This window comes from Primulina tabacum, chromosome 8 (assembly GCF_025594145.1).
Source record: "Primulina tabacum isolate GXHZ01 chromosome 8, ASM2559414v2, whole genome shotgun sequence".
Taxonomy (NCBI): Eukaryota; Viridiplantae; Streptophyta; class Magnoliopsida; order Lamiales; family Gesneriaceae; genus Primulina; species Primulina tabacum.
The window spans coordinates 10,083,094-10,155,182 of NC_134557.1; the positions used below are offsets into that span (position 1 = coordinate 10,083,094).

Sequence of the window (72,089 nt, forward strand, 5' to 3'; positions counted from 1 at the left end):
CTTTAACTCGAGCAGAGATGCTCTTAGTTGGTGCTCTTTCTGGTATAACTTTTGTATCAATGTTTCAATGTGTTCTTGTATTGTCATACTATCAATGGAGTTTCATTAAAAGAATACCTATTTCTAATCACTTTTTAATATGACAATCTACACATGGGTTGAACAGCAATTTTGGCTGCACAAGAGAAAAATACATGATGTGGTAGTTCGGACCTTGTCTGATAACCGCGAGTTTATTATGAAAATTGGAAAGCATCAAATTTATTCTCGTGGTTTTCACGTGAACTAAACAAAGTCAGCAATTTTAAGAATAGGAAGTACATTGAGTAGAATACTGTGGTTATAAGCTAGTGCTTAACATGTTTCAGGCTTGATGGCTAGCACGATTAGTTATCCTTTGGAGGTTGCAAGAAAACAGCTGATGGTTGGAGATATACGAGGTAAATGCCCACCCCACATGGCAGCTGCACTCGCACAAGTTGTCAGAGAGGAAGGGCTGATGGGGCTTTACAGAGGCTGGGCTGCTAGTTGTTTGAAAGTCATGCCCTCTTCTGGTATCACCTGGATGTGCTATGAAGCTTGGAAAGATATATTGCTAGGTCGTTCGTGACTAGGAGGCACAATCTTCTTAGTTTGAAACCATTTTTGAAGGGGTTTCAATGGGCAATCTGGAGAACCACTTGTTTCAGGCCATGTATACCTTTTTGTAACTGTTGGAAGGCTCTAGTTGACTTTTGTTCTTATCAGTGGTGCACTGGTGACAAAGATAATAGATGAACCCAATCATTATTATAATTTTGAAAAATATTCCAATTGATCTACATTTATTGGGTGCATAGAATTTTCTCCTACCATTTTTGCCCAAGTTTTAGTTGTTTTTGTTGGAATTTAAACACAAACTTCAGTATCTATTTCCAAGTACATCAAAACTGAAACGTCTACTGCTTAAAATACTATTGAAATGTTTTTTTTTTAAAGTGTATGATCGAACATACACACATCAATATTTAAATAAGTTAAACATGTGTTTTAAAAGGTCATCCAATCTCTGAATAAAAATAATTATAGTTAATTAAATATTAAAATGAAATCGATCTCCTGCTCTACTGTTTTAAAGAGAAGCTCATACAGATACCGAAAGTTTGACGAACCAACAACGTAACAAGATTCAAAAACATTAAAAAATATTGCTTAAACCCATGACTCATTATCATGTTATGTGGAAGAAATGCAAGGTCCTCGGGTTTTCACGTGCACCCCAGCTCAGCCTACTCAGTTTTCAGCGCTTCCAGTCTCCTCAAACACATGATCACCTGCATCAATCACACCTAGTGAGTTTAAAGACTCAGTACACCTGAACCGTGATAGCAAGTTCATATACATCACATGCAACAGTGAAAAGTACTGTAATTAAAATATCTTTCATGATATTAAAAGCATGAGCTTAAACATAACGTGTCAAAGCATAAACGTGTCCATAACATATATCATCATGTCAAAATATACGTGTTCAATTTTCTTTATTTGAATTTCATTAATTAGTTATGACTTTCGTATCAGTTCTAATCGATTGATCTATCTATGTAAAACCGCGGTACCCGGCGGCGAGGATATCAGCGGCAGTATTACCCATCCACCGAGCCTTGGCCTTACATGTACGTGTTCATGTTCATGTTAGTTACAACCAACTCTCTTCCTTAAAAAACATATCGTATTCATCACTTATAAAAATCATGCATATACGTAAATTTCATTAAAATCAAGCATGCAACGTATTTTTTTATTTCCATAAAAAGTCATGTTCGTGATAATATATACATTTAAAACATGTCAATTTGTGATCAGGGCGCTGCCAGAACTGCTAACTCGACCGGGTGCAAAATGATCATTTTATCCCTAGAAACCCTAATTGACCGTTTTATCCCTGGACCTCAAAATTTCGACCCGAATCCAACCAGACTTATTAAAACACCTCAAAACATATTTATAACAATTTCCTAGACGTAAACTCGAGCTCATGCAAGAACTTCTATAATTCGTTTTAAAACTTGGACCAGGGTCCCGGTTTTAACCCGAATTAACCTTAAACTCAACCAAAGATTTCCAAACTTAAACAATGACTTGAACCTACATGACCATCCCTTAAATCACTTATTTCAGACCACCTAAGACCCTCGAAAACCCTCGGCCAGCTGCTAGAATTTTCTGCACGTATCGAGGTTCAAACCTAGTGCACCTAGCTCCGACCTTCGACCCTAGACCCGTAACCGACGCTTCCAGAACTTGGCTAACCCCTCTAGGACCATGACCAGACCCACGTGCACCTGACTGGACCAACTTAACCCACGTCAACAGCCCTTGCGATCGGGATCACTGAACTCGCCCAAAACTCGACCTAGCTTATCATCAAGCTTCGATCCAAGCCTAGCCCTTCTACCAGCTGACCATGGACCATTCACAGCCCTGACATAGACCCCAAACGATCTAAACCAGAGCCTGGAACAAGCCATGCACGACTGCCCTCTCCCTTTCACCCGATCTAGCCATTCGAACCCTAGAACCAAGATACGCTCGAAACCTTTGTGATAATCGCGTAGAACGTGCACCAGAAAGACGGGGAAAAATTTCTTTGAAAAACTTTGGGAGGATTCGAGGGGATTGCTGCTGCACTTTTCGAAAACATGCTGCTGAAGGTTGGGAGGGGCGGCCAAGTTGAAGGGGTGGAGTGTTTAGGGTTTTGAAAGTAGGTTAGGTATATTATAATTAGTATAATGGGTCCTTAATTAAAAATAATAAGATTAAGAAGGATTTAGGCCCATTATGTATTAAAATAGTCTCATTAAGCCCAAAAACACTCCGTAAAATATTTCGTTTTGGTACGTTTTTGAAAATATTGCCCGAACCCTCAAAAAATCCCCCGACTTGCTAAATTTTGTGTAGCGATTAAAAATATGACCATATGAGTAAAAATATGACACCAAGGCCCATTTTCGAAAATCTCACTTAATTACACCATATATTAAATAATTTAATAAAAATATTTTTCCTTAATTGTCCTCGGTCTTCCTTACTCGTTCGAGCATGGAATACTGCTAAAAACCCTATATCATACAATCTTAATGAACCAAGAATTAAACATACATATTCATTTTAAAATCATGCATTTAATGCATTAAAATAAATTAATTAAAATACACAAGAAATTTGATAACTTGCATGCATATGATTCACGTGGACCTTCAAATTTTTGGGACGTTATAAGAACATTCTTACTTTATTTTTTTCCTTGATGTTCATTTGGAGCTATCCACTCATGCTCATGTTGTAAATGTACCCCATGGAGAAACTCCGTATTAATCCAAGAATCTGAACATGTCCGAAGTGGAATTGTATTGTTGTTTTTGATGTTGGATGTTTATGTAAAAGAGTATGTTTTTTATGAGACGGTCTCACGAATCTTTATCAGTGAGACAGGTGAACCATACCGATATTCACAATAAAAAGTAATACTCTTAGCATAAAAAGTAATAATTTTTCATGGATGACCCAAATAAGAGATTCATCTCACAGAATACGACCCGAAAGAGCGTCTCTCACACAAGCTTTTGTCTATATAAAAATAATAATTTCATTTACATCATTTAAAGATTCTCTCTCTCTCGTCCGGATAAGAGTTTGACTCTATCCTATTCAAATGTCACTCATAAGCTCGACTCATATTGGCAATGGCCCAACAATTTACACTTGAAGTATCTCCTAATCAACTCTTATCACATCTCAATCCATTCGTATATCCATAATTTTCATAAAACAAGAATCCCTTTTAATAACCATTTTTTTATTTATATAAAAGCCAATATATGCATAATTTAGGTCGTGAGTTAAGATAAAATATGTTTTACACATTTTAAAACTAAATTTTAAAATAGCCTTCTTTGCTATTATTGAATAATAAATATTTTGATACACTGTTAAATCGAAAAATTGGTAAGTGAATTATTTAAATTTTTAAAGGGCTTAATTGGTAATAATCCAACTAAAAAATAAATTTTACCTTTAATCAAAATTGCTTTTAAGTCTAATTATTATTATTAAATTCAATTCAGACATAAATTTTATTTTTAAAGTTATTGATTATTTTATTATAAAAATAGTATATTTATTTAAAAATTATATCATAATAAATAAGTGCCATACTCTTTGTATTAAAATATTAAAATAAATCTCAATAGCTAAATTATATGTCAAATATAGTTTATTCTAAACATATTTATAAATATATGATAAAATAATATTATTTTCTTTATCAATATTGATACTCACGGGAAATTTAGGGTCCGGTTCCAGCAAGTGTCACTAGTCCAGACGCAGGTTTTGAAATTACCCTGAGCCTGAAATCACAAATAAGATCGTTAGGAGGGGGCCAGGAGGGTGTCCTGGCGTAGCCCCTCCGATGCTCAAGTCAGAGACTGAGGATATATGGGGGGAGCAGCTAAGGGTGCTGCTGAAAACAATATATTGAATTCTCAACTGAACGCTCAAACCTGATATTTATAGGAGAATATCTGGGCCCTTGATGGGCCTGTCTTCCATTTGGGCTGGGATGGGCCAAGGATAAGGGGCTAATTCATGGGGTATCAGCAGTCTCCCCCTCTCGAGTCGAACTGAATCGTAGGATCAAAGTTCGATTAATTGTGTTGTCCTCGGTTCACAAGGCGTGAACTGTGCAGTTCTCCTCTGTTGCTCAAAACCTCCCAGCCTACGCCTCACCTGCGCGTTAACCCTAGCGCCGCTTCACCATCACCTTGCCATCACCCGTGCCATCACCTCGCTCCCTCTCGCCTATCCGCCGCCTCGCCAAAGCAGTGTACCTGCCTCGCCACGCAAGAAGCCGCCCAGTTTCACCACCTCCCGGCGCGAGCTCTCGCCCGTGCGCTCACCAGCCCCACGCGAGCCCTCGCCCTACCCCGTGCAAACTCTCGCCCGCGCCACCATCACCTTTTCCCTTCCTCGCGCCCACAACCTCGCCCAGCCCCACCGTCTCCCCACGCCAGCCCTCGCTCCGCCTCGCCTTGCCATCACCCTCGTCTCGCCTCGCCTCACACGCAGCTTCGCCCAACGCAGCACGCCGAACACCCTCGCCCAGGCACGCACAGCCTCGCCCAAGCACACCCTCACCCTCGCCTAAGCACTCCCTCGCCCAGCGTGCTTCCATCACCTAGCCCCCGCCCAAGCACAACTTCACCTCGCGCACAGATCCAGCCATCACCTCGCCCTTTTGACATTCGTCGCGCACGCCCAGTCATCACCTCGCCCAGACCAAGCACGCCCTCGCCTCCTCCTCACCTCGCCTTGCCCCTGCCTTCTCCTCGCCTGCACAGCGCGCACAAGCCCTGGCCTCGCCACCTTCGCCTGTGCACACTCGCCCCTCCTCACGCTCGCCCACAGCGGCCTCGCCCAAGCCACCTGCACGCTCGCCCCTTGCCTTGCGCTCGCCCTACCGCACGAGCGGGCAGGCTCGCTCGCGCGCCTCGCGTCGCCCATCCTCGTCCAGTACGTTGAGAATTTTGATCCCCGTAATTTTTGCAGCGGCAAACATCATTCGTTATCGACAAACGAAATAAATTTTTCTAACACGGTATGCCCTTGACTCCTCTGCTAAGTCGGGCCTTAGTATGAAAAATAAAACTTCAACCTCCTCAGCCTCTAACTCATCTGCTAGGCGATGCCTTAGCAGGAAAATAAAACCTCCATCTCCTCACCCTGTGACTCTTCTGCTAGGTGATGCCTTAGCAGGAAAAAATTTAATTTCCAACTCCTCACCCTCTGACTCCTCTACTGGGCGATACCTTAGCAAGAACATAAAAATTCAACACCTCCACCCTCTAACTCCTCTGCTAGGTGATACCTTAGCAGCAAAATAAAAATTCAACACCTCCACCCTCTAACTCCTCTGCTAGGTGATACCTTAGCAGGAAAATAAAAATTCAACACCTCCACCCTCTAACTCCTCTGCTAAGCCGGGCCTTAGCAGGACAATAACAATTCACCACCCCCGCCCTCTAACCCCTCTACTAGGCGATGCCTTAGCAGGAAAATAAAAATTCAACACCTCCACCCTCTAACTCCTCTGCTAAGCCGGGCCTTAGCATGAAAATAAAAATTCACCACCTCCGTCCTCTAACTCCTCTACTAGGCGATGCCTTAGCAGGAAAATAAAAATTCAACACCTCCACCCTCTAACTCCTCTGCTAAGCCGGGCCTTAGCAGGAAACTTTAATTTTTCTCCTCCCCAACTCTGCTGCTCTGCTAGGCGGTGCCTTAGCAGGAAAATTTAATTTTTCTCCTTCCGAACTCTGCTCCTCTGCTAGGCGGTGCCTTAGCAGGAAAATAAAATTTTTCTCCTTCACAACTGTGCTCCTCTGCTAGGCAGTGCCTTAGCGGAAAAATAAAAATTCTTCACCATCACCCTTTAACTCCTCTGTTAGGCGACGCCATAGCAGGAAAATGACATTTTTCTCCTCCCAAACTCTGCTCCTCTGCTAGGCGATGCCTTAGCAGGAAAATAAAATTTAATTCTCCTCCTCCACTCTGCTCCTCTTGCTAGGCGATGCCTTAGCAAGAAAATTTAATTCATTTCATCCTCACAATACAACAACATCCACGAACTTAATATAAGAACTTGACTTTATTAAATTTCAATTGATAACATAAGACAAATTCAGAAACGAAATACAGCAAAATTCAAATTAAGATTAATATTCTCTAAGGTGGTAAGCGTTCCCGAGCCTTTTTAGACCTTGCCCGGCGCATTCTCCAACTTTCATCTCTGCTCCTATTGTACCTCAACAGGACAAAGTTACCCACTTCTTCCTTCCTAATCATGTTAAGCTCCACACGCGCTCTTTTTCCCTCTTCTCTCACTACCCCTTCATAACACCGACGCGCGACTTTTTGATCCCCGCACTAGACTCCAACTCCTTTTCTCACAGGAAACTTAAGCTTTTGATGATAAGTGGAAGCTACGGCTCTGAAATCCTTCAGGGCTGGCCGTCCTAGAATTTCATTATACGCTGAAAGGGTATCCACCACGGTGAACGCTATCATCTTTGTTACCCGCCGAGGATCAGTTCCCAAGGATAGGGGAAGCACAATCTGACCCAAAGGCGGGATGGCGTGTCCTGCAAACCCATACAGCGGGGTGGAGACCGGCTCAAACTCAAATCCTTCTACCTTCATTTGATCTAACGTGCTCTTGAACAAGACGTTCACGGAGCTTCCATTATCAATAAATATCCTCGCCACATCATAATTGGCAATGGTGACCGTCACCACCAAGGCATCCTTATGTGGAGTCACAACGCCTCAGAGGTCTTCCGGCCCAAAGCTGATGACGGAGTCTTGTGGTAAGTCTGCACCTCTAGATATCTCAAAGTTCTCCAACCTTCTCCCATGTGCCTTCCGGGCTAGCTCAGACTCTCCATCAGTAGCACCCCCCGAGATCAAATGAATCATTCCTCTCGTAGGGTGATTATCCTCATTCATTCCCCTCCTCGGTTTGATGGGCTCTTGAGGAACATCTTGACCAGGGGTGGGTACGGTACGGTATACCGTACCGAACTACGGTACCGTACCGAAAATATATGGAATTTTTCCATACCGATACCGAAATTTCAGTATACCGCACATTCGATATACCGAATTTTCGGTATGGAAAAAGTTCATACCGGTACCATACCGACACCGAAAATTTTGTCGGTATACCGAAAATGTTTTCGGTATACCGACATTTTTTCGGTATACCGAACTTAAATTTTAAAAAAAATAATAAAAAAAAATTATTTTCGGTACTTCGGTATATACCGAAATACCGAAAAAAATATTTCATACCGATACCGATACCGAACATTTCGGTACGGTATGATGTCGTACCGAAATGTTCGGTATATCGATTTTTTCGGTAAGTTCGGTATTTTTTTCGGTACGGTTTTTTCGGTATTTCGGTATTTCGGTATTTTTTCCCACCACTAATCTTGACCTCGACCTTCCCCTCTCTGCTCTCTGACCCTCTGATTTATCCATGAAGGGCCTTGACCACGCCTAGGGGAGGGGCGAGACCTTGGTCGACTCCCGGATGCGGATCCTTCTCGTCTGTCCCGCGAAGGCAATCTAGCACTGCTCTTAACTCTTAGCGACTTCTCCCACCTCCCCTCGGGCTCCCTCACCTCCATCACCTCGTCACGACTCCTATCCGGAGAAACATGTGATGAGAATTGTCTTCTGTCCCTAGCTTTATCCTCCTCCCTTTCCTCTGCACCCCTCTTCCTTCCTCCTCTCTCCGCTCTCTCAACTCTTCCTCCCCCGGGCCGCTGCTCCATCCTCTTGTGCCGCTGGGCATCCTCTAGATTTACATATTTTTCCGTCCAGATAACAAATCATCATAACTTGATGGAGGTTTCTTCACTAATGATTTAAAGAACTCTCCTCCTCTAAGTCCCTGGGTAAAGACACTTATCATGATGTCAGGAGTGGCCGCTGGTATCTCCAACGCTGCGTTGTTGAAACGCTGGACAAACTCTCGCAAAGTTTCAGCTTCTTGTTGTTTCACCACAAACAGGCTCAAATAGTTTTTTTTTGTGTTTTTTGCTGCTAGTGAATCTGTGCAAGAAAGCAGCGGAAAAATCCTCGAAAGTTAGTATAGAGTTGGGCTGCAAGATGTTAAACCATTGCTGGGCTGACCTCACCAACGTGCCCAGAAACACCCTGCACCTGACCCCATCTGAATATTGATGTAACAGGGCCGCATTCTCAAACCTACTCAAGTGTTCCTCGGGGTCAGTATGTCCATCGTACTCTCCCACATTTGACTGTCGAAAATTTGGAGGAAGCCCTTCTTCTAAAATGGCTAGTGAAAAAGGACTTCCTCTCTTGGGTGCTGGCGCTCTGCTTCCTACCTGCTCCCTCAACCTCCGTATCTCCTTCCACATCTCCTCCATCTACTAATCTCCCCATTTTGGAGGGGTTGCGTCTCTTCAACCCTGCTCTGGTGGACTTCAATATTTTCCTCACGCTCCTGAAAGGCGGCGTGAGGATTGTATTGTTGTTTTTGATGTTGGATGTTTATGTAAAAGAGTATGTTTTTTATGAGACGGTCTCACGAATCTTTATCAGTGAGACAGGTGAACCATACCGATATTCACAATAAAAAGTAATACTCTTAGCATAAAAAGTAATAATTTTTCATGGATGACCCAAATAAGAGATTCATCTCACAGAATACGACCCGAAAGAGCGTCTCTCACACAAGCTTTTGTCTATATAAAAATAATAATTTCATTTACATCATTTAAAGATTCTCTCTCTCTCGTCCGGATAAGAGTTTGACTCTATCCTATTCAAATGTCACTCATAAGCTCGACTCATATTGGCAATGGCCCAACAATTTACACTTGAAGTATCTCCTAATCAACTCTTATCACATCTCAATCCATTCGTATATCCATAATTTTCATAAAACAAGAATCCCTTTTAATAACCATTTTTTTATTTATATAAAAGCCAATATATGCATAATTTAGGTCGTGAGTTAAGATAAAATATGTTTTACACATTTTAAAACTAAATTTTTAAAATAGCCTTCTTTGCTATTATTGAATAATAAATATTTTGATACACTGTTAAATCGAAAAATTGGTAAGTGAATTATTTAAATTTTTAAAGGGCTTAATTGGTAATAATCCAACTAAAAAATAAATTTTACCTTTAATCAAAATTGCTTTTAAGTCTAATTATTATTATTAAATTCAATTCAGACATAAATTTTATTTTTAAAGTTATTGATTATTTTATTATAAAAATAGTATATTTATTTAAAAATTATATCATAATAAATAAGTGCCATACTCTTTGTATTAAAATATTAAAATAAATCTCAATAGCTAAATTATATGTCAAATATAGTTTATTCTAAACATATTTATAAATATATGATAAAATAATATTATTTTCTTTATCAATATTGATACTCACGGGAAATTTAGGGTCCGGTTCCAGCAAGTGTCACTAGTCCAGACGCAGGTTTTGAAATTACCCTGAGCCTGAAATCACAAATAAGATCGTTAGGAGGGGGCCAGGAGGGTGTCCTGGCGTAGCCCCTCCGATGCTCAAGTCAGAGACTGAGGATATATGGGGGGAGCAGCTAAGGGTGCTGCTGAAAACAATATATTGAATTCTCAACTGAACGCTCAAACCTGATATTTATAGGAGAATATCTGGGCCCTTGATGGGCCTGTCTTCCATTTGGGCTGGGATGGGCCAAGGATAAGGGGCTAATTCATGGGGTATCAGCAGTCTCCCCCTCTCGAGTCGAACTGAATCGTAGGATCAAAGTTCGATTAATTGTGTTGTCCTCGGTTCACAAGGCGTGAACTGTGCAGTTCTCCTCTGTTGCTCAAAACCTCCCAGCCTACGCCTCACCTGCGCGTTAACCCTAGCGCCGCTTCACCATCACCTTGCCATCACCCGTGCCATCACCTCGCTCCCTCTCGCCTATCCGCCGCCTCGCCAAAGCAGTGCACCTGCCTCGCCACGCAAGAAGCCGCCCAGTTTCACCACCTCCCGGCGCGAGCTCTCGCCCGTGCGCTCACCAGCCCCACGCGAGCCCTCGCCCTACCCCGTGCAAACTCTCGCCCGCGCCACCATCACCTTTTCCCTTCCTCGCGCCCACAACCTCGCCCAGCCCCACCGTCTCCCCACGCCAGCCCTCGCTCCGCCTCGCCTTGCCATCACCCTCGTCTCGCCTCGCCTCACACGCAGCTTCGCCCAACGCAGCACGCCGAACACCCTCGCCCAGGCACGCACAGCCTCGCCCAAGCACACCCTCACCCTCGCCTAAGCACTCCCTCGCCCAGCGTGCTTCCATCACCTAGCCCCCGCCCAAGCACAACTTCACCTCGCGCACAGATCCAGCCATCACCTCGCCCTTTTGACATTCGTCGCGCACGCCCAGTCATCACCTCGCCCAGACCAAGCACGCCCTCGCCTCCTCCTCACCTCGCCTTGCCCCTGCCTTCTCCTCGCCTGCACAGCGCGCACAAGCCCTGGCCTCGCCACCTTCGCCTGTGCACACTCGCCCCTCCTCACGCTCGCCCACAGCGGCCTCGCCCAAGCCACCTGCACGCTCGCCCCTTGCCTTGCGCTCGCCCTACCGCACGAGCGGGCAGGCTCGCTCGCGCGCCTCGCGTCGCCCATCCTCGTCCAGTACGTTGAGAATTTTGATCCCCGTAATTTTTGCAGCGGCAAACATCATTCGTTATCGACAAACGAAATAAATTTTTCTAACACGGTATGCCCTTGACTCCTCTGCTAAGTCGGGCCTTAGTATGAAAAATAAAACTTCAACCTCCTCAGCCTCTAACTCATCTGCTAGGCGATGCCTTAGCAGGAAAATAAAACCTCCATCTCCTCACCCTGTGACTCTTCTGCTAGGTGATGCCTTAGCAGGAAAATAAAACATCCATCTCCTCACCCTGTGACTCTTCTGCTAGGTGATGCCTTAGCAGGAAAAAATTTAATTTCCAACTCCTCACCCTCTGACTCCTCTACTGGGCGATACCTTAGCAAGAACATAAAAATTCAACACCTCCACCCTCTAACTCCTCTGCTAGGTGATACCTTAGCAGCAAAATAAAAATTCAACACCTCCACCCTCTAACTCCTCTGCTAGGTGATACCTTAGCAGCAAAATAAAAATTCAACACCTCCACCCTCTAACTCCTCTGCTAAGCCGGGCCTTAGCAGGACAATAACAATTCACCACCCCCGCCCTCTAACCCCTCTACTAGGCGATGCCTTAGCAGGAAAATAAAAATTCAACACCTCCACCCTCTAACTCCTCTGCTAAGCCGGGCCTTAGCAGGAAAATAAAAATTCACCACCTCCGCCCTCTAACTCCTCTACTAGGCGATGCCTTAGCAGGAAAATAAAAATTCAACACCTCCACCCTCTAACTCCTCTGCTAAGCCGGGCCTTAGCAGGAAACTTTAATTTTTCTCCTCCCCAACTCTGCTGCTCTGCTAGGCGGTGCCTTAGCAGGAAAATTTAATTTTTCTCCTTCCGAACTCTGCTCCTCTGCTAGGCGGTGCATTAGAAGGAAAATAAAATTTTTCTCCTTCACAAATGTGCTCCTCTGCTAGGCAGTGCCTTAGCGGAAAAATAAAAATTCTTCACCATCACCCTTTAACTCCTCTGTTAGGCGACGCCATAGCAGGAAAATGACATTTTTCTCCTCCCAAACTCTGCTCCTCTGCTAGGCGATGCCTTAGCAGGAAAATAAAATTTAATTCTCCTCCTCCACTCTGCTCCTCTTGCTAGGCGATGCCTTAGCAAGAAAATTTAATTCATTTCATCCTCACAATACAACAACATCCACGAACTTAATATAAGAACTTGACTTTATTAAATTTCAATTGATAACATAAGACAAATTCAGAAACGAAATACAGCAAAATTCAAATTAAGATTAATATTCTCTAAGGTGGTAAGCGTTCCCGAGCCTTTTTAGACCTTGCCCGGCGCATTCTCCAACTTTCATCTCTGCTCCTATTGTACCTCAACAGGACAAAGTTACCCACTTCTTCCTTCCTAATCATGTTAAGCTCCACACGCGCTCTTTTTCCCTCTTCTCTCACTACCCCTTCATAACACCGACGCGCGACTTTTTGATCCCCGCACTAGACTCCAACTCCTTTTCTCACAGGAAACTTAAGCTTTTGATGATAAGTGGAAGCTACGGCTCTGAAATCCTTCAGGGCTGGCCGTCCTAGAATTTCATTATACGCTGAAAGGGTATCCACCACGGTGAACGCTATCATCTTTGTTACCCGCCGAGGATCAGTTCCCAAGGATAGGGGAAGCACAATCTGACCCAAAGGCGGGATGGCGTGTCCTGCAAACCCATACAGCGGGGTGGAGACCGGCTCAAACTCAAATCCTTCTACCTTCATTTGATCTAACGTGCTCTTGAACAAGACGTTCACGGAGCTTCCATTATCAATAAATATCCTCGCCACATCATAATTGGCAATGGTGACCGTCACCACCAAGGCATCCTTATGTGGAGTCACAACGCCTCAGAGGTCTTCCGGCCCAAAGCTGATGACGGAGTCTTGTGGTAAGTCTGCACCTCTAGATATCTCAAAGTTCTCCAACCTTCTCCCATGTGCCTTCCGGGCTAGCTCAGACTCTCCATCAGTAGCACCCCCCGAGATCAAATGAATCATTCCTCTCGTAGGGTGATTATCCTCATTCATTCCCCTCCTCGGTTTGATGGGCTCTTGAGGAACATCTTGACCAGGGGTGGGTACGGTACGGTATACCGTACCGAACTACGGTACCGTACCGAAAATATATGGAATTTTTCCATACCGATACCGAAATTTCAGTATACCGCACATTCGATATACCGAATTTTCGGTATGGAAAAAGTTCATACCGGTACCATACCGACACCGAAAATTTTGTCGGTATACCGAAAATGTTTTCGGTATACCGACATTTTTTCGGTATACCGAACTTAAATTTTAAAAAAAATAATAAAAAAAAATTATTTTCGGTACTTCGGTATATACCGAAATACCGAAAAAAATATTTCATACCGATACCGATACCGAACATTTCGGTACGGTATGATGTCGTACCGAAATGTTCGGTATATCGATTTTTTCGGTAAGTTCGGTATTTTTTTCGGTACGGTTTTTCGGTATTTCGGTATTTCGGTATTTTTTCCCACCACTAATCTTGACCTCGACCTTCCCCTCTCTGCTCTCTGACCCTCTGATTTATCCATGAAGGGCCTTGACCACGCCTAGGGGAGGGGCGAGACCTTGGTCGACTCCCGGATGCGGATCCTTCTCGTCTGTCCCGCGAAGGCAATCTAGCACTGCTCTTAACTCTTAGCGACTTCTCCCACCTCCCCTCGGGCTCCCTCACCTCCATCACCTCGTCACGACTCCTATCCGGAGAAACATGTGATGAGAATTGTCTTCTGTCCCTAGCTTTATCCTCCTCCCTTTCCTCTGCACCCCTCTTCCTTCCTCCTCTCTCCGCTCTCTCAACTCTTCCTCCCCCGGGCCGCTGCTCCATCCTCTTGTGCCGCTGGGCATCCTCTAGATTTACATATTTTTCCGTCCAGATAACAAATCATCATAACTTGATGGAGGTTTCTTCACTAATGATTTAAAGAACTCTCCTCCTCTAAGTCCCTGGGTAAAGACACTTATCATGATGTCAGGAGTGGCCGCTGGTATCTCCAACGCTGCGTTGTTGAAACGCTGGACAAACTCTCGCAAAGTTTCAGCTTCTTGTTGTTTCACCACAAACAGGCTCAAATAGTTTTTTTTGTGTTTTTTGCTGCTAGTGAATCTGTGCAAGAAAGCAGCGGAAAAATCCTCGAAAGTTAGTATAGAGTTGGGCTGCAAGATGTTAAACCATTGTTGGGCTGACCTCACCAACGTGCCCAGAAACACCCTGCACCTGACCCCATCTGAATATTGATGTAACAGGGCCGCATTCTCAAACCTACTCAAGTGTTCCTCGGGGTCAGTATGTCCATCGTACTCTCCCACATTTGACTGTCGAAAATTTGGAGGAAGCCCTTCTTCTAAAATGGCTAGTGAAAAAGGACTTCCTCTCTTGGGTGCTGGCGCTCTGCTTCCTACCTGCTCCCTCAACCTCCGTATCTCCTTCCACATCTCCTCCATCTACTAATCTCCCCATTTTGGAGGGGTTGCGTCTCTTCAACCCTGCTCTGGTGGACTTCAATATTTTCCTCACGCTCCTGAAAGGCGGCCTATTCCTCTACAAACATAGACTCTTTATTCCTCTTCATGGCCTCATCCACTGTCCGGGTGATAAATTGGCCCAGCTGTTCCAGGGTCAAGTTCCCCACATTCTCCTTGGGACGGGTTTGCTCGACCCTTGCCTCGTGAAGGGGCTGCTCGGTTCTTGTCTCTTGACGAGGTTGTTCCTGTCTCGTCTCAAGACGCGGTTGTTCTTGTCTTGTCTCAACATGAGATATTTCGGGTCCCCTCTGAGGACACGATGATGCTGATGTAGCTCTTCTACTTCCTTTCTTGCCTACCATTACGTCTCAACTCAAAGTTTCCCACAGACGGCGCCAAGTGATACTCACGGGATATTTAGAGTCCGGTTCCAGCAAGTGTCACTAGTCCAGACGCAGGTTTTAAAATTACCCTGAGCCTGAAATCACAAATAAGATCGTTAGGAGGGGGCCAGGAGGGTGTCTTGGCGCAGCCCCTCCGACGCTCAAGTCAGAGACTGAGGATATATGGGGGGAGCAGCTAAGGGTGCTGATGAAAACAATATATTGAATTCTCAACTAAACGCTCAAACCTGATATTTATAGGAGAATATCTGGGCCCTTGATTATATATTTGTCTTCCATTTGGGCTGGGATGAGCCAAGGATAGGGGGCCCATCCATGGGGTATCAAATATTATAGTATTATATATAGTACTTATATAAAAATAAAATTACAACTCAGGAGTATTACACAACCATGGATCTAATTATGTAGGTATCGAACTTCCAAATTTTTTTTTTTCATATAGTGGTTCTTTATGATTTTGACCTATTTTTCGTTCTGATTTTTCTCTTATCTTTCAATGTAAAACGAATTCTGGATGACATTTTCTTGAAATGTTGGCAGTCGTTGAATGGGTTTCAAGGAAGTTATGAATACCAATGTCCAATCTTCTACCACTTGAAATGGAAAAAAAAAGGTTGACGACGGGAAGAAAAAGTTTTTGGGTCAATGCAATTCCATCATTTCCGTGGTGAGCTACAAACAAGGGAAATGAATATAATAATGACATGACAAACTAAAAACAATAAAAATAAATAAAATTAAGCAAAAACTTGTGTGAGACAGTCTCACGAGTCGTATTTTGTGAGACGATATCTTATTGGGTTATCCATGAAAAAAAATTTAAAATATAAAAACAATTTGGGAAACTGGTTCCGATTCATAGTCAGTTCAACCGGGTTAGATCGATTTTGATTGATTGGATCACTAAAGCGGTTTTTAGGGTGTTGCAGACAAGAGCTATGACCTATTTTCGGTCGGACGGACCTATCCAATTCGATTTTAGAAACATGGTTTAATATGACATTGTAAATATATTTTAAAAAAATCTAAATTATATTTTTATTTTCATTAATTGGCAAACAAATATTTATTTTTACATGTTTGAACCTTGGACACCATCTCATATTGCTAAATGAAAATTGTTCTTACTTTATAAAGTCAATATATATATATATATATGATAACAAAATAAGGCTTAAATTTTATCTTACCACTTGTATACATGAATAAATGTTATTATTCAAAAAACAAAGAAATCCATAAAGCTGATGCACTTAACAATACTACACCTACATCAACTTAAAATGGATATCATGCATACTTTGACATAGAACATCATATCCTTCCATCCTTTTTTTCTCAAGAAAATTCCAAAACTAATCTCGTCAATCACACATGCGCGCCGTAACACTATCTAGCATGATCACGGGCTCATTGTTCATGACGATTTATGTTGACGGCTATGTTGTTGAACTTGTCGGTTTTTGTTTACTCGAGCAGGCACACTTTGCTCTTGCATCAGTGAGTGTCTATACAAGAATGGGGGGAAAAGACATGGAGGTTTCAAAATAAGGTTGATGAGAAAATTTCACGTGATAATTGTATGAAAGTGATGGATGTGTTTAATTACCATGACTTGTTTCTGCAGGACTTTAATGTGTTCAACTGCCAAATCTAACATATCTGCAGTGTTCGTTTGCTGCTAATCCAAGAGATCATGAAAAAGGGGGAAAAATAATATATCAAAACTCACTCATTGGTTAGCACAAAGTAGATTGATCGATCATTCATAAATTTCTTTCATATGTGATATGTCTATTTCATTGAAAATGACAATTTCGGCAAGCGTAACATATAACAAACTTTAGATATTGATTGAGAGAGGACACAATTTTACCTCCTTTTAAAACATGTACACACAAAATTCGGTACTTTAAATGACTGCACAAATATAATTACCTTGTCCATATTTGGAAAAAGATCTTGCAACTTCTTCATTTTTTCGCTTATTCGGGTCCGCCTCATCTAAAATTTAGCAAAGCACAAACATCAAAATCTTTGCTATTTACTGCTGTAATAAAAAAAAATTTCGTTTCAAGTGATCAAATGCTGGGAAAAAAGAAAATCTTTACCCTTTCAGCTATGCTTCTTGGATGAGTGGCAAAACCTCGTTTGGCCCGGGTTTGACAAGGGACTGCCTCTTGCTGAAAGTGTAGGAACTTTTGCCCATTTGCCACTTGAGCTTGAGCATACGATTTTGGCAAGCTTAAATGGTGAACTAAACCATGGGATCTCTTTCTTGTTTCCTCATTCTGTACAGAAATGTACAATAAGAAATAAAATAACGGATTGGTTCCCTGATGACAGTGTCAAGCCAAAAGCATAAAAGGACAGCCAAACCTCAAAGACTACCCTTGTAGGTGGGATAGGGCATTAAGCTTGTTAGCCTTTCGTATCGCAATGTCGATGCAGGAATATAATAGGCAGACCAACAAATTTCACAGAAATATAAAGGCGTGTGCGCACCGAATACATGTATATACCAGCTGAAAGCAAAAGGGAAGTTGAAAATTAGCCACATACCGGATTCCCCAATCCATTCGAATTGGAAAAAGCCTTCTTTCGTTCATCATCTCGGTTTCTCTTGAAGCCGTTTATGGGGGGGTGATCATTCCATGAGTCCTGAGTTGAAAGTGACTCAAATTCTTTTCTGTTCCTGAATCCACCATTTTCAGAGCTACGTGTTTCGTTCCCATTTTCGGGTATGCTGGGCATGAACAGGGAAGTTGAAGATGGAGGAGAAGAAAATTTCATGTGATTTATGTAACCGCTAGATGATGGATTCGGGTCATTGCCATTCTGGACTCTGTAGTTTCCTACCTCTCCCATTATGCCAAATCCTGAGGTCGAAAGACAAGTTCCAACCATTTTTAAGAATGTAAAAACTAGCAATAACAAATTCATACCTTTGTTTATGTTTCATGTTCAAGCAATGTAATGAAACAGCTACAAAATTTACTGCTGCATTTGAAAGAATGAACTCAAAATGACTCCAACATTTAAGGATTCAAAATATCTTGATTTAGTTCAAAATTTTAAAATTACAAGATTAATTTTCGAAACCCATAACTTTTGAAATCCAAATGCAGCCTAAGGAAATTGAGCTACCAAACAAATGAATAATAAATTACATACAAATTTCGTTTAGAGTAAGATCCAAGTAGTCAACTTATGGCTTAAGCTTTATTGAATTTTAAATGATGACATTTACTTTATAGGCAAACTTTTGAAAACTGCATAAATAACGAATTTGAATATACTAAGGTACATATGTTTTCATAATCGGACCAATGATCGAACTAGTCTACCTTATAAAAACGGTTCAATCGTTCGGATTGTTCAATTAGATGGTCGGACCGGAAAACAGTTATATTATATAAAATAATAATATAATATAGTAAAAAATACATTTTAAATTTTAAAAATCTTAAATATATATAAATAATGAAAAAATATATTTATCAAAATTTAAAATCCAAATAACATACATATAATCAATATAATTGTATCTATATTAACTAGTCTACCTTATAAAAACGGTTCAATCGTTCGGATTGTTCAATTAGATGGTCGGACCGGAAAACAGTTATATTATATAATATAATATAGTAAAAAATACATTTTAAATTTTAAAAATCTTAAATATATATAAATAATGAAAAAATATATTTATCAAAATTTAAAATCCAAATAACATACATATAATCAATATAATTGTATCTATATTAACTAGTCTACCTTATAAAAACGGTTCAATCGTTCGGATTGTTCAATTAGATGGTCGGACCGGAAAACAGTTATATTATATAAAATAATAATATAATATAGTAAAAAATACATTTTAAATTTTAAAAATCTTAAATATATATAAATAATGAAAAAATATATTTATCAAAATTTAAAATCCAAATAACATACATATAATCAATATAATTGTATCTATATTTTTTAAACAAAAAATTAAATCAAAATAAGTTCTAATACTACTAAAATTAATATTTTTTACCAAAGTTTAAAATCTAAATAATCATACATATAACTAAAAATATAATTTAAAATACAAGAAATAATTTTTTTAAAAAATATATAAAACAATAATCAAATTCTAAAAAGAGAATTTAAACATTTTAAAAAAAAATTAAAAGTGAGGAACCAGTCGGACCAGTTTGACTCGGTCCGGACCGGACCCGTGGCAGTTTCCCAATTGAACTAAAAACAATGTATGGTACAATAAGTTCGTACATGTCACGTTGATCATGAAACTCATTTAGTAGTACTAAAATCGTTTTTGATCGATCTAGCAATACAAAATAAGGATAAAATTGCTCGAACTCGAGACTAGCATCTATAAATATTAAACGACATGTTTCATTGGTATGAGCATGTAGATATCCAATCATACAGATGGGTAATCATATGATGAGTCACAGTAAAAACCCTCTAAGACTTTCCAAGTGGTTATCACTTATCAAATGAATTAGTCGGTGGTTATGGTTGTACACTATTAGTCCTTTGACATGGGACTAGGGATGACAACTTTCCTCACGGGTTTGGAGCCCCACGGGAAAAACCCGTAATGGGGATGGGGACCCCTGATTTTTTCGGGTTTGAGTTCGGGTCCTGGTTCGGAGATTTTTTAAATCCCCGATGTAGTTCGGGACGGGTATGAATTACTATCCCCATCCCCGAACCCGCCCCGAAAATAAAATCAATAATAAAATAATATTATTATTAGTATCAATAATATAATAATATTATTATTTTTTAAAATATTAATAATATTATTATTATTAATATTGATATAAATATTAATATTAATATTATCACTAATAATAATAGATAATAATAATTTTTGATTTGAGAAAATCTCTGAATTCGTCATCGTCTTGCTATATTAATATTTTTGAAACGAGGATGTGGGCGGAAATGGGAAGTTGATCGTCGAAGTTTCGGGTTTGGGGATTCTCCGAACCCGAAAAAACGGGGATCGGGACGGGTATGGGGCTGAGGATGGAATTCGGGGACGGGGATGGGGATGGCAAACCCGCCCCCGCCCCTCCTCGCCCCATTGCCATCTCTACCTGGGACAACATAGAGGCTCAACATACTAATGCTGCATTTTGACTCATTTACGGACTCCGTGAGGGTAATTAGGTGAAGAGATTGGGTAGTTTCGACATACGTAGAAGGAGATGCACTGCAATCGGGGATTTACCACTCAATTACGGGTGTTGATATCCTTTGTGATATGATAAGTTAATAGAGTAAGAAATCTCTGATCATAGTATGAGTTGTGCTTACGAGAAACGAGAAATTTTTCCCTAGTTGAACAAACGATGCCACTATTATCAAATTTATATGTAACTCTCAATATATCAATGGTTTTGAGATTTAGTATGACTGCTAAATTTGTAAAAAGAATGCAAATTCCTAAAATTTGTGTATGAGTTGAAAAATAGGCCGCTGGGGTTATGATGAAACCACAATTATGGATTTTTTATTAATAAACTTGGATTTTCCTAGTCAAACATGGAGTAATATATTTCTAATTGGTCAAATCAACCAAGAGAATTCTAGAAGGTTCTAAAAACTTATAGATAAGTAAGGGTTTATATGATCCTATCAAATCTTACTTAAAAGTTGATAAGATAAATATGAGAGATTTGACAAGAGAGAAACTCTTAGTTTTAAAAGGATCAATGCATATATGAGAGACATTAAATATATGTAATCAACCACACATCAAAGATCAAGATTTGAAAATAAATCTAGACAACTATCTCTCTCCTCACTTGGATTTTCGGCAACCACCCCTTGGAGTACAACCACACGGCCGGGCACCACTTCCACCACCGCATGCCGTTGTCCCGCCACGTCGGAATTTCGCCGTCTCCCGGCCATTGATTCTCAACGCATATTTGGTCTAGATTTCTAATGCAATCTATATAAGGAGAAAAACTTTCAATCATGGACCCAATTATTGGAGGTTTAAGAAAGGCGACTTCCAGTAGATCGTTCGTAGAGATTTATACGAAGATTTATTTTCGCTTCAAATTCAGAATAGTTGCACAAAGCGTAAATCACTAAAGGTAAACTTTCAATAAACACCATATGGATGGATTTAAATCATAAGACACCAAACCATGATTTGATTGTCAAATTACAAAAAATTTAAACTCCCGTTGCGTCTTGAGTGCGAGAAAATGATACACCAACAGTAATATCAGAGCTCAAATTCTTGGTTTTTGATTGAATCGTGTTGAGATATTTATTTCTAACCGCATAAATTTTTTCCCATAAATTGCATTGTCTAAAAATCAGAGTTTCAAAAAAAAAATTATATGCGGTTGCCCGAAATAGTTGCAAGCAGCCCAAGCGTGCAACGGCTATTTGCGGGCAGTCTCTGCAAAACTGGGCAACCGTGATTTTAATAATAATAAAAAAATTCGAGACGGGAGCCCTGCCCGCCAAGTTGCTGCCTGAAAAATCCAGAAAAAATGGGTCAGTGTAGGGCGCACGGGCCCCAAGGCATTTTTATTTTACAAAAGTTTCGAGATAAATTGATATTTTATGAATTTGAATAATTTTCCTTATAATTAATTTATTTTTGATAAAATTGTGCATTTTTTTTATAAAATAAATAATTGAAATAAAATTTTAATTATTTATGGTAAAAATGTGTTTTTCCAATAAATTTAATTGTTAATAAATTAATTTGAAAAAATAAATAAAATGTATTTAGTTTATTTACTTATTTTTAATTATGGTGATTAGTGACAAATTTGCAAAATACAAGAGTTAAGCATAATTTGTGATATTATGATTTTTTTTATATAATATGAGATGTATTATATCGTAAAGGATGATCGAGAGTCGTGATCAATATTTTAGATATATGTTATGATATTTTACAATGTTATAATTTTTAAATCTTTGATAATTATTAAAGTGACCCTGATTTATGATATGTTCTCACCACTTAAATTTGTATCACAATGTAATATAGAAATTTTATAAAAATATTATATTTAATGGGAGATCAAGAATGGAAGATGGTGACCGAGATTATCAAGAGTTTTGAAAATCAAGACATGTAAAAAAATTAGAAGCTTATGTAATATTGTATTTACATCCTGCATTTACCTATGTTTTCCATGGATTAAATAGATCTTGGTTATCGATCATCCTTTACTTATTTATTTATTTATGATGTATATGATATATTAAATAGTCAATATGTGTGTTATTATTATTATAATTACAAGAGTTGCATTAATCGGGTAAACATAAAACAAACATGCCACGATTTTAAGATTAAATGATGAGATAAATTTTCAAAATTAAAACACCTAATTTTGTATAAGATTCAAAATTTATATCAAGACTATAAAAGAAAATTTAAAAGAGCTTAAATTTTTCTTGTCTTCTATCAACGGTAGTTGTATGACGAACACTACCCGCGTTCAGTGTCTGACTCATATTATTGGGGAGGCCTAGACGTCGGAGAGCTGTGACTTCCACTTACATACTTGATGTAAATTTAGTGGAACTCGCAAAACTTCGGCCAATATTATCGAAGGATCTCATGGAGACCGTCCACTACATTTCAACATTGATGGGCCGAGCTAGACACGCGAAGATAAACGTCATATTATTGGACCTTTATCAAACGTGATGCAAAATTATTTGGGGTTGCATGATATACAATTGGGCTCTACATTTTGGAAATTGTTGCTGATATTATTAAGGATCATAATTTAGCAATTGAGCCTCGCGTACTCACTAAAGAAATTGAAGGTGATGAAAATGTCAAAATAGTAGGAGGTAATTCATAAAATTAAAATCCAATATTTTTTTCCATTTTCATTATATTAACGATGGCGTCGCGAAATTCATTATAGATTATTCTCGATCAACACAAGCTAATCGGACCTAATTATCATTATCATTATTGGCTAAGGAATCTTATAATTGTTTTGAACTCTGATATGATAGCATATGTACTCACATGCATTCTCTATGTGTCGGCCATTGATAGTATTATGTATGGTATGATATCTACTCAACCTGATACAGTCTTTGCATTGAGTGTTGCGAGCAAATATCAGTCGAACACCGGTCCATCGCATAGGAAAATCGTGAAAGATATTCTTAAGTACTTGAGAATGAATAAGAATTTGTTCATGGGTCCATAGGGGTGGAGAATTAAAATCGGAAGCTTACATTGATTCTAGCTTACAATCAAAGGTAGATTATTCCAAATTAACATCTGGTTGGTATTAATGCTCAACAGTGTTGCTGCATCGATTCAACCACTGAGACCTAATACATAGATGCATCGATTGCATCAAATGAGACTATTTGGATGAGGAATTTTATCCAAGAGTTGGTGTTATTTCAAATGGAGTTTGTCTAGTCCCAGTGTACTTCGACAACACTGGTTCCGTTGCACATTGAAATGAATCAAGGTCTCATCGACGATCCAAAATATAATGAGTAAGTTCCACATCATACGAGGGATTGTTGGAAGATGAGACATATCGGCAGAGAGAGTCATTTTTGCAGATAACGTTGTTGATCCACTTACAAAACCCTGTCATGATCCATTGTTTGAAAAACATCGTGAAACAATAAATTTAACATCTACGGGTAATTCGCTAAGGTCAAGTGAGAGAACTTTAGATTAGGTGTTCAGCAAGTAAACTAGTGGCTTGGACTTTATTGACTTTTATGCAATAAATATCTTTATTTTAGAAATATTTTACGTAATAGCAAATTATGATATTTACTTTATTTGTACCTTCAATATACTATGGTACAATGAGGACGTACATGTCACATCGATCAAGAAACTCATTTAATAGTACAATATATTCTAAACGCATTCCTAGTTGACTTAGCTGCATAAAATAAGGATAAAGGTTAATCGAGCTCGAGACTATCATCTGTGATGTTAAACGCCACGTTTCATTGGTATGGACATGAAGATGTTCAATCATACAAATAGGTGATCATATGATGAGTCGCTGAACAACCATCCGTTGTCCTTTCCAAGTGGTTATCACTTATCTAGTTGACTAGTCCTTGTTTATGGTTGTAATTCATTTGTACTTTGACCCTTGACAACATTGCTCTATGTACTAGTTCTGCATTTTAGAAGGCTGTTCAGAATTAGTCATCCCTGTTCATGAAACAATAGTAACACGCTCTTTCTTCCTTCCGATTTCATAGACGCAAAAAAGAAGTAAACTAAACCCCAGCAAAAATCAGTTTAAAGATTAAAACCAAACATTAAATATACAGATAGTTAGATATAAACAGCCATACCAGAATAGAATTCTGCAGGAGAATTGTTTTGTCTACCAAGATTTGAGGCATTAATATTCGTCTCCATTCCAACTGAATAAGACCCCTCGATTTCCCCACCACCAAACTCATTTTTCCCATTCCGGGCTTCCTGTTTATTAAAATACAGCATCTCCTCGCTATCTTTCTGGTTCAGATCAAGTGGCCCATTTTCCATTAAAGCACGAAAGAAAGCTTCGGACTCCTCACCGTTGTCGCTATTTTCTGTGCTAGATTCCAGAAGGGATCCGAGAAACGAGCCCGGAGCGGAGCGATACCTTGCTAACCCACAACTCTGCTGGGTTTTATGCGGCTGATTCTGATTCCCAAACATATTATCGGAAGTACCCATAAGTTCTTTACTCTTCAATAACTCTCCCTCGGCTGAAACCTGCTTGAAATTGTTGTTATTGCTCGAGAAAAGAAAGCTGGTGGTCCCGCTGCTTCTCCTCGTGTCTCTTGGGATTGTTTCCGAGCCAAACATCATTAAGTCAGAAAAGAAAAAACCCCTCAAGAAAAACAAGATTTATGTGGGAAATCTGCGGGAAAATCAAACACTGATGATAGCAGGCTTAGGATTGGTGGATTTGAGAGGATCAGCAGGTGAAATCTTGGAATTTCGAGTGTCGGGTTGAATACAGGGTCACAAAAATGGAAACCATCTTATCTCCTAATGATAAATCAATTAACTTTATTCTCTTGAAAAAGAAAGAAAGAAAGAAAGAAAGAAAGAAAGAAAAGAACGCTGAAAACAAAGGCGGTCAGAGGGACTGGAAAATGAGTTTCATCTATTTTGCTATTTCTGTGAGATTCCAAACTGCACTAGAAATGGCAAGACCAAGTAAATCAGATATGTATGTACGTCAGTCTCTTTTCCGTATACATACCATGGCAATTTAGTACAAATATTTATTTCGTCAAACTCTACAAAATATTATAGTTTTAATCATATATATTGATTTACAAGCATTATACAATAAGATTTATGGCATTGAGAATAGTTCTGAATCGGGCTGAATATAAACCACCGTAGGGAGTTTTTTAAAATCATTGAATTCGGAATTCAGTAAAGTAGCTTCGGATCTGTAACGACTCCTGCAATGAGTCTTGCAATGGCTCCATTTGCAGTATTTCTATCCATTATTAATTAGATTTATAATTCTTCTATTTTATTAGATGAAATTTCAGTTATACATCTTTTCTTGTTATATTTTACAAACATTGCTTTATATATATATATACACAAAAACTTATGTGAGACGGTCTCACGGATCGTATTTTGTTAGACGAATTTTTTATTTGGGTTATCCATAAAAAATATTATTTTTTATGCTAAGATTATTATATATATATATATATATATATATATATCATGATTTTAAAAATTATCATTTTTATGATATTTATAAAGTTTTTTTAATTACTTGTTATTATTTTTTAGAATAATCATAACATGATATTTTTTTAAGGAGTAGGGTAGCATGATCATTATATTTAAGGTGATACCATCGGACAAAAATTGTCGGTCTAATATCATCTGCCTTGATATAGTAATAAGATATTATATATATATATATATATATATATGATGCTTTCATTCCTTCTTATTTTATTTTTGTATGGGGAGGAGTGTTCAAGGTTTCCTTCCCACAGCCCACGGTTTTATCCTATAATTTTGATTTTTTTTGGTACATCACTGCATAAATTTTAATTTTAAAAGTAATTATTTAAATAGCATCATGTAATATCATGTATATAGAAGTGTGTGAAAATTTCATATTTAATTATTATCCTATATAATAAAAATGTTTATAAATAAAAAAATAAAATGTTATTGATATCTCTAAATTTGGTCACCACTCGGTGCAAGATATTAAAACCGAAGAATAAATAAACAAAACCATTTTTCTTCTTTTCTTCTTGGAATACACTTCTTTTTTCATCTAATGCATTTCCGGTGCATTAATTGAATTGCAGACGAAAGGAACGCGTTTTATACGCGGTAGGATGCGTTCGACGGAACGCGTTTTATACGCGTTTTCACATTGACAGGAAGTTCTATAAATAGAGCTTCATTTCTTCATTTCAAATCATCCCTTCTTCGAGTTTTATCTAATCTTATAAGCATCTGAGTGCTTAGTTCTATAATATTTGTGAGGTGTTTTGTTCTCCTGTATTAAGAGAGTGTGTTCTCTTTGGAAACACAGTGAGTGAGTTGTACACCACAAAATATTATAGTGAAAATCTTTTCATCTTGCCCGTGGTTTTTACCTTAATAATTTTTAGGGGTTTTCCACGTAAATCTCGGTGTTCATTTTATTCTTTATTTTTCGGGTTTTATTATCTCAAATTCCGCACGTGGGAACAACAAGTGGTATCAGAGCCTTGGTTTAAAATTTCTTAAAATTCTGAGTATGCTCTGTGGTTGCAGCCTAGACTGATCTTCCACATCAGAAAAAGATTTTTTGAGATTTTTTATTTAAGGCGGGATTATTTTGTCTGGTCTATTAAAATTGTTGTAGACATAATGGCGGGAAGGTACGAGATAGCAAAGTTCAATGGAAGCAATTTTATGCTGTGGAAAATAAAGATACAAGCAGTTTTAAGAAAGGAGAATTGCTTGGCGGCTATTGGAGATAGACCGGTGGAGATTACGGATGATGGAAAGTGGAATGAGATGAATGATAATGCTGTTGCCAATTTACACTTGGCTATAGCTGAAGAAATTTTGTCAAGTATCTCTGAGATAAAAACAGCCAAAGTTATCTGGGATACTCTAACAAAAATGTACGAGGTCAAGTCGCTACACAACATGATTTTCCTAAAGAGAAGGCTTTATACTCTTCAGATGGCGGAATCTTCATCGATGACCGACCATATCAACACACTAAATACTCTATTTGCCCAACTCACTTCCATGGGGCATAAAATAGGGGAAAATGAACGTGCTGAGCATCTACTTCAAAGTCTACCAGATTCATACGATCAACTTATCATCAACATTACCAACAATATTCTTATGGGCTTTCTAAGATTCGACGATGTCTTAACTGTGGTTCTAGGAGAAGAAAGCCGTCGCAAGAATAAGGAAGACAGGTTGGTTACTTCAAAGTAGGCAGAGGCTTTGCCGATGATAAGAGGAAGATTTATGGACCGTGACTCCAGTGGGAGCCAAAGGCGATGTAGATCAAAGTCAAGAAGTAAGAAGAAAATTATTTACTGCTTTAAATGTGGCGGTAAAGGGCACTTCAAGAAAAAGAATGTACGAGTATCGATAAAAGTTCTCAAGGAAATGTGGCCAGTACTTCGGGCAGTGGTGAAATATTATTCAGCGAAGCAGCAACTGTTGCAGAAGGCAGGCACAAATTTTGTGACACATGGATTATGGATTCAGGAGCGACGTGGCATATGACGTCTCGGAGAGAAATGTTTGATCATTATGAACCAGTCTCAGGAGGATCTGTATTCATGGGAAATGATCATGCCTTGGAAATCGCTGGGGTCGGTACTATCAAAATTAAAATGTTTGATGGCACCATTCGCACCATAGAGAAGGTACGACATGTGAAGGGACTGACGAAAAATCTTTTGTCCTTGGGGCAATTGGATGATATCGGGTGCAAAACTCGGATCGAGAACGGGATCATGAAAATTGTGAAGGGCGCGCTTGTGGTTATGAAGGCGGAAAAGATTGCTGCAAATCTGTATATACTTTTGGGAGAAACACACAAAGAGGCAGAACTAGTTGTTGCATCAATTGGTTCAGGAGAAGAATTAACAGTGTTATGGCATAGAAAGCTCGGACATATATCAGAACGAGGGTTGAAAATTCTCTCAGAACAGAAGCTGCTGCCGGGACTTACAAAAGTGTCACTACCCTTTTGTGAACACTGTGTTACCAGTAAACAACACAGATTAAAGTTTGGCATTTCTACTACCAGGAGCAAAAGCATATCGGAGCTGATTCATTCGGATATTTGGCAAGCACCGGTTGTATCCCTAGGAGGAGCGAGATACTTTGTCTCGTTCATTGATGATTTCTCTAGGAGATGTTGGGTGTATCCAATCAAGAAGAAATCAGATGTTTTCCAAGTCTTCAAAGATTTCAAAGCGCGGGTTGAACTTGATTCTGAAAACAAAATCAAGTGTTTGAGGGCTGACAATGGAGGAGAATATACCAGTGACGAATTTGATGCATATTGTCAACATGAGAGCATCAAAAGACAGTTTACGACGGCTTACACACCTCAACAGAATGGAGTGGCAGAGCGAATGAATAAGACCTTGTTGGACAGAACAAGAGCTATGTTAAGGACTGCGAGTCTAGACAAGTCATTTTGGGCGGAAGCAGTCAAAACCGCTTGTTATATTATCAATCGTTCTCCTTCAGTGGTGATTGATCTGAAGACTCCGATGGAGATGTGGACTGGGAAGCCGACAGATTATTCTCATTTGCATACATTTGGAAGTCCGGAGTACGTTCTGTACAATGAACAAGAAAGATCAAAGTTGAATTCGAAATCCAGAAAATGTATCTTCTTGGGTTATGCTGATGGAGTAAAAGGGGTTTCGCTTGTGGGATCCTACTGTTCACAAGCTTGTCATCAGCAGGGATGTTATCTTCGAGGAAGATAAAGTAAAGGGAGACAAAGGCACACCGAATTCAGAAACTACTATTTTTCAGGTGGAAAGTAAGACGGACGAAGGTCAAGTTTCTTGTGAAGCAGTACCAGAGCACGAAGAACAAGAGCATGTTGAATCTGAGGTTTCTAATGTGAGGCAGTCAACTCGAGACAGAAGACCACCAGGTTGGCTTTCAGATTATGTCACTGAAAGCAACATTGCATATTGTCTATTATCAGATGATGGTGAGCCATCGAGTCTCCACGAGGCTACTCAAAGCTCAGATGTATCTTTGTGGATGATAGGAATGCAAGAAGAATTGGAGGCATTAGACAGGAAAAAAACTTGGGATCTTGTTACACTACCACGAGAGAGGAAAGCCATCGGTAACAGATGGGTCTATAAGATCAAGCGAGATGACAATAACCAAGTGGAGCGGTATCGTGCTAGATTGGTGGTAAAAGGATATGCTCAGAAAGAAGGCATTGACTTCAATGAGATATTTTCTCCTGTGGTTCGGCTTACATCAGTAAGAGTAGTGTTGGCATTGTGTGCGGTGTTTGACCTACATCTAGAACAGTTAGATGTGAAAACTGCGTTTCTTCATGGAGATCTTGAAGAAGAAATCTATATGCTCCAGCAGAAGGTTTTGCGGAAATAGGCAAAGAGAACTTGGTTTGCAGGTTGAACAAATCTCTCTACGGTCTCAAACAGGCGCTGAGGTGTTGGTACAAGAGATTTGATTCCTATATCATGAGCCTTGGATACAACAGACTGAGTGCAGACCCTTGTACATATTTCAAGAGGTCCGGTGATGATTATATCATTTTGCTGTTGTATGTGGACGACATGTTGGTAGCAGGCCCCAACAAAGATCAGGTCCAAAGATTGAAGGCACAGTTGGCTAGGGAATTTGATATGAAGGACTTGGGACCAGCAAACAAGATTCTAGGGATGCAAGTTCACCGAGATAGAAGTAACAGAAAGATTTGGCTTTTACAGAGAAATTATTTGAAGAAAGTCTTGCAACGCTTCAACATGCAAGATAGTAAGCCAATCTTGACCCCTCTTCCTGTTAACTTCTAGTTATCCTCCGAGATGTGTCCTAGCAGTGAAGCAGAGAGGATGGAGATGTCTCGAGTACCATATGCATCAGCAGTGGGAAGTTTGATGTTCGCCATGATCTGTACAAGATCGGACATTGCTCAAGCAGTGGGAGCAGTTAGTCGGTATATGGTGAATCCTGGAAGAGAGCATTGAAGTACTGTTAAGAGGATCATTCGATACATTAAGGGTACCTCGTATGCTGCATTATGTTATGGAGGATCAGATTTTACACTCAGGGGCTATGTCGATTCAGATTATGTTGGTGATCCTGATAAGAGAAAATCTACTACTGGTTATGTGTTTACACTTGCAAGGGGTGCTGTAAGCTGGGTTTTAAAACTGCAGACAGTTGTGGCGTTATCTACAATGGAGGCAGAATACATGACAGCTACTCAAGCTTGCAAGGAGGCAATATGGATTAAAAGGTTATTGGAGGAGATCGGACACAAACAAGAGAATGTTCCTTTGTTTTGTGATAGTCAGAGTTCCTTGCACATCGCAAGAAATACAGCCTTTCATTCCAGGACTAAACACATTGGAGTACAATTTCACTTTGTGCGATAAGTAGTAGAAGAAGGAAGCGTGGATATGCAGAAGATCCATACGAAGGACAACATAGCTGATTTTCTGACCAAGCCAGTGAACACTGATAAGTTTGAGTGGTGTAGATCCTCAAGTGGTCTAGCGGAAACGTAAGCAGCAGGGAATGACAAGATTGAAAGGATGTGTGGAGATATGTTTGATTCTCAATCAAATCTACAAGTGGGAGAAATGTCGACAAATAAGAAATGCATTTAATGCATTTCCTGTGGTGCATTAATTGAATTGCAGACGAAAGGAACGCGTTTTATACGCAGTAGGATGCGTTCAGACGGAACGCGTTTTATACGCGTTTTCACACTGACATGAAGTTCTATAAATAGAGCTTCATTTCTTCATTTCAAATCATCCCTTCTTCGAGTTTTCTCTCATTTTATAAGCATCTGAGTGCTTAGTTCTATAATATTTGTGAGGTGTTTTGTTCTCCTGTATTAAGAGAGTGTGTTCTCTTTGGAAATACAGTGAGTGAGTTGTACACCACAAAATATTATAGTAAAAATCTTTTCATCTTGCCCGTGGTTTTTACCCTAATAATTTTTAGGGGTTTTCCACGTAAATCTCGATGTCCATTTTATTCTTTATTTTTCGGGTTTTATTATCTCAAATTCCGCACGTGGGACCAACAGTTTTACCGTGTAGATCTTCACCCACCACAAGTTCTATATCAGCTCACTCTATTTCTTCATTTGGCATTTGTGATAAGTTATCTTTGTCGGTGTATCACTTTTTCGCATCCAAAAAATAGTAGAAATTAAAAAGAATTAATTTGACAACCAAATCATGCCTGGGTTTCGCATTATTCTAAATTCATTCGTATGATATTTTTTGAATGTTTGCCTTTAGCGGTTAGCATATGACTCTAACTATTCTGGATTTTAATTAGATATAACATTTCTTGTATCTCCTTACGAACAATCAGCAAAAAGTCACCTTTCTTCAATCTCCAAGAACTGGGTCCACGATTGAATGCTTTATTCCTTGTCTATATTGCACTAGAAATCTAGATAAAATTTGCATTGAGAAACAATCACAGGAAAGCAGTAAGATTTCGGTGGCGACACGACGGCAATGCGGCGGGGAAACGACGATGCACGATTGTGGAGTGGCGGTCACACCTAAGAGACTGCCTTCTAAAGGTTGTGTTTGATTTTGTATATTGTGAGGAGAGATAGGGAGAATCTAGATTTTTTTCAAATCTTGATCTTCTTGTATTGTGTGTAATCAACCTTTGATTATATATATTTAATGTTTCTCAAGTGTACATAGATCCTTCTAGAAATATATTTTTTCCTTTGTCAAATCTCTTATGCTTATCTTATCAACTTTTGAATAAGGTTTGATAAGATTTGATAAATCATTATCCATCCACTGTATTCTAGAACCTTCAAAAATTTTCTTTGTGTGATTTGAAAAATTAGAAATATACTATTTAGAAACTCCAAATTAATTAATCAAGCAATCCATGATTGTAGTATTATCATAATCTCGATCGACGATCAAAAAATACTTATTTAACGAGGGTATAAAACTAGTTATTATAATGCAAAATGAAAATTTCGAAGATCAAACTTCCACTAATTCATTTTATGAAGGTGTCAATTTTGGAACTTCTTCCTAAATTTTAGGCAGTTTCACTCTTTTAACAAATTTAAATTCATGATAATTATCACAACTTTCAGATATGAAATTCACTTATAAACATCTTTATAAGTCATATGTTTGAGTAAATAATCAAATTCAACTCCTTGGACTTGACTATCTCAATGGGAGCACAAAATCCAATACTTATGTGACCTTCAATTGTTTATAGATTCAACTAGCCATGAGTTCACAACTCATGTGATTCGAGACAACATTTATCTTTTATACGGGTTTACCCTTGTTTATGACATTATGTCCGTCGACCTATTTATCACAAGAACATCAAAACTCAGTTCTTATTGCACCCATCGAATCATGGTAAGAGCATTTAATAACATCACTCTATGATTCCCTTGGTATCACTGATAGTGTCAGCAAAAACTAGTAGGTTATGATTAGTGTATATTATTGTCCCTACAACTCATATATCGCGATCGAATCTACTACATTGGTTTATCGAGAGTTAGATATGAATACGATAAAGATGTGATGTATCTTAGAGTAATAAAACTGGCATCGTGTGCGCAACTAAGCAAACACTTTTTCCTATATCACAACTCATGCTCTAGCCAAAGATTCCTTGCCTTATTAACTCATAATATCACATAGGATATTCATACTTGTATGTGAACGATGAATCCTCAACTACAAAGCATCGGACCTTACATATGTCAAAAGTACACACAATCTCGTGACCTGATGACCCTTACAGAGTCGGTTAACGAGTCAAAGTGTAGTATTATCATGCAGAATCTCTATGTTGTCCCGAATCAAAGGACTAATGGTGTGAAAATATAACTACAGACTAATCCACTCGATAAGTGATAACCACTTGGAAAGTGCGAGAGAAGGTTGTTCAGTGAATCATCATAAGATCACTCATCTATATTATTGAACATCTTCATTCCAATACCAATGAAACGTGACGTTTAACATCACAGATTTTAGACTCAAGCTCGAGATAGCTTTATCTTTATTTTAGGCGGTTGAATCGACTCGAAACGCGTTTAGGATATACTGTAACTAAATTTTGTTTCATGATCAATGTGAAATGTATTACTTCATTTTATCATAGTGTACTTAAGGCCTTTATCTATGCAACTTGCATGGATATACAAATAAAATAAATAGCAGAATGAATTAAAATTTAAAATATTATTAAAATAAAGATTGTTTATAACATAAAAGTCAATAAAGTTCAAATCACAAGTTGATTTATTGGACATTTACTCTAGCATCCTCAAGTTGTATAGGGTATAGTACCTTCCAGACAACCTAGTTGGAGATCAACTTAATGATCCTAAGGGAGAGAAAATAAAAAAAATTCCTCATGGCAGTGGACTTAAAATTAGAGTTCCCAAAGCATATGAGGATATAATATCGGAGAAAGATTTTATGCTCTTATAGCCCCAAAACTCCTTAACTGTAGAGTACCACATGTTGGAGAAAAGATGAGAAAGGTAGAATTTGTTTGAATAATGTTTTCTCACACCCAAGGTGAAACATAAGTTTAAAAATTTTAGTTTTGACGTTCAAATGCTTATTGGGAATCGTATGATTTAAAAATTCATAGAATGTTTAGATCTGATTTACACTTGCGTATTTAACTCTGGCCCTAACTATTCCAGTTTTAAAGCGGTGATAGCTCTTTTTGTAAATCATTACGAACAAGTCTTCCTCCTTCGATGATCAAATCAATTCCACGATCAAAGATTGAATTCCTCGTATAGATTGCAATAGAGATCTAAACGAAATTTTTGTCGAGACTGCATCGCCGGAATTTCAGAAATCCGACGGCGGCATCAAGATGATGGCACGATGGAAGGATAGTGGCCAAAATATTTTTTCCAAAATATAGAGGTGACCGATTTTTCTTGTCAAGAGAGAGAGGAGAGAAAATTTTGGTGCAAAAATTATGATATTTCATATAACACTTAATGAAATATTTATAAGTTTTAATTCCTGGTCTAATAAGGAATCCTACTTGAATAAGAATGCAGTAATTTCATTATTCAAAATCTCTCATGTATATATTTTATACTCTTGAAGATATCATCCATAGTTAAATCATTATCAACTTTTGATAATACAACTTTTGATATTAAAATATATATCATACATCCATGTACATGCATTAATATATTGTAGACTCTTCTAGAATGTTTCGTGAGAATTTTGAGTTTAGTAATCACAATTACTAATATTATTATTTAATTATTAGATTCTAAATTTACTAAATATATATTTGTGAACTTATTATAACACCGATCGACAATCAGATACCGCCGATATATCGAGGGTTCAAATCTTGTTCATATAATGAAAAATGAAAGTTTCAAAAGACAATTTTTTCACTAATTCTTTTTTTGAGTTTCGTGAACACCTTCTGTAAGGCCCTGTAATTAATTATCCGATAATTTGGCATAATTAGGATAATTATTGAGTTGTAAATTAAAATAATTATTTATGCCAAATAAATTCAAAAAGTGTGTTAAAAACATGTATTTTAGAATATCGGAGAATTTAACGATATAAAATATATATAGAGTTTAAATAACACACGGATAGTAAAATAAATACAAACCGGGATTATTGGGACATGTGTTACGATTTTTTCAGTAACTAAATGTACATATACATACACACAACTTATCTTATGAGAGAAAGAAGAGGAAGAAGCCAATTTCCCAAACCCATCTCCATTTTCGTCACTTTCAGCACCTTCATATTGGAGAAGCCATAACTTTCCCGTCCGGCGTCGAAATCTCAAACGGTTTGAGGGGTTGTCTTCCTTACATCAATAGCTTCATTTTGAACCATGAATCGCTACTTTTGATGCTCGTTTCAGCCCCAATCGAACCCTGTTTCGTGACTGCTCTTGTTCGAGTTTCTTGTTCGATTTTATGTGAGCTATAGCTTGGTTTTTCTTGGTTCTTTGGAGTATATTGAGCAAGGATTTGAAGCTTAACATTTACCTTGTTGTTCATGCGTTTTCCAGCTAGTTTTCAGTTCGGTTTTTGGTCGTGAATAGTGTTTTCTGGCGTCATCTCCGGCGAGCATCACCTTGAAACCGATAGCGAGTAGTTAAACTCCGATCTTGGTAAATTTTTGCTAATTCCAGCCTTTGTTTGATATATTTATAGGCTGTCCGGGGTTGGGTTTTTACCTTGGTAAATTTTTGCTAATTCCAGCCTTTGTTTGATATATTTATAGGCTGTCCGGGGTTGGGTTTTTACCCGTTTCAATTTAAATTATTTTCGTCGTTTGAATAGCGTTCTATTGACGTATTTATTGGATAATTGTTGTAAGTTCAGTCATTGGAATTTTTCGAGGTATAATTTGGCGAGCCTATTAATTATGTCGAATTGTTGTGTTATATCGAAAGATGTTATAGTATGGTTGTTATCGTTGCAATTAATCTAAAGATTATCGAGTTGATAATGGTTGGAATGTAAATAATGATGAGTTGTGGAATTATTCGGCTTATTTTATTATTTTAGGCTAAGAAAGTTCAGTTGATCATTCTTGAATATCATTTTCGTGGTATAGGTATGTTACAGCTCGGTAACATACGACGGTAAAACATAAATTATGTTTAATTGTCATTCTGTGTTGCACTGATGGTGTTTATGATTTGTTGACTGTTGTAAGTTGTTAAATGCCTTCGTTGTGATATATGTTTAGTATTGGGACATATTATTGGCATTTAGCATATGGCATACTATTATGACATTCATGTTGAGCCCTATCGTTCTTGTTAGCCCGTTGTTGATATCCATTGTTATCTGGCACTGTTGTTTATCTCGGGATCATAGTGTGGCTGATAGGCCTATATACATGAGACCGTAGAAGTGATTGAACAATCCCGTGGTTAGTGCAGCCTTTTGAGGTGAACGCTGGGATTGTGTCATCTAGTTCATTCTGTTGTGCCATCCTGTTATATCGTATCAGCTGTATGGAGGCCGAGTCAGGGGTGTTATTCAGCATAGCTTGGCATACCTCGCATACTTGGCAGGGCGGTTTAGCTGCATGACGATGTAGCTCCCCTGTGTTGTTGCTCGAGCATTATTCCAGTTGTTATCGTAGCGTTTGTTGGCTCCTGTTATCCCGATTATTCGTTGAGCATTTCATGCATTGCACATTACATTTTATTATATGATTATGCATGATTTATGATTATTGTTGTTATTGTTGAACTGTTTCATACCAGAATTCTAATCTCATTTGTTTTCTGGGGGGCTGCTGTGGTTGCTATTGGGCACCATGGTAGATCTCCCGAGTCGTTTTGCAGCATCAGGCCGAGGTTCTGCCAGTGGAGCTCGGGATTTAGGTTGGATTGATTGGTTCTGTTCAGTGGAGTCTCCCAGTTAATATATATATATATATATATATATATATATATATATATACATATATCAAGACATATATATATATATATGTATATATATGTCTTGAGTTTGTTTCTGTCTTGTATTGTAGTTTATTTGCCGGGGAGATGCCCTGTGTATCTGTAGTGGTATTTGGTTGTTTTTGTGATGTTCTTAGTCGACTTTGTGATATTTATAATCTGGTGAATATTTGGTAAGTTTTAATTTCTGCTTAGTCCTAGCCAGTGCGGCTATAGGTTGTTTAACTTCGATTTTTGTTTTAATAACTCTAGTTGGAGTATATTTTGATATAAATTGATGCTTGAGTTTTCGGGATATCCTACTTACGGGGAGGTCATGCCGAAATTTTTCTAGGCCCTGAGGTCCGTTTTAAAGTATTTTATACATTTTTCCGCTGCAGCTTTAAATCAAACCATTATTGTTTGATCATTAATTGTCATTAGAGTAAACGGGCCTCACACCTTCACTAAAACAGACAATTTCACTTTCCTCACTTAATTAGTTATAGCTAACTTTCACATCTTCCGGTACATTAAATCAACTTATAAACTCGTTTACAAGCATTCTCATTGATCTCCATCAAATTACAGCCATCAAATTCAACTTCTTGAATTTGACTATCTCAACGGAAAAACATAATTCAATACTTGTGTGATCCTCAATAGTTCAGAGATATAGCACAAGAATGTAAGAACTCAAGTCTTATTGCATCCATCAGATCATGGTAAAAGCGTCTAGTAGTATCGTCTCATGATCCCCTATATATCACTGATAGTGCCTACAAGAACCTTAATTTATGGTTAGTATATAGTACGCTATCTTCAACTATATATCCTGATCGAATCTGGAACCATTGCTATGTCGAGATTTGCAAATAAATTCGACAACAATGTCATATATCTTTAAGTAATAATAATGACATAGTATGCGCAACTGAGAAACACCTTTCCAAAACTTTGGCCAGATATTTATTACACTATTAACTCATCAGATCACATAAGATATCCATATCCATAGGTGAGCGGTGAATCACCAACTACAATGCATTGGCTCCTACGTATTTCGAAACAACACCAAACCTCGTCAGCTTATAACCCTCAATGAAGTCGGTAAACGAACCAAAGTGCATGCTAGTACATAGAACATCCACGTTGTCTTGGGTCAAATGACTAATAGGGTATAAACATAAACGCAGATTATTTAACTCGATAAATGATAACTATTTGGACAGTATGAGGGAGGGTTGTTCAATGTATAATCAAATAATCACTCATCTGTATGAATGAGCGTCTTCATGCCCTTACCAATGAAACATGAAGTTTTTATCATAAATGCTAGTGTTAAGCTCGAGCAAACTTTATCTTTATTTTAAGCGACTGAATCGACTATAAACATGTTTAGAATATACGATACACTTCCTAATTAGTTTCATGATCTTATGTTGAGAGACAGATCTCATGGTACTTATAGTATATTCAAGAACTTTATCTATGCAACTTGCATGTGTATACAAATAAAATAAATGTCATAATTGGGTAAAACGTAAATTATTATTAAAATAAATATTGTTTTTACATAAAAGTCAATAAAACTCGAACTACAAGTTAGCTCATTTGACACATACTCCAACATAATTTCGCACATACCATCCCTTGCCCAAGGTTCATTATCTGACTCTCTTAAAATTTCTCACTCCACGTTGTATTAGAGTTAAAAAAAAAAAAAACTTCTTTTTCTCTTTTTTTAATTTTTCTTATATTTTATTTTTTTTTTCCCAGTAATGTTTTTTTCTATCTTGATGATCTTTCAACGTCGGATCTTCCTTCCTTTTATAGACAAATGAATGTTAATTACTTTTCTATTTCAGTACAATAGAGATCATTTATTCATTAGTTGTTTGTTCGTATGTACTTAATTTCAATCACGTGTTTCCATTCTGTCATCCGTTTGGTGTTTTCATTAATGAGCTTTATATGATATGACAGTTGCATTATTGACAAGACAAAGTCTGAGCCACTGAAAAAAAAATTCCGAGAGACTGAAATGTCTTTTCCGAAGACATAGACTGATAAATTCATATGTTTATTTACATGAAATATTTGTAGAAGTGCATTTCAGTATCTTAAACTTTAAAATTTTAAAGAACTTTATTTTAATCTGTATTTGTAAAAATTTAAATGACTCGGTTGGTAGAATAAAACACATCCATCGAGTATAGAATGGTTGCTAGCTGGCCCAAGTACTACTTCTATCTTTGCTACATTAAATTTACCAACTTTAATTTGACATGTTGTGTTCGAGTAAAATCGAGTATTGGTTAATTTCAACTTATTGGTATTTTTATAGGATGTATGGGATGAATTTGATCCGATGCAGTCCGAATCGTGGGGCGAGGTGAGATTAGGTTTGCAAACAAAATGAATTGAGTCGAATAAGAAGAAATTTTTTTCGAATTAAATATGTTCAAGTTCGAATTTGATTCAGAACTGAAATTTTTAATTTTTTTGCTTAAATTCGGTTTGGATTAAAGTTTGAGTTCAACTTAAAAGATTTGAACATATTTACGACTTGTGTTCACTATTGCCCGAAACTAAATACTTAAAAAGCTCGAAATATATGTATTTAATATACAATTATAATAAAAAATTAAAATTTGCTAGCGGCGCACAAACTATCGAAAAAATTAAATTAGGGCTCGAATTCAGCTCAAAAAATTTGAATGTGTTAGTATTAGACTTGTCAACACGGGCTGACAGGGTGGGCCAGCCCGCCACCCGCCGTAACCCGCCATTAGGCGTGGCGGGGCGGGCCTCTAAATGGCCAACCCAGCTTGGGCCGTGGGTTACGGGGTCGACCCGCTTAATTTTTTTTAAAAAAGCTAAACATTATTATAGTAAACATATAAGAAAAATATATTTCGGTCAAATAATTTCATAAAATACTTGCAAACATTAAAATAAGAAATTAAGAAAGCATACAACATAATCCATAAAAAGTAAAGTGTTTAAACAAATACTATAAAGTCTATTCTGATTAAATTCCATTCAATCTTCATCTCCTACAATAGCTCTCTCCATTGTTTCTTCATCAAAAATTTCAACATTGAATCCTTCTCGGGATGAAGTTGTTTTGAAATTTGCACATTCATCATCGTCTGCATCTAAAAGACACGAAGTAAGCCAACATATCAATTTATATATAAATATATAAAAGTGAAATTACCATAAACATAACCACGCAACCAGTTACGCGTGCAAATAAGAGCTTGCACTTTTTCATGAAGGATGTGACTTCTATACTTGGTGAGCACATGAGCACCAATGGAAAAAAATTGACTTGATGCAACCGTAGTTATGGGGATAGCAAAATATTGCATGCCATCATTGAAAGTGAAGAGTAACGATGCTTATGATTCTTCCAGTGCTCCAAAACATCTAAATTTTGATAATATACAAATTCAAGCTTTGGCTCCTCCAAATAAAGATCTAATTCATATTTTCCTGCACTTCTAATGGTTTGACTCTCATATGCCATGATTTCCTACATCAGTTAACTCATGGTAAAGCAATATATACATAAAAACAAACCAAAGAGTGAATATAAGAAATAGAAAAGAAATAAATCATTTTAATACTTACATCATAGATTCTTTTGCCTTTATTTTTAATTTCTCCTCCACTTTGAGTATGTGAAATTGTAACAGAAGATGATCTTGGTTGTTAAGAACTTGTCTGATTAGTGTTAGAATACTTCTCAAAAAGTTTATACAACTTTGTCTTCACAATCAACATCTTCTCTTGACATTTGATAGGATCATCATCAAGCTTTGAATAAAAAAACTCTAACGTAGAAAGCTTTATTCGTGGGTCAAGAATAGCCACAAATGCAAGCACCACGCTATATTGATTCCAATACTTATCAAACTTCTCTTTCATCCTTTTACACATATCACTTATCAACAAATCTTCATTTGACAAGTTCTCATTTAACAAAACCTTGATCTTCCAAACTTGCATGAAGTACAAATTTGATGTAGGATAAGAAGAACCCGAGATCAAATTAGTAGTATCACAAAATGGCTCAAGAAATTCACATATTTTTTCTCCTCTTTTCCACTCTTCAATTGAAGGACAATATTTATAATTATTATCATTCAATTGAAGAGAAGAAAAGGCCTTTTATATTTGATGGCACTATCTAACATCAAATAAGTTGAATTCCAACGAGTAGGAACATCCAATCTCAATTCAATACCACTGTCAATGTTACCAACTGCTCTCACACATTCTTCAAATTTTCTTATCCTACTCTCCGAGCCTTTCACATACATGACAGATTCTCTAATTTTATTCAAAGCTACACTAGCTATTTTGAGACCTTATTTGACAATGGGATTCAATGTATGAGCAGAATAACGAACATGAAAAAATTCACCGTCACACAACAAGCTATCATGCAACGAGAGTCGTTCTTTCAAAATGGCTTGCATATTATCATTACTTGATGCATTATCCAATGTCAAAGAAAAAACTTTTTTCTCAATCTGTCATTCCTTCAAAAATCCAAACAATTTTGATGCCAATTCGACTCCTGAGTGTGGTTGAGGCATATAAGCAAATCTAAGTATTTTACTATTCAATTTCAATCATCATCAACAAAGTGGACACTCAAGTAAATGTAGCCTTCACTAGTGCATGAAGTTCATACATCTGAAGTTAAACAAATTCTATTTTTTATGTTAGGCAAAGTTTGCCTAAGTTTTTCTTTCTCTCTCATGTAGATTCTTGAAATGTCAGAAACAAGAATATTTCTGGAAATACAAAGCACGTCAGGATTTATATATTTAACCCAAGCTCTAATACCATCATACTCGATAAAAGAAAATGGCAAATCATGCTTGATAACGGCAGCAGCTAATAACTCACGTGAAATTTTTTGATCTATTTTTTTTTACCTCATGTTCCCATCATGATCAATAATCATTTGTCCAACATCATGAAATTTTACGTTTTGCAATTTTGAAGATGACACCTTAATGTAGAAGTCCCATATTGTTTTCCCCCACATTTATACTCTTTCTTGCATGCCTTACATTCGGCTCTTTCTATACCATCTTGACCAATCTCTTTTTTCGTAAAATAATTCCAGACATCAGAATATTCTTTAGGCTTTTTTGATTTAGCTTCCTCACCATGCTTGTTGTTTCCAATTTTCTCATATTCATCTATGTTAATACTTTGGTTTATGGTAGAATCCATAATCTACAAATACAATAGTGAAAAATATTAATAACTTCAGTCATTTCAAGGTAGAAACATCTATTGACGTATTAGATACAACCAGATCAATATGGCATCATTCCATTTCCATACACGACGTCCAAATATTCTTGATTGGATTGTCGGGAGACTATGACAAGCTAACTGAAGTATTGGAGACTAATTTAGATGACAGAATCATTAAAAGGACTTCAGACATTCCCTAAATATTGTTTATTCGTTGAGAGCGGTGGCAATAAACAGAAAGTTAAAAACTTGAACCTTCACATATCTGGTATGCCCACAACAAAAGGCAGAAAGAAGGATTTTGCGGCTAACCACATTGTGGCAGTACAATTCAATAGCACCACACAAGCACCAAATTAGCATTCCAAACAAGATGCAATAAATTCTCCTCTGAGTACTCCCTTACAATTGAAGTGGCACCTTTAAAATTGCTAGTATATCCATAGTTCTTTCTCGCGATCAGAGCAACAACCCACTTAATTGAAGAGAAAAGCTGATGAAATTCACTAAGAAGAAAATCTCCCAACACAAGAATAGACTGTAGGTCACTTGAATGAAGTTTAGCTTAGGTTAACAGGTGTTACACCTCATGGAAAAAAACCAAATCAGTATCCACGACTATCTGATGAAAAAGAACAAATCAAATTGATTATGTGCTCATTCTGAAAATGTTTCATCACACCAGACTAGGTTGACATGACAGTACGTCAAAATCTTGAAAATTTGTGGAACCACCAGGAACATCAAAAATACAAAATTTTTAAAGACGTCCCATAAACATTAGTCTCCAAAGGATGACACATGCTCGTTAGAGCTTCATACCTCATATAGCAACAGAGACAATAAAAGAAAATGAAAGAGAAATTTCATCAGCAGTGTTGGACAAAGTGTATTACGTGCTTGCTATGAATAACATCTTCAAAAAAAAAGAAGAAATACAGAGATTCAGATTTTTACCAGAGTGATGGAGGCGAGGCGTAGGACAAAAATGAGGAAGAAATTACATAAGAGAGACGAGAGTGATGGTCTGATGGAGGCTCATGAGAGTGATGGAACCGCGCAAGAGAGTGATAGAGCGAGGCGCAAAAAAATAAGGAAGAAATTACTTTTAACTAATTACATAAGATATTCATATTCTATCCTAATTTAGCGTGACAGCCCGCCCCGTCTTGGCCCGCTTCCAAATGAGCTACTATTTTATCAATCCAACTCGCTCAATTTTTTTAGCGGGACGGGCCGACCCGACGGACCTAACCCAATTTGACAAGTCTAGTTAGTATCAGAAAAGATGTTTAAGGGGAGGTTAATAAACACCTTGCAAAATTTTATCTCATTTTCAAAATGATCGATTCCAACTGGCTCTTAAAAGGATATTTTGTAAAAGCGCGGAAGGAACATGTTGGACTCAATGAACAATAAATATAATGACAAAACTTCTACACAGTTACAAACATCAAAGGAAATAAATAAATGCAGTAAGTAATACAGAACTGTTTCTAGAAGTTTGAAGGTGGTGTAATCTTTTTACGTTTCATTTTCTTCCTTCAGCGTGAATGTTTGCGCTGAAAAACTTCGATTAATATAACTATTTATAAGAATCCACTTTAGTTGAGTTATCTTTATCCTACTGAAATTCCTAGTGAAAAACAATCAACAACATAGTAATACATGTGCAAAAAGATTCTTTTTGACATTTATAAATGTACAATAAAAAATCTACTCAATAACTTTTCACAAAAGAATGAGTGAATCAACACTGCTGATCATCAGATGATGATCAGTTGATATTTGAATAATTTGAATTAAGAAAAACAGTAGGGTAAGCATAAGGATGATTTTTTATCTGAGATAAAAATTTCAATTCGTATAAGTTGTTTCTTGTAGCCTTTAATCTGCATCCTGACTGATCCTTATATACTTGAATTTCAATGTTCAGAATTGTAGTATGCTAGACTATGACATATTTATCAAAGAAGGATGCACAAGCTAATGGGAGAGAGAATGTTTGACATGTAAGAGATAAAATCCCATATGTGTATGGCCCGCTAAGTGTTAGCACGATATATGGTCAATCATACTTTATTACCTTTATTGATAACTTCTCGAGATATGTGTATGTGTATTTAATAAATAAAAGTATGAACTTTTTGAAAATTTCAAAGAATTAAGGGCTGAAGTAGAGAAACAATTAGGAAAGAACATTAAAACACTTCGATCTGATCGATGTGGAGAAGACTAAAGTATTGAATTTCAATAGTAACTTAAAGAGAATGAGATTATCTCACAGTGGACCCAACCTGCCACACCTCAGTTGAATGGTGTGTCAGAATGTTGTGATCGGACATTAATAGAATAGTTCGATCTATGATGAGATTCATTGAATTGCCATAATCTTTTTGGGGATTTGTGCTTGAGACTGCAACGATGTTGTTAAATGATGCCCACACAAAGAAAACGGATAAAACTTCATATGAAATATGGATGGGAAAACCTCCTGAATATTCTTTCTTAAGAATCTGAGGATGTCCTGCTTATTTAAAACAGACAGTGAGAGATAAATTGGATAGTAGAGTCAATTTGTGCCACTTTCTGGGATATCTAAAGAATTTAATTGGATATTATTCCTACGATCCCAATGAAACAAGGGTGTTTGTTTCATAAATGGTTATATTCTTAGAGAATGAATTTATATTGGATAGAAATGACAGAATGATGGAACTCGAAGAGATTCGTGAACCACACACTTATGAAATCTTAGAACCCACACCACTACAACCAGTTAAAGTAACACAAGTTCCTAGGAATATGAAAGGGTCTCAAAGCCATCTAAGAGGATGAGTCTGCTACTTGAAGAAGGTCAAGATGAGCCTATTCTTGGTTGTGATACAAGAAACTTTAAAGAAACATTGTCTGATGTCGTTTCATCTAAATGGCTTTAAGCCATGCAGTTGGAGATGGACTCCATGTATTTGAACCAAGTACAGTCCTTATTAGATCCACTTGAGAGAATTGTTTCCGTAGAAAGCAAATAGATTTACAAAAGATAACCTGGGGAGGATGGGATGGTAATGACATTCAAATCAAGATTGGTATCAAAAAGATATACTCAAAGACAATGTATTGGCTGTGAAAAAATCTTTTCTCCACTCGCAATGTTCAGGTCAATTAGGATATTTCTAACAATAATAGCATCGTATGACTATGAAATATGACAGATTGATGTAAAGATAGCGTTCCTTAATATTGACATTAAGAGATTCATATGTCTCAACAAAAGATTCACATTAGTAGCAAATGAGCATAAAATATGCAAACCTCCCAGATCCATCTATGGCTCAAACAGACATCAAGGAGCTGGAACATCATATTTGACAACACTATCAAATAATTGTATTTTTTTTTAAATCCTGAGGAACCATGTGTATATAAGAACGTTAGTGGGAGTTCCGAGACACTCCTAGTAATTTATGTTAATGACATACTGCTAGTTGAAAATGATGTAGATATGTTGCAGTCAACTAAAATATGGTTAGCTGGTAAATCTTGCTTGAACGATATGATCGAATCTTCTTATGCATTAGGAATACAGATCTATAAAGATAGATCAAAGAAGATGCTAGGGCTCACCTAGTCCACTTATATCGATACCATACTTAGGAGATTATCTATGAAGGAGTCCAATAGATTATATCTTTCAAAGTGTCACAATGTGACTTTATCTAAGTCTATGTGTCCAAAGACTGATGATGGGATAGAAACCATGAGCCGTACCTCATATGCGTCTGCTATAGGCAGTATAATGTATTGTATGATATCTACTCGACCTGATATTGCATTTGCACTGAGTGTTGCAAGCAAATATCAGTCGAAACCTGGTCCATTGCATTAAAAGTCAAGGACATTCTTAAATACTTAAGAAGAACTAATAATTTGTTCATTATTTTACGGGAATTGAGATTTAAAATTTGAATGCTATACTGATTTTAGCTTCCAATCAGATGTGAATAATTCGAAATCAACATTTGAATTTGTATTCAAGCTCAATGATGATATTGTCTATTGGAAGAATTCCAAGGAAGCACCACAACGGATTCAACTACTGAGGCCGAATATATAGCTGTATCAGCTGTAACGAAGGAGTTGATCCAATTTCGGTCTATTGCGACAACACCAGTGCCGTTGCACAAGCAAATGAACCGATTTTTCATCAGCGATCTAAACACATACTGAGAAAATTTCATATAATCCGGGAGATCGTGTGAAGAGGAGACATTCAATAGAGAGAGTCACCTCTGCAAACAATGTTACTAATCCACTTACGAAGCCTCTGTCATGACCATTGTTTGAGAAGCATCATTAACCAATGAACTTGAAATATATTGGTAGTTGGCTATAGGGTAAGGAGATTTTTAGAGTAGGTTATCAACGAGCTAACTTGTGGTTTGAGCTTTTTTTCTACTCTTATGTAAAAACAATATTTATTTTAATAATATTTTATTGTTTTATCGGATTATGACATTTACTTTATCTGAATACTCACGCAATCTGCATAGATAAAGTTCTTGAATATACTATAGGTACCATGAGGTCTGCCTCTAAACGTAAGATCGTGAAACTCATTAGGAAAGGTACCATATTTTCTAAATAAGTTCATAGTCGATTCAACCACATAAAATAAGGATAAAGGTCGTTTGAGCTTGAGCTTGGGATTGACGTTTGTGATGTAAACGCCATATTTAATTGATAAGAACATTAAGATCTTCATTCATACAGTTGATCATTTGATGATACACTGAACAATCTTTCCTCATACTGTCCAAGTGTTTATCACTTGTCGAGTGGAATAGTTCACGGTTATGATTGTAGACCATTAGTCCTTTGATCCGGGACAATGTAGAGACTCTACGTACTAACATACGTTTTGATCTGTTTACTGAATTCATTGAGGGTCATCAAGTGGCGATGTTTGGTGTAGTTTCGAAGTACGTTGGAGCCAATACATTGTAGTCAGTGATTCACCACTCGCCTACGGGTGAAGATATGGACATTAGCTTAACAACTAATTAAGTGAAGACAGTAGAAATGTCTATTTTAGTGAAAAAGTTCACAAAATTGGCGGCGGCCAAAAATAAATCACTGAAAAATAAATTTCTTTCGAAATTTTCATTTTTCATTATGTTAACGAGAGTCGAATCCTCAATATATCGACGTCGTTCGATCGTCGATCGGAATTATAATTAATTCACAATTATTTATTTAATAAATTTAGAATCTACTAATTAAATAATAATAATAATAATAATGCTAATGGTGACTACTAAGTGCAAAATTTTCATGAAACAATCTAAAATAGTCTCAAATAGATTAATTAATTAAGTAATTAAATAAAAGTTATTTAATTGTATACATTAATAATAATATATATAATAGACTAATTAATTAATTAAAAGTAATTTAATTTGAAACATTAATATATATATATATTAATTTAAAACATTAATAATATATATATATATATATATATCAAAAGTTGATATATAATTTAAAACATTAATAATATATATATAATATATTGTATTATCAAAAGTTGATAATAATTTAATTATGCATTATTAATAAGTTCAAGTTTTGCACTTAAATTAAATGACATGAAAGTTTGCGAATATCGAGCGAATTTCTTCTTGTTTTATTTATATTTTCAGGATTTTATTGTTTTCAATTACTTGACCAATAATTGGATTGTTATATTTATTTTAGATCTATCACTCAGGAGAGGGGATTCGATTAGGACAGTTCAAAAGATCTATAATTCCACTGAACCCATTAAAAGAATTATAGTACTATTGAAATTATTTAATGTTTGTATTTTATAAATAAGGATATTAAAATCGATATTAGATAATTAATACTTACATATCACTTGGAAAAAGGAGTAGGAATATATGAGAATTTTTGGGGTAGTAAACAGATTGAATTTATGAATATAAAAGTCAACGATAATTTAATATAATGAAGACCAAGTGAAATCGCACATCTAGATTATTTGTCCCCATTGATTTTAAAGCTTTGTGTGCTTGAATTAGTTCTAATTATAATTAATAATAAAATTTACTTTAATTATCTAAATAAAGGTTGACTATTCTAATTACGGTAGTTAATATATTATTGAATTACAATCCCTGTGAGAACGATATATGTGCTTAGCTAAGTACTAAAACATGACTCCGTACACTTGCAGGTAGCAAATATTGCAACAATGATATTTTTAAGAGTAGAAAAATAGATACATGAGAGATTTTGAATAATGGAATTACAGTATACTGATTAAATTATGATTCCTGATTTGATTAGAAATTAAAGTTTATAAATATTTTATAAAGGGTTATACGAAATAACATAACTTTTATAAAAAATTTGTTCACCAAAATTTTCTCTATATCCCTCAAATTTTCGGCCACCCCATTATTTTTAGAGAAAAATTTCGGCCACCACTATTCCACTCCGACTTCGCCGCATCACCGCCGGATTTCTGAAATTCCGGAGATCAATTCTCGAACCAAATTTCGTTTAGATCTCTAGTATGATCTGTACGAGGAAAAAATGTTTCTGATCGTGAACCTAATCAGGAGACTAAAAAAAGTTCGTAAAAATTTACAAGAATAACTATTATCATCTAAACACCGGGATAATTGGAATCATCGTTAAATACGCAAAGGTAAATCAGATCTAAACACCATATGATTGATTTACATTATACGACACTCAAAGAACGTTTTGAAAGTCAAAACAAATTTTTTTAAACTTTCGTTGCGCCTTGAATGCGAAAAAACGGTATTTCAATTCTAAGATCTCGAAAATCAGATGTCTTGGTTTCAATATTATGTCATAACAAACTCTCTCACCAACTATGAAAGCAAAAACCATATGTAACATTGGAGATTTTGATCATCATCTCACAACTAATGTTTGTGGCGCAAAACTTGGGTTTATGTCACAATTAAATATATTAATTGTGTGATTATATTTTAATTATTGATTAACTGTTGCTTTTATGATCACAATAGTTAGTGCTAAATATGTTGTTCACATGGACTAAATGCAACTTGAATTAATCATTCGAAGGAGAAAATATTATGTTAAGTTTACAAAGTATTTGACTTTTGGATTTCATTTAACAAAGAATAAGAAAGTCTTTTTCTTTTCTTTTTTTGGTGGCTTAACTTGAATGAAAAGTCTTCGTCTTAAAGAAGGGAAAGTATATACTCGACAAAGGCTGCAATATTTTGACTCGCCAATAAAAAATTCAAGAACACAATGAATTATGACTGAGTAATTAATAGAAAAAAAAAAGAAAAAAAAAAGAAGCAGAGCAGAATTGAAATTATACATTTGTGTAAGAACAAATTTTGATCAATTTTGTGAACACTTATTTCTCTCATATTTATACATAAAATAATCGACCTTTTTGTTAATTAACATTTATTTCTCACATATTTATTCACAGATTTTGATCAATTTTATGAACATTTATTTTCACAAATTTTCGATTTATCGAAGCGGAAATTATTTTAAAATGCGAATAGTTCATGAAAATTACAAAGCCTTAATTTTTTACATTTAAGTATTTGCTGACTTATAAATGAAAGAGATCGGGGTTGACCTTTAACTAATTGAAAGAAGCAAGTAGGGCACTTTTCTGAATTGTAATTTGTCGACACTAATCCTGCTTAATTGTCAATTAAACAATCATTTTAAAATATATTTTTTGAAAATCATTTTTATAATATTTTAGTGGAAAATATTATTTGTTTCGCCACCTGATATAGACCAGATAATATTCTGCCAAGCCTTGGGCCGTCTCTAACCTAATTTCTTAAAATATATTTTCTAACATACCCTTAACTCACTTTATTAGGGACGATTATATTTTAAAGTTTCATTATTAAAGATATTCCAAATTAAGATTTTATGGTATTTTAATTAAATTTACTCATATATAATTAAAGATAAATAATAAAAAATAATATCAAACAAAAATATTATAAATCAATTAAAATCTAATAATGAAAATTCATGGAGAAAATATATTTTTTTTTTCAAAAATTTTATTTTAACTTAATTGAAATGGATTGAATATGTCCCTTGGAATTTTTTCGAAATTATATAAAGAAAATTTTGAATTGTGATCTTGTTATTTTGACATAAGAAATATATAATATACATAAATACATATATACATATATAAGGTTGTGGAAACACTAACAATTTCGATTTTGATGATATCAAGACTTGCTATTGGGTTTATAACATATTTACTCAAGTGTATAGTTTCTAGCTCAAATTGGAAGCTGGAACTCAAATTTAGTAAAACTGAAAATCTGACGAGTTTAAGTTTTTTGATTATATATCATAGCTTAATGATGCAAATGACCAACAACCAAAATGGGTAAACAGTACTCAACTCAAATTGCTAAAAGTCATATTTCTAATAGGTTAGGCCAATTCGGATGTTATCTAGGCATGCTTTCAAGCTGAATGTCCTCGAAGCAGAAATCAGCTTAACATGAGCAGTTCCGATATTTTGGTCATATCTTTCAGGATGAACTAAATCAGCGGACCTCATATCAGCACATCGAATTCACCAAGGGTCGAGAAAAATGGCCAACAACGTGAATATGATTGTTTCGATTTCAGAAATCGTACAGAACTTTTCAAACGGTCATATTATTGTATATAACATTAATATTACTCTTGGATTATATAAATACAATATCTTGAAGATCAAACAAAATTTTTTTATAGGGATTCAAAAGAATGGAAAACTTAATTAAACAAAATTAGCTGAAATGAGAGCAAGCCCCAAGAAGATAGTGTGAGAATACATTTGAGAGATAAACAGTATAATGGATTAAATTCTCGAACACAATCATTCACACATACACATGAGATTTAAGCTTCAAAGTTTAGTTGATTGATGGTCTTTATACAAAGAAATTAAATATTGTGTTTGTAATCTTGGAATAAGAGACGCTAAACATCATGCAGATTTTGAGGTTGCGACCTACAATCGAGAGTGTACTAGAAGTTTCGATTAGGCAATAGATAATTCTTAAATCGAAATGGGTTTGTACAATGTGTTGTATAAAATCAAAGTCTTCTAGTTGATACTTTTCGACAATAGAAGAAGAGGTGGCGTATGAGATACTAATCTTTGAACATCCATAAACAGATTTGTGCATTTTTACTTTATCGAATTGAATTATTGTTCTTGTTTTTAGATGCATTGTGGAAGCATTGTATGTGTCTTTCAAATACCAAAGTGTTGCATACAAAATGTTTGATTAAATGTTTCAATCAAATCATTTTTATATATTCTACTTGCATATCTTTTAAATTATACAAAAAATTTAATCCCTTTCTATAGGGATTATTTTGAGTATCTTTTGTTTGGTTTGAAAAACAAAATTGATTTAATTTATATGTTTCAATATTTCAAGAATCGAGCTATTGTAGCTTAATGTTTGTCCCTCACATTTCCAAAAAATTGGTATCAGAGCAAGTTGCTCCTGAAAGAGTATCTTAAAAATTTAAATTTTTAGATTTTTTCTAACATATATATGCATATTTGAGATTTTCGTACAGTTTGTAGCAATATTGGGAAAAAATGACATAATTCTTTTCTTGATTTCTCAAATAACAAACCACTTTTTGCGTTGTAAACTAGACTCATAGAGGATTGTTGGGTACAAAATTGCAGCATGGTCATGCCGAAGAAAGCAATTTATTGATTAAAGTCAAACTACGTGTGATGCGGCAAAAAATAACATATGGACAAAGTTGGATATTTTGTCAAGAAGAACAACGATAATACAGTCATCGAAGGATAGATAATTATGTTCAAATTTTATTCATATATTATCAAGAAAATTCGGTACACTCTTTCTAAAATTTTCATAAGTACTTGAGTTTGTTGTCGATATGATATTCTAATTTTTGCTAGCATTGCTTTGTATTAGCATGCTTAGCAATTCTTTTAAATTTATCATTGTGCTTAGTCTCTAATAAGATAATCTCTTAAATGTTACACGAATAATTGAGTTGGCAAATATATCATGATTTTGTGCTGATTGAAATTTTTAAGTCAATATTGTCTATTTTTTGTGAAGCTTAATTAATCAACTTGATATATCTATATGTCAAATGTATATCAATTTGAGTTGAAATTTGACATTTTGTGCTATTATTTGAGCATTGCATATTTTGAAAATATTTATATTGATTAGTCATTCTTCTAATTTTATCAATTTCAAACTTTTAAAAATATATGGAAAAAGCTAATTATAATTTTGAGAGAAAATTGAATTTAAATCTTAAAGAGAGATAAAGTTGGTGATTAACTTATTGTAAAATCTATCTTTTTCATTAACGCAAAAATAAAGAGAAATATGTGAGATGAAATCATTATTTATCCAAGTTTTGATATTATAAAAAGAATATTGTTTGGTTGTGAAAATGCTAACAATCTTGATTTTGATGATACCAAAACTTGTTATTATGTTTCTAATATATTTACTCAAGTGTGTAGTTGGTAGCTTAAGTTGGAAGCTGGAACTCAAATTCGGCCAAGCTAAAAATCTGGCGTGCTGAAGTATTTTGATAATATCTCATAGCTTGACGATGCAAATTTCCAACAACCAAAACTTCCGAACATAAAATCCAAATTTCTACAAGTCATATTTCTGTTCAGTTATACCAATTTGGATGTTATCTAGGCAATATGATGGTTGCAAAATTAAGCTGAATGTTATCGAAGCAGGAATATTCAGCTTGACACGAGCATTTCTGGTATTTTGGCTATATCTCTCAGCTAGATTATTGAAATGAAATGATTCAACATGGGTTACGAAGTTAAGACGTTGATCTATAAATAATATTAACATGTCAAAGTCTAAATCAAAGCTTAAACAAAAGAAAATCATGATGAAATTTCCTATTATGAAATGGATGAAATCGGCAAAGTTGAATTCAGCAAACCTCAAATTAGTAGACATCATATCAGCAGACCTCATATAAGCTGCTCAAATTCAGCATATATGAAATTCAGCAAAGGTCAAAATCAGCCAAGGTCGAGATAAATGAACAACAACGCGAATATGATCGTTTCAAAGTCAGAAACCGTACAAAACTTTTTCAAATTGTCATCTTCTTGTATCTAACATTAATATCACTCTTGGAGACTATAAATACGTCTTGAAGATCGAACAAAAGTTTTGATGAGGATTCAAAAGCATGGGCAACTTAATTGAAGAAAACTAGCTGAAATGAGAGCAAACCCCAAGAAGAGAGTGTCGGGATATATTTGAGACATAAATGTTGGAGTTATTTTGTGGGCTTGCATAATTTAATTAATTGTACATGGACAAGCTATCTAATAAAAGACCCAATAAAGTGATCTAATTAATTATGAGTTTTCAAAGTATTAAATAAATTGGTATGGTCCACCTTATGTGTAGAAGCCCAGCCCAATTAGATCTTCTATGATGGGTTGAAGACTGCTAAGGTTATATAAGGTTATGGTCCCTAAGGCACAAAGAATATAACACAGAATACATATGGCACACGTATTCTAGATCTCTCTCCTTCTCCCATCAAATGCAAGAATAAGATGGTCGATTCTCTGTTGTCTTAGAAGATCCATAACTCCGACGCTAGATCGAACAATGGATTCTGGTACGTGTTTACTATTATTCATATTTTCTGATAATTCGACATGAATTCCTGGCGTGTTGTGATATATGGATTTACTCATATGATTTATAGATTTAATATTATTGAATCTCCAACAATAAATACAATGTAATAGATTAAATCATCACACACAATCACTCACATTTCAAAGTTTAGTTGAATAATAGTCTTCACATAAATACATTAAAGATTATGTTTGTAGTCTTGACATAAGATGCATTAAACATTAAGCAAATTATGAGGTTGCATAATACAATAAAGAGTGTTCTATAAGGTTCGATTAGACAATGGATAAGTCATAAGACGAAATGAGTTTTTACAAGATATTGTATAACCTTCTAGCAATGGAGAAGGGGTGTCACATGAATTATTAATCTCCGAACAACTATAAACATATTTGTGCTTCTTTACTTAATCACATTTAATTATTATTTTTGGTTTATAAATGCATTGTTGAAACAATTTATATGTCTTTCGAATATGTTGCATACAAATTGTTTGATAAAATGCTTCAACCAAAACGTTTTTACATTCAAGTTGTATATCTTTTAAATGTTTTTACAAAATGTGTAATCAATTTTTAAATATATTATTTTGAGTGTCTTCCACCTGGTTTGAAAACTAAACTTGATTTAAATGATCGACGTTCAATATTTCAATAAGCGAGTTATTGCGGTTCAATGTTTTTCCTCCACCGATCCTAATAATATATATATATCGTGCGTATAAATTTAATAAAAGTATGCTAATGTCATTAGGGTATTATTACACTGATATTGAAGCTCACTATCCATATATATTTATTATTGTTGTGAAAAAGTAAAAATTTATGGTAAAAAGTAAAAATCTCAAACTCTCAAAATTTACCAAACTACACACTTTATAATATTTTTCTCTCTACTCAATTGTGATTTTCTTCACAAATGAGAGATCTATTTATAGGAAATCTTTACAAATAATCCAAAAATAAAATACATCATTACCTACATCATCACACACTAATTTTCAATATTTACAACTCTTATTTTCAACATTCAAATATTCAACATTCAAATATTCAATACTCACATTTTAAATATATTTTTCAACACTCCCCCTTGTGATGATGATCATAATGATTGTCTTCATTACGTGTTTTTATACTGCCTCGTTAAAAACCTTACTAGGAAAAACCCATTGGGATAAAAACCATAGTAAGGGAAAAAGAGTGCAGTCACGTAAACTCTCCCTCATGTTGACACGAACAATTCTTCACAAATTTCGTAGATTGCGCATCCCAATATTATATATGTGCTTTCTGAATATTGACGTAGGAAGTGCCTTTGTGAAGAGATCTGATGAGTTTTCACTTGATTGAATGTGACGAACATCAATATATTTATTCTTCTCTAGCTCCTTAGTGAATGCGAAGAACTTAGGAGGAATATGTTTAGTTCTGTCGCTTTTTATGTATCCTTCTTTCATTTGAGCAACACATGCAGCATTATCTTCATATAGTATCACAGGCTTCTCATCAGATGATAATCCGCATGAAATTTGGATATGTTGGGTCATTGATTTTAACCACACACATTCACGACTTGCTTCATGTAGTGCAATAATCTCGGCATGATTTGATGAAGTTGTTACGAGCGTTTGTTTCTGAGAACGCCAAGATATTGCAGTGCCTCCACGAGTAAATACATATCCAGTTTGGGAACGTGCCTTGTGTGGATCAGATAAGTATCCAGCATCAGCATAACCAATTATACTTGGATTAGCATCTTTTGAATACAAAAGTCCCAAGTCTGTCGTTCCTCGTAGATAACGGAATATATGTTTAATTCCGTTCCAGTGTCTTTTTGTTGGATATGTGCTAAATCTTGCCAACAGATTCACGGCAAAAGATATATCAGGCCTTGTACAATTTGTAAGGTACATAAGGGCACCGATGACACTTAGATATGGTACTTCTGGACCAAGAATATCTTCATCATCTTCACATGGACGGAATGGATCCTTTTCTATGTTTAATGATCTAACAACCATTGGAGTACTTAAAGGATTTGCTTTATCCATATTAAAACGTTTAAGGATCTTCTCTGTATAATTTGTCTGGTGAACAAACATTCCACATTCTTTTTGTTCAATTTGTAAACCCAGACAATACTTGGTTTTTCCAAGATCCTTCATTTCAAATTCTTCCTTCAAGTATGACACAACTTCTTGAATTTCTTTATTCGTTCCAATGATGTTTAAATCATCAACATATACAGCAATAATTACGCATCCGGATGTTGTTTTCTTAATGAAAACACAAGGGCATATTGAATTATTTACATATCCCTTTTTCATCAAGTGATCACTTAGTCGATTATACCACATTCGACCTGATTGCTTTAACCCATATAATGATCTTTGTAATTTCACAGAATAACATTCCCTGGGTTTTGAACTTTGTGCTTCAGGCATCTTAAATCCTTCAGGGATTTTCATATATATATTACTATCAAGTGATCCATATAAGTAAGCTGTAACAACATCCATAAGACGCATTTCTAAATTTTCAGATACCGCCAAACTAATCAAATACCGAAACGTAATTGCATCCATCACAGGAGAATACGTTTCTTCATAATCAATTCCAGGCCTTTGAGAAAAACCTTGTGCAACAAGTCGAGCTTTATATCTTACTATTTCATTTTTCTCATTTCGCTTTCGAATAAAAACCCATTTGTATCCAACAGGTTTTACACATTCAGGTGTAAGGACTATAGGTCCAAAAACATTACGTTTATTTAGCGAATTTAATTCAACCTGGATGGCATCTTTCCATTTTATCCAATCCTGCCGATTTTTACATTCACCAAAAGATTTTGGTTCATGATCTTCGTTATCATTTATGATGTCGATTGCCACATTATAAGAAAATATATCATCAATTTCATCTATATCTTTTCGGTTCCATATTTTTCCAGTATTAATATAATTGATAGAGATTTCATGATTCTCGTCAGTTTGTGGTTCTGACAGAACATTTTCATCATCATGTGTTTCTTCAGGAACACCATTCTCTATTTTGTGATCATCATGTGTTTCTTCAGAAACGTCATTCTTTATTTTGTGATCATCGTGTTTCTCTATAAATTTTCTTTTTCGAGGATTTTTATCCTTTGAACCGACTGGCCTTCCACGCTTCAGGCGTTTAATGACATCATGAGTATCTTCCATTTGTTTCTTTGGAATTTCAATTCGAGCAGGGGCATTTGCAGCATGTATATATGATTTAGTTACCCCTTTTGTGTCTGCAAATGCATCTGGTATTTGATTTGCTATTCTTTGCAAGTGTACAATTTGTTGTACATCTTTTTCACATTGTTTTGTTCTTGGATCCAGATGTAACAATGATGATACATACCATGTAATTTTTTTTTCGGTATGTTTCTGTTCTCCCCCTAACATTGGAAAGATTTCCTCATTAAAATGACAATCAGCAAAACGTGCTGTGAACACGTCGCCTGTCTGAGGTTCAAGATATCGAATGATTGATGGACTATCATAACCGATATAAATTCCAACCTTTCTTTGAGGTCCCATTTTCTTTCGTTGCGGTGGTGCAATAGGCACATACACCATACATCCAAAAATTCTCAGATGAGAAATGTCTGGTTCTTTACCAAATGCAAGCTGCAATGGGGAGTATTTATGATATGCACTTGGTCTGATGCGAATTAATGAAGCAGCGTGTAAAATTGCATGTCCCCATATAGAAATAGGGAGCTTTGTTTTCATTATCATTGGTCTAGCAATCATTTGCAGACGTTTAATCAATGATTCAGCCAATCCATTCTGTGTATGTACATGAGCAACAGGATGCTCAACAATTATTCCCATAGACATACAATAATCATTGAAAGTTTGGGAAGTAAATTCACCAGCATTATCAAGTCTAATTTTCTTGATTGTATAATCGGGAAATTGATTCCTCAATTTTATTATTTGAGCAAGTAATCTTGCAAATGCAACATTTCGAGTTGACAATAAACATACATGTGACCATCTGCTGGAGGCATCAATCAATACCATAAAGTATCTGAATGGTCCACATGGTGGATGGATTGGTCCACAAATATCACCCTGAATACGTTCAAGAAACATTGGTGATTCAGTTTGGATTTTGACTGGTGATGGTCTTATAATAAGTTTTCCAAGAGAACATGCTTTACATTGAAACTTATTATTCTGAAAGATCTTCTGGTCTTTCAGTGGATGACCATGTGTATTTTCTATAATTCTTCGCATCATTGTTGAACCAGGATGTCCCAATCGATCATGCCAATTGGTTAATATCGAAGAATTATCAACTACCATGTTTGATTCAATGGGACTTATATGTGTATAATGCAATCCAGTAGGGAGCATTGGTAGTTTTTCAATCACATATTTCTTTCCTGATTTATATGTGATAAGACACATATATTTCTCATTCCCTTCATTCATTGTTTGAGTATCATACCCATGGGAATATATATCATTAAAACTCAACAAATTTCTTTTCGATTGTGGTGAATATAAAGCATCATTGATCAAAAATTTTGTACCATTAGGTAACAAAAATTGTGCTTTACCACATCCTTTAATCAAGTCTACAGGACCTGATATTGTATTCACCGTTGTTTTTGTTGGTTTTAGTTCCAAGAAATATCTTTTATCTCGGAGGATAGTGTGCGTTGTACCACTATCGGGTATGCAAACTTCAGCTTTGCTCATAGCATTTTCCATATTTGAACTTCAAAAAAATATGCAATGAAATAAATTACTTGCAATATATATTTAAATATAACACAAATCATAATTATACAATAAAACATTATTCTATGAATACATGAAAAATAGATTATTGTACATTTATATTCTACCATTATATTGTTCATTTTCAGAGAAATCGTTGAGAAAATCCGCAGCATCAATATTGTTCATTTCTATCCCACCAACATATTGATCATTTCCAGAGAAATCATTCATAAAATCACCAGCATCAAAATGAGTTGAATCACTCAAACGGTCACTGCGTTCAGTGAAGTTGGTCTCCTTTTCTTTCCCCTTTAATGATTCTTTATAAAGTTTACAAAGGTGCTCAGGGGCTCGACAAACTTTGGACCAATGTCCTGGAGTACCACATCTGTAACAAGAACTTTCATATCTTTTTGAGTGCTTCTCATTAGCACTTGTATTCTCATGATGCCTTTTCTGTGGATGGTTTGGGACGTTCTTTTGAGATGAGTTATAAAAATAACTATCTCGATTATTTTCAAAACCACGGCCTTGACCACGACCACGGCCAATTCCACGTCCACGTCCACGTCCACGACTTTGACCTCGACCTCGACCAAAACCTTGTCTTTGAATTTGATTTTGGTTTCCAGGTTTAAATTCATTTTTACTTACAGCATTTACTTCTGGAAATGCTGTTGATCCAGTGGGTCGGGACTGATGATTTCTCATTAATAGCTCGTTGTTTTTTTCCGCCACAAGAAGACAGGCGATGAGTTCAGAATATCTCGCGAATCCACATACTCTATATTGTTGCTGTAGAGTAATATTTGATGCATGAAACGTGGAAAATGTTTTTTCAAGCATCTCAGATTCTGTGACCTCATGTCCACAAAATTTTAATTGCGAGATTATTCTATACATCGCCGAATTGTAATCACTGACTTTTTTAAAGTCTTGGAATCTCAATGTATTCCATTCATCCCGGGCGGTCGGAAGTATAACTTCTCTTATATGTTCGAATCTTTCTTTTAATCCCTTCCACAAAGCCATGGGATTTTTTTCAGTCAGATATTCACATTTCAATCCATCGTCGAGATGTCGACGCAAAAATATCATGGCTCTTGCCTTTTCTTGTGAAGTGCATATGCCATTTTCTTTAATGGTCTCGCTTAGACCCAATGACTCAAGATGCATTTCTACATCTAGAGTCCATGGCATATAATTCTTTCCCGTGATGTCGAGCGCAACAAATTCGAGCTTTGTTAAATTTGACATGGTGGTACTAAAAAATTACGATGCATTTTATTAGTTAATAATTATTGCAATACAAAGTAACGGATAAACAACAAGTACAAGTATTTGTAAAAATAAAGAAAACACACGAGGAGGATATTCTCCGATAAATAAAAGACTCGTGAGTATGATAACCAAAATAATTAAAAATAACCTTGAGAAAGCCATCTTCTTTTTTCTTCGAAAAAATTGATGATGAATAATTTTTAGAGAAGAAGAGAAAGTTGGAGTGATGGAATGTGTTTGTGAGATCATATTTATAGGGCAAAAAATAGCCGTTGTTTACCTTTTATGACCGTTGGGGTACAAAAAAAATAAAGGTATGTATTTGTATAATTTTATGATAATAATATGATATATATAATATTAGACATGTTTAAATAATTATGTATATCATATCATAATATTATAATGAGTGTCATAATTTATTTTGTTTAAAAACCTTATAGGCTTTTATACTTGTCGTATCCCTTACCGGGAGTGTGGGATGTCGTCTTAACATCCTCCCAGGATTTATAACAAGTTTATGAAAAATTTATTTTTATTATTTCTAATAATAACATTATATTGTATATTAAATAAATACACAATAAATAAATAACAGTAAAATAAATATAATTATTTTTGTTACCTTTTTCTTCTGTTTGGAGCTTGGAAAAGTATGTAGGACTTTTAGAGCTTCGTGCTGATAACGTGTTGTGAAAAAGTAAAAATTTATGGTAAAAAGTAAAAATCTCAAACTCTCAAAATTTACCAAACTACACACTTTATAATATTTTTCTCTCTACTCAATTGTGATTTTCTTCACAAATGAGAGATCTATTTATAGGAAATCTTTACAAATAATCCAAAAATAAAATACATCATTACCTACATCATCACACACTAATTTTCAATATTTACAACTCTTATTTTCAACATTCAAATATTCAACATTCAAATATTCAATACTCACATTTTAAATATATTTTTCAACAATTATCACGTGTCCACGAAAAATGTAGATTACTGGATATATATATATCTACATATACGAAAGCACGAATAATTTGAAATGGGCCTGTTTTCTCCCGGTTGCCGGTCATCAAAAATACACGCGTCAAACATGTCTTTCTCCAACAATGAAGATCTCGTGCTGTCAATAGGAGAATTACCTCTGCTTTCCACCACACCACAACAATGTAAGTGGGTTTGCTTCATTCTTTGCCTTTTCCTTTTCATCTTTTCTTCCTTTAATTTGGAGCCTCCGTCTTCATCTCTCCACCACTGCACCGAGCAAATTCCAACAAAATCATTGAACCCAAGAGTCGTAACTTTAGGCGAGTATGAAGTGAACTTCAATCGGGTTGGGTTTCTTCCCCGTTTCAAGAATGCGCTCAAATATTGCACCACCGCCTTCGAATCTCTTGACCCGAACTTGACCCGGGACTCTCCGGAGCGGCTTCAGATCGAAAGTCTGGTTCTTGGCCGGAGAATAGCCGGAGTTGTTGGGCCGGAAGAACAAAAAAGAGAGCGCATGGAAGATAATGAAAGGTGGAGGTTTTTAATGGAGGGTGCTGGTTTTCAGCCATTAGTATTCAGTCATTATGCATTGTCGCAGGTCACAAATGTCGTATTTTATTAATTGCAGATCTTTTCAAGATTGACTCCATATACCCTAGGGAGGGCAGCTTGTGTTTGCCGAAAATGGAGATATGCAATACGTATCCCTGTGTTTTGGCGCAGGGCATGTCTAAAATCTTGGCAGATGGACACTATTATTCCTGTTAGTCATTTCTTTATAATTTACATGTGCCGGATTTCATTATGAGTTCTTTGGTTATGTGGCTAGGTCAATGGACTCACATAAAATGATAAGATTCTTCATTCTAAGTATGATGGTTCGTGGAAGAAAACGTGGCTCTTAAGGCCAAGACTTCGAACTGATGGCAAGAGTTATTAGGTGTATTTATTTTACCAGCGTATTTTATTTAATATATACCTCAAGACTCCAGGTACTTGATTTTCTTTCCTCTGTTCCTGGTAAATTCATGTGGTATTTTCATGAACATTTTGGGTGGTCCGACCGTCGGATATCATGTCGAAATTTGTTCTGCCGTTTTTTATTTGGGTACCTTGAAGACGCGAGCCAACTTTTACAAATGTTTTTGAGCAGCGGAAATATTGGGTTGTATGGTTTTGCTGCTAGCATTAAACATTTCAAGATGTTAATTCATGGAGTTTTTTTTTCCTTTTTTTGATATTTTTGGAATTGTACTAATAGAATTATATCTCTAAACGTTAATTTTTAGGTCTTTATGTCAGTCGGAATACCTATATTCGTGCTGGAATTGCAGAGTGGAAGATCAGCAATCCAGTTCATATTGTATGCTTTATGTATTTTCACTTGTGATATTCCCCGGACCCCGATAGAATATTGGTACGAGTTTCATAAAAAATGTGCCTTGAGATTCCAAATCGATAATGTGTTCTTCAATGAGAGAATAGACTGTATCAGCTACATGAAATTCATTGGATTCTATTTTCTCCATCTTTACTGATTACTATGAATAATCCATTGTGTATTGTTGCCTTATTATTGAAAACCTCCAGGAAATTTGTTCTCGACAGCTGGAGAGATGTTTTGTCATATTGAAGATGTCATTAATGGTAATATTTTAATCTTTGGATGCATATTATGCTATTTGTTTCAAAATCTTGAATGGTTTTTTTATCAGCTCATGATTAAGAAGCGCTACCTAAAACAATTGAAAAAGGATTATACAGGAGAAGAAAATATTTTATTTTGTATGTTATTATCCAAGAAAGCAAACAAGTATGTTGGTTTACTTCCTACTATATCTCCTTGGATGTAAGATAATTATATAACCAACCATATTTTGCATTCCAGGTGTGCTATTATCGGTACTTGAGATTCTATCCTTCTGGAAGGTTTCTCTATAAGGTCAGAATTGTTCACTGGTGTTCTGATGTAGTCCGATTTCAGAATTGTATTATGGCATCTGATTATAAATACCTTTTTCTCTTCTTACCAACATCGATAGAATTCATCACAAAAAGTAAAAAACGTGGTGAAATGCATGAATTTTCGGGCCACAAAAGCTGATTGTGTTTTTAGTGGGCAGTACACACTTGCTGAAAACAAGGTTAAATTTTCTATTCGCTGTTCGAAGCTGTTTCACTTTCGTAAGGCATATTATTTTGAACGATACAAGCATTGTCAGGTTGAAGCTGCCCTTTTATATCCTGGTTTGCGACCAACTGTGCTAAGAATCCACTTGAGGTACTTTCAGAGTTCACTGCATTTGGAACAATCAAACAAAGATATTTCATCTAGGATTTTTTCTCGTTTTATTAGTTAATATTAAGATTCTGTATCTTCCGAAGATTATTTTGATGTTTCCCTACCTTTGCGCAATGTCATCTAGGTTGAGGGGTACAACCTTAGGTGCTAACAATAGAATGGATCTCCTTTCACTCGTTACCTGTGGTGTGAATGATGCAGAGGCCAGTGGGCCTGACGAGGCAATCTTGGAGTTGTTGAAGGATGGAAAGAAGATGAAACACATAATCTTTATGTTCCAGCAATTTCACATAGAAGGGGTTTAACTCCTTTCGTCTTCATACCATTTGATGAAGTACGTATTTCTTTTCTCCATTGATGTCTGATCTACACTTGATTTCGTATTTTAGGTATTTCTACATTGGATTTTGACGGTTGGATGGATCAATGAGGAACCCATGTGTTTTATGTGATTTTAGACCCATTGGCTGGTTTAAACTAAAGGTGCTCATGAACCAAATCAAGGTTAATATTTTATTATTTGAGCTCAGGTTAGAATATGTTTTAGCTGGTTCGAAATTAGAAAATTGAATTATTGTTTCCTTGAATTTAAGTTCTTACTCAATTAAGGTTCGTGTTATCGAGTGATATTGAGCAAATGCTCTGCTTTAGGTCATTAGCTTATTTAATAAGCACAAGGTGGTACACAAGTTATCAACCAACATAATTTGAGCTCAACTTAGATTCTTGATGTATTCGAACATCTGTACTCATAGTCAAGATCAACGAGAAACACATCAGAGCATCTCTCAATGAAATAATTTCAAAGTTTCTCAAATCGGTCCAATTGTATCACCAGTATGGTATAGAATTTTGTTTCGAGTTAGTATTCAAGTTTATCTTGAGCATCTTTGACCGGCATATGGTAGGTTGGGACATCATTATTGAATCTGCCTGTGGAGAAGATGGATTATTTTTACATGGTTGATTGGAGCTCCGCAGTGGAAACCTCCTGTATTCGAATAAGATCCCAGTTACTGTTCTTGTATGTGTATGTAGATCTGTAAATAGGGCTAACTCTATTTTGTAATACATTTGAATTATATCCTGGTTGTTCTCGTGTCATGAAACATGCTGAATTTTTTTGTAGATTTCACTGCCGTGTTCCAAGTTCCCGTGTAAAATTTCAACATAATTTTGTGTTATAAATATAATTACCTTAACCTGTACGTTTTCGAGAATGTAAATCCATTTAATGTACATGGTTGTTTTGATGGAGTTCGTTGGTATCTAAGATTGTCTCAATGCATGTTGCATAGTTTATAGTTTAGTAGGAGCAATAGTTTTGATTTCATGTTCGGCATTTTTAGTAAGATGTCCTATATTGGACTGGAGTAAACGCTTATATTTAGTTTTTTCACATCTTTCTGAAATAGATTGTTATATTGAATTGTTCATATCCAATACATGTATAGTAAAGATTGTTTTCTATTGAACTTGGTTCATATACTGAATTTGTAGTTAGCAAATGATGGATATCGAAAATTTATAACGTAACAAGTATGTTAAGCGTTAGGTAATAAAGCATGTAAGTATGTATTGGACAAGAAAAATTACAAATGTAATTCATTGTGAAGATTACATGTATTAAAGTTGTACATGTTTGCGCGCAATAGATGTAAGGGTTAAATGAATAATAAAATATTTATCTTATGTTATCGAAAATGCTTAGTCGGTATATATGTGCGTGAACATATTATAAACTTTAGATTAATACGAGCTTCAAACAATTTTTATTCAGATACTTTATTTTCTATTATTAGACCATCATTGTTATTTTTTTTATTAAGATGTCTTATAAATTAATATTAACTCTCATGTTTATATGTCATAAAAAATCTTAAGTTACAAAATTCATAAATCCATCAACTAAATTCAAAAAAAAAATTTAAACATATTGAAATCATGTCTATATTAATATTTTTTCAAATTTTTTTGATTATCATAAAATTTTTTGTGCTCCTATTAATTGTTTAATGGCTCATATTACAACTTATATTTAAGTTAAAGTTACCACATTCATAAATTCATTTGCGACAAAAATATAATTAAATGTAACACCCTTACAACCAATATCAAAATATGGATTTTCGAATATATAATAACTTATTTATGAAATAGATCATTCATTATATTTAAGATAAATTAATACATTATATTCAATTTGCAACATTATATTAAACTTTTCCTATTTAAACATCACTTCAGTCTTTTTTCTAATCATTTTCACTTTTATAAATTCCTTGTTTTTCATATTTTTCACTTTGTTAAACACAATCTCAATTTGTAATAATAATTGTTTGAATATGAATACAAAAGAACATAAAAAAAAATATGCTCACAAATATAAACACACAATCAGTAACTCTAAATAAAATATATAAATATTCATATGTTATACTATACACTTGGGTAGGACACCTCAAAAATTGAGGTGCCCATACCTAGTATATATATAATGCTAGTTCCTCTTTTTAAAATTTTCTGGTGTAAAATAAATTTTGTGAAAAAAATATAGAATTATTTTAAAAAATAGTTTTTTATATAAATTTCTATGTTATAGTTATAAGATATTTATAAACTCAATGGTATAGATGAAGCTAAATAATTATTTATTAGAAAATTGTAGTTATATATTATATACTAATTTACTAAGATAGTTTGAACTTTGTGATAAAATAGAGAGAAGTTGCAGAAAAAATCGAACAAATTTGGAGAGATATAATATAATAAGTCTACACATCAAAGTTACATATATAAAAAAATATTATTAATTAAGAGTAAAACTGTAAAAAAAAAATATTATCACATTGATACATCAACTTAGTTAATATAAGAAGTTCAACTATATAATAATATAATATTATTAATATTGATAGTAATAGTAATGTAGTGTGTATAAATTTAATATAATTATGTTAACATTAGGTTGAACTCGACCGTTTATTTGTTAACTGAGTAGGAGACATGAATGTACCTGTATGTTGTCATGTCTGGAGCATGAACTCGAAAATATGTGTAATTTGGAGACATCCTTCGGTTTGTATGTCATATTAAACATAATACATGCGTCGAATGTAACCTAGAATTAATGGTAGTAATGCGATCTGGACGAATTAGGTGAGCGGAGTCGGAGCAATCCACCAGATCTGATAAGATATATCTTGCTCTTCCAAATTTATCACCAGGTAGGTATCTGTTTATTTATAGGGAATTTAAATTTGTGTCTCCCGTTAGTACGTACACAATTGAAAATATTAAAATAGAAAATTACACATTTTTTTCTAAAAAAATTTTTATTTTATTTTAACGTAGAGTTACTTATATTTTAAATAAATCGAAAAATAAATTTAATAAATATCAGTTAATATTGCTGCAAATTTATGCCAACATACATTGTCTAGAAAATACTTTGAATGTTAAACAGGCTTTTACGAGTTATGAATGCCAAAAATATTTGATATATATTAGATTATATGGGTTTTTTTATAAATAATTTAATTTTTAAATTTTTTTTCACAATTAGTTTTTTAAAAAAAACTTGCACATTTACTGCAATTCGTGCTTACGAAGCACGGACCATGCTCCACGTGAGCAGGGTCCGAAGAGCAGGGTCCATGCTTTGTAAGCACGGACCGTGCTCCACGTTGGAGCGTTAAGCGCGGACGCTCCAACGTGGAGGCGTCCGTGCTTACAAAGCACGGACGCTCCAGGGTATGTGCCTCGTAGGCACGAACACTCCACGTGCCAATCTCCTACTCTCCCATCCCTTATCCCTCCGCCTCCTCTTTTCATTATCTCCTCCTTCCTCCTCCTTTTACCCATCCATTTTTCCTTTCTCTTTTTTTCATAATTTCTCCTTTTGTCCGAAAATTTTTTCGAGATTGTTGCTTACTATATATCGAATTTTAGAAGATCGACAACATATTTCAGAATGGCAGAGAATCGAGGTCCCGAAGATCCCAGTGTCCTCTATTTACAAGCGACACATATGTCATCAACAATTTCTTCCTTAACCGTTGATGATATTATCAAAGTGAAGAGGTCAGACAATTTGATTTGGAAGTTATACACTAATAATTATATATACAATCGTGTACTTTCATTTTTGAATCATATGGGTTTCTATGGAGTTTTAGAATGTGGCTCACAAATTTTTGATAATCATTTGATTACTGCTCTTGTTGAACGTTGGCGACGCGAGACACACACGTTTCATTTTCCATGTGTTGAAGCAACTATCACGTTACAAGATGTTTCAATAATTTGGGGTCTAACAATTGATGGTGAAGCAGTTACTGGAATAGATGTGTCACATAAAGTTGAGGAATGACAACACTTCTGTTTAGATTTGTTGGGATTTTTGCCATCATCAAAACATTTGAAAGGTGGTCATCTGTCTATGACTGTACTATACGATCATTGTATGTCTAACCTTGTTATTGATGATACTTCAGAAGTAGATGTTGTGAAATTTACCCGTTGTGTAGCGTTAATGATTATTGGAGGAATAATGCTCCCTGACTATCAAGGAGGGTCTGGTAGACTAATATTTTTGCAATTGCTACAGGATATTGATAACGTGAAGTCTTATAGTTGGGGTAGTGCAGTTTTAGCATTTCTATACCGTGAGTTGTGTAACGCGTCACATATAGAGAAGACAACAATGGCCGAACCTTTATATATCCTGCAGGTATCGTTAATGTAATGTGATTATTTAACACAATTTTTTTGTTAATTTTGTTGAACTATTTTTATTATTGTAAGCAGATATGGGCATGGAGCAGGATTAAATGTGTAAACCCCGACCGAGATGGGTTAACATTATGTGTACCTCCCGTTGATCCAGATGCTATTATTCCAGTTTCTACGTATGGTGCACGGTAATATTTAAAAATTATTGTGGTAATATCATATATATCTCGTATAAATTTTTGATATGTAATTGTTTTTTTTAAATTGTAGGTGAAAAATTGAATTTAGTTACACACATTTGCCAACACATGCTGTAAGAATTATAATGGATTCTCTAGATCGTATGAATAATAACGAGGTATTATATAATTTTAATATTTAATAGTGATTAAATGAAGATTATTTTGTTTTGAATAGATGAATTTCTAATTTGAACATTTTTATTTTTTACAGTTTAATTGGGTCGCTTCCCAGAAGAATGACATAGATGTGAAGACGATTATTGATTCATACAACAACAAAATATGGTGGTGTGTTTGTCCTCTTATATGCTTTGACATTGTGGAGATGCTTCGTCCTAATCGGGTGATGCGACAATTTCGAAGACGACAATCAATTCAAGGGTCTACCGTCAACAATGATGATATGCATAATATCACCAGAATAGGACATCGAAACACCGATTGGAGAGATTATCATAGACATTCAATTGACTTGTGGAATAATAGGCTGAGATATGTTGCTAAAAGGGTGCGACACGGGCGATCAATGCAAACTAACGAAGACTACTTCCAATGATATAATCGAATAACTGTGCGCACCATATCACCTGTTGTTTCTGTAGTTGGTTTTCAACTATATCCGTACAATTCTATTGTCGGACAATTTATTGTTCAACAAAATTTCAGTACGCCTTCTCAATTTTCACATCAGTCATCATTCGGGTGGGCAGGTGACATGGTTACGCAATCAACTGGGTTTGCAGGAACCTCAACTACTCAACCTGGTTTTTTCAGTGATTCAGGGTTTGTTGAGTTTCGTTCGTTTGGTCAGCCGAATTTTCAGACTCCGTATTGGTCGAACACACAAAGTTTTACGAATTTGCTTAATGTTGGTCCTCAGCATCTTGTGCATGGCACTCGACCACAGAGGAATGTTATTTCACCTATCACTTTTCCAGGTTACTCAAATGAGAAAAATCATGAAGATGTAGGATTGCGTAGAGGGACGAGAAGACGCAATCCACCTGATTGTGGGACCGGGAGCCATTTGTATCATTATAATTATGACGATGATTCTTCTATTTAATTGTAACTATATAATATTTGTTATTTTATCGTTTGCACTGTTGCATCGTCTAAATTATATTATTTCTACAATATAGTGATCATAAGCGAAAGATAAGCGAAATATCAGATGAAAAAAATCATAAGTGCCGACTAAAAACAAACATACATAATTAAAAAAACACGTCCAAAAAATGTTTTAACATTTACACGTCTAAACAACAGAAAATACACGAACGAAAGATAAGATGAAAAAAACATAGGTGACATCTCTGTCCTGAAATTTGATCACGGCTCATCCTCGTCATTTTCTGGTGGTGGCACTCTCGATGCATCCCCTTGCTGCTGATAGTCATACTGAAAATGGAACGGGGGAATGAACGGCGGAGGTGGAGGGATGGTCCCTGGGTCAACACCACCGTGGATTAGCATTGTGCGCATCATGGACTCGACGTAGGCGAAATGTTCATTGAAGTTCGAGTTCACTTGCTCCTGATGAGCCACGAAGGCAAGAGCCTCATCCATTTTTTCATTTTGGCTCCGCCTGCGGGGCTGTGATCGACGAGGGGTGGCGGTGCTCGATCCATCTGTATCTCCCTCATGAGTAGGGAAGTCTAATTGTCGTTTCGCGTACTTCCGCTGCAAGTCCACTGTAGAAATGGGCTTCATTGGTTGCAGCCACTCCTCATCATCACGGAACACAACCCCTGCCCTCACACACAACTCTGATAAGATAGTGGGAAAGAAAAGCCCGATGTGTCTATTTTGAACGCTCATCGTGATTTGAGAATTGATGAGCTTTCCCACATTGATGTTGTAACCATCAGATAACGCATATAGCACCACCGCCCTCTTTCTGTACTTCACTCTTGTGTGAGACCGGCATCATTATCCTTGCCAAGAACAAATACCAAAGGGCAATCTCGGTCGTCAGAAATTTCTTATCAAAACAACTCGATGACCCCCCTACTGGTTTCCATATCGCCCCTGGGTGACACAGGACGTCGATTATCACAGCATATCAGGGGCAATAACCAAAGCCTGGAAGGCGGAATCATCGACCTCGGGCGTTTCTAAAAATGCATTGATCGTACCCGAATCAAACGACACAATTTTACCCCTAACAAAGGCCTTATCATCCGTCCTCTCACCCGCATTGGCATAAAACTCTCGCACAACCGATACCACGGCGGCGTTAGGTTGAGCTCCAAATTTTTCTCATCCCCGCCTCTCTAACTCCACAAGAGGCCCTACATATCGATCATCCATTTGCCTACGAAATCCCTGCTCGGTAATCGGGGTTCTATGAATTTTGGCATGATCATACCGAGCCCTAGCCGCCTCACTCACAAATCTACTTCTATCAAATGAAGAAGAAGAGGAAGAGCTAGGATTACCTTTCGAATTCTTGGGTGCCATGGAAGTGGTCAAGTGTGTTGCACAAGATGATCGGAGAGTGGAAAGATCTTGATTTTTGAAGACGAGTGCGAGAACGTTGCTTGAATCTTGATTATGAGGGGATTGGTGAAGAAAAAAGGAGAAGATGGAGATTTTTGGAGTTAGGGATTTGAGGGAAGGGGAAAGGGAAAATGTGGGTGAAGAATGAGTGGGGGGGGGGGGGGGGGGGGGGGGGGGGGGGGGGGGGGCGGCGCGCCTACTTAATAGCATGCGCACCCGAGCGGTGAACAATTACCGCTCGAGGCTGGCCTGCTCGGGAAAAAAAAAATTTCCAGAGCAGGCCGCGCTCAAGCCGTAATTTTTTACCGCTCGAGCGCGGCCCGCTCTGGAAAATTTTTTTCCAGTGTAGGCCGCACTCGAGCGGTAATTTTTCACCGCTCGGGCGCGGCTGAAATGGGAAAAAAAATCCCAACTGAAAAAAAAAATTCGCGCTCGATAAGTACAATTTAACCGCTCGGTCTCACACATTTACCGTCTTCTTTTTTCATAAATACAAAAATTGCACAACCAATTAAATATTAAGAACAGTTCAAGAAAAAAAATTATGAAAAGAACAACGAGGTAAAGAAATTATTACTCAGTTAACATATCAAGCGTTAGTACAATTTAACAAAATACTTCATCAATGTTGTCTATGTCTAGAAACCGTTGTGTCCATCTCATTTCTCAGTCGAGTTGTTCTATCTCTACCATGTCTTCTTCTTTCACGTCTAACCGGATTGTGGTGCAACTCGAAAGTTGGAGGATCCCAGTACCGCTCATCTGCAAGAGGTTGAAATCTGCCCACGCACGTTGCTAAGTACTCAGATATGTTATACCAGGGTTGCACAAGTGTCGTGGGATCCAAGGAGTGCCACTTAGCGGTGCAAATAGCATGGGAACATGGGATGCCAAAAATCGTCCATTTACCACATGAACAATCACTCATTGCTAACTTGACAACCTGCATATGTCCACGACTTGGTCTTCCTACAGTTGCAACCGAAGCAGTTTGCTCACGTACATCGTATTTGGCAACACGATGTTCACTAGATTTTCTCGCCCATTTCTCATACTTCCGACATGCATAATCTAACCACATCTGATTTTCCTAAACCATACGACCACCTCTCGTCACACGTTCAATAAAATATTGTACGCACCTTAGAAGTGTTAAGTGTACTATGGCAGATATATGAAGTCTATGAGCACCCTTCAACACACTGTTTAAACACCCCGACATATTGGTTGTCATCACCCCACAACGCCAACCACCGTCATGAGCCAAACTCCATTTTTATTTCGCAATTCCACCCA

The 72,089-nt window shown here is 36.0% G+C and overlaps 2 protein-coding genes and 1 pseudogene across 3 annotated transcripts in view; 2 read left to right on the top strand and 1 right to left on the bottom strand.

Annotated features, from left to right (window-relative positions):
* Positions 1-841, top strand: part of LOC142553696 (putative mitochondrial adenine nucleotide transporter BTL1) — a 3,386-nt gene extending 2,545 nt beyond the window's left edge. Inside the window, exons 4-5 of the mRNA XM_075664137.1 lie at positions 1-42; positions 369-841. The exon at positions 1-42 is cut by the window's left edge and continues 196 nt beyond it. Of these exons, the coding sequence (XP_075520252.1) occupies positions 1-42; positions 369-610 (284 nt within the window). The 3' untranslated portion in view covers positions 611-841. The remainder of the gene's footprint in view (positions 43-368) is intronic.
* A 15,448-nt stretch (positions 842-16,289) lies between these two features.
* LOC142553697 (transcription factor bHLH130-like) lies at positions 16,290-25,404 on the bottom strand. 2 transcript variants are annotated; one of them, XM_075664139.1, is made up of 7 exons: positions 24,554-25,404; positions 17,834-18,066; positions 17,750-17,794; positions 17,299-17,478; positions 17,126-17,191; positions 16,797-16,865; positions 16,290-16,695 (listed from the first exon to the last, which is right to left on the bottom strand). In XM_075664139.1, the coding sequence occupies exons 1-7, from the start codon at positions 25,056-25,058 to the stop codon at positions 16,627-16,629; spliced, it is 1,167 nt and encodes a 388-aa protein (XP_075520254.1). In that variant the 5' UTR covers positions 25,059-25,404; the 3' UTR covers positions 16,290-16,626. The 2 variants fall into 2 exon arrangements, with proteins under 2 accessions (XP_075520254.1, XP_075520253.1); XM_075664138.1 differs by having other exon boundaries at positions 17,750-18,066; positions 24,554-25,403.
* A 35,753-nt stretch (positions 25,405-61,157) lies between these two features.
* Positions 61,158-64,572, top strand: LOC142553698 (F-box protein 7-like; annotated as a pseudogene).
* The last annotated feature ends 7,517 nt before the right edge of the window (positions 64,573-72,089 follow it).

Excerpts from the sequence above, each read along its gene's own strand:
- LOC142553697 (XM_075664138.1), bottom strand. The coding sequence starts at position 25,058 with ATGATGTTTGGCTCGGAAACAATCCCAAGAGACACGAGGAGAAGCAGC. Across the intron at positions 17,192-17,298 it reads CAAGAAGCATAGCTGAAAGG|ATGAGGCGGACCCGAATAAG; the intron begins GTAAAGATTTTC and ends GCTAAATTTTAG. Across the intron at positions 16,866-17,125 it reads TTTTTCCAAATATGGACAAG|CAAACGAACACTGCAGATAT; the intron begins GTAATTATATTT and ends TTGGATTAGCAG.